The sequence below is a fragment of the Bos taurus genome, chromosome 15, assembly GCF_002263795.3.
Source record: "Bos taurus isolate L1 Dominette 01449 registration number 42190680 breed Hereford chromosome 15, ARS-UCD2.0, whole genome shotgun sequence".
NCBI classification, from domain to species: domain Eukaryota; kingdom Metazoa; phylum Chordata; class Mammalia; order Artiodactyla; family Bovidae; genus Bos; species Bos taurus.
Genome location: NC_037342.1, coordinates 6,888,814 through 6,960,902, shown reverse-complemented (window position 1 = coordinate 6,960,902; position 72,089 = coordinate 6,888,814). Strand labels below are relative to the sequence as shown.

The following is a 72,089-nucleotide window of genomic DNA, read 5'->3' as shown; positions in this document are numbered from 1 at the left end:
AAAGGATCTTCTCTAAACAGGAAACACAGAAAAGGTTTATAAACTCGAACCCAAAACAACAAAATAAACGGAAATGGGATCATACTTGTCAATAATTACCTTAAATGTAAATGCGTTGAATGCCCCAACCAAAAGACAAAGACTGGCTGAATGGATACAAAAACAAGACCCCTATATATGATATTTATAAGAGACCCACCTCAAACCAAGGGACACATACAGACTGAAAGTGAAGGACTGGAAAAGATATTTCATGCAAATGGAGGCCAAAAGAAAGCAGGAATAGCAATACTCATCAGATAAAATAGACTTTGAAATAAAGACCATGCAATGAGACAAAGAAGGACACTACATAATGATCAAAGGATCAATCCAAGAAGAAGATATATATAACAATTAAAAATATATATGCACCCAACATAAGAGCCCCTCAATACACAAGGCAAATGCTAACAAGTATGAAAGGGGAAATTAACAGCAGCACAGTAATAGTGAGAGACTTTAATACCACACTCATACCTATGGATAGATCAACCAAATAGAAAATTAGCAAGAAAACACAAGGTTTTTTTAATGATGTAATGGACCAATTAAAGGTAATTGATATCTACAGGGCATTTCACCCCAAAACAATGAATTTCACCTTTTTCTCAGGTGCACACAGAACATTCTCCAGGACAGATCACATCCAGGGCCATAAATCTAGCCTTGGTAAATTCAAAAACATTGAAATCATTTCAAGCATCTTTTCTGATCATAATGTAAGATTACATGTTAACTATAGGGAAAAAAAAAAACTATTAAAAATACAAACATATGGAGGCTAAACTAAACTCTTCTGAATAACCAACAAATCGCAGAAGAAATAAAAAAGGAAATCATAATATACATACAAACAAATGAAAATAAAACACGACAACCCAAAACATATGGAATTCAGTAAAAGCAGTGTTAAGAGGAAGGTTCAAAGCAATACAAGCTTACCTAAAGAAACAAGAGAAACATCAAATAAATAATCTAACTTCCCACCTAAAGCAACTAGAAAAAGAAGAAATGAAGAACCTCAAAGTTAGCAGAAGGAAAGAAATCATAAAAATCAAGAGCAGAAATAATGAAAAAGAAAAGACACTAAAGCAAAAATCAACTAAACCAAAAGCTGGTTCTTTGAGAAGATAAATAAAATAGACAAACCATTAGCCAGACTCATCAAGAAAAAATGGGAGAAGAATCAAATCAATAAAATTAGAAATGAAAATGGAGAAATCACAACAGACAACACAGAAATACAAAGGATGTTAAGAAACTACTATCTGCAATTAAATACCAATAAAACGGACAACTTGGAAGAAATGGACGAATTCATAGAAAAGTAATACCTACCAAAACTGAACCAGGAAAAAGTGGAAAATCTTAACAGACCCATCACAAGCACTGTAATCGAAACTGTAATCAAAAATCTTCCAACAAACAAAAGCCCAGGACCAGACGACTTCAGTTGAAGTCTACCAAAAAGAAGAGATAACACCTACCTTACTCAAACTCTTCCAGAGAATTGCAGAGGAAGGTCAATTCCCAAGCTCATTCTATGAGAGCATCATCACCTTAACACCAAAACCAGACAAAGATACCACCAAAAAAAGAAAACTACAGGCCAATGTCACTGAGAACACAGATGCAAAAATCCTCAACAAAATTCTAGTAAACAGAATCCAACAATATGTTTAAAAGAGCATACATCATGACCAAGTGGGCTTTATCCCAGGGATGCAAGGATTCTTCAATATTCACAAGTCAATCACCATATTAACACATCACATTAACAAATTGAAAGATAAAAACCACATGATCATCTCAATAGATGCAGAGAAAGCCTTTGACAGAATTCAACACCCATTTATGATTAAAAAAAAAAAAAAAAAAACTCTCCAGAAAGCAGGCCTAGAAGGAATATACCTAAACATAATAGAAGCCATATATGACAAACCCACAGAAAACATTATTCTCAATGGCGAAAAATTGAAAGCGTTTCCTCTGAAGTCAGGAAGAAGACAAGGGTGCCCACTCTCACCACTACTATTTAAGATAGTTTCAGAAGTCTTAGCCATAGCAATCAGAAAAGAAAAAAATAAAAGAATCCAGATTGGAAAAGAAGAAGCAAAACTCTATTTTCAGATGACATGATCCTCTACATAAAAAACCCTAAAGACACCACCAGAAAATTACTAGAGCTAATCAATGAATATAGTAAAGTAGCAGGATATAAAATTAATACACAGAAATCCCTTGCATTCCCATACACTAACAATGAGAAAACAGAAAGATAAAGTAAGGAAACAATCCCATTTACCATTGCAATGAAAAGAATAAAGTACTTAGGGATAAATTCACTTAAAGAAACAAAAGACCTATATACAGAAAACTATATAATGCTGATGTAAGAAATCAAAGATGATACAAATAGATGGAGAAATATACCATGTTCGTGGATTGGAAGAATAAGTATAGTGAAAATGAGTATACTATCCAAAGCAATCTATAAATTCATTGCAATCCCTATAAAGCTACCAACAGTATTTTTCACAGAACTAGAGTAAATAATTTCATAATTTTTATGGAAACATAAAAGCCTCAAATAGCCAAAGCAACCCTGAGAAAGAAGGATGGAAGTGGAAGAATCAACCTTCCTGACTTCAGACTATACTACAAAGCTACAGTCATAAAGACAGTATGCTGCTGGCACAAAGAAAGAAGTATAAATCAATGGAACAAAATAGAAAGCCCAGAGATAAATCCACACACTTATGGACACCCTATCTTTGACAAAGGAGGCAAGAATATACAATGGAGAAACGACAATCTCTTCAACAAGTGGTGCTGGGAAAACTGGTCAACCACCTGTAAAAGAATGAAACTAGAACACTTTCTAATACCATACACAAGAGTAAATTCCAAATGGATTAAAGATCTAAATGTAAGACCAGAAACTATAAAACTCCTAGAGGAAAAAATAGGCAGAACACTCGACGACATAAATCAAAGCAAGATCCTCTATAACCCACGACCCAGAGTAATGGAAATAAAATCAAAAATTAACAAATGGGACCTAATTAAACTTAAAAGCTTTGGCACAGAGAAGAAATCTATAAGCAAGGTGAAAAGACAACCTTCAAAATGGGAGAAAATAATACCAAATGAAACAACTGACAAAGAATTAATCTCCAAAATATACAAGCAGCTCCTGCAGCTCCATACCAGAAAAATAAATGATTGAATCAAAAATGGGCCAAAGAACTACACAGACATTTCTCCAAATAAGACATACAGATGGCTAACAAACACATGAAAAGATTCTAAACATCACTCATTATCAGAGAGATCCAAACCAAAACCACAACAAAGTACCATTTCATGCCAGTCAGAATGGCTGCTATCCAAAAATCACAAACAATAAATGCTGGAGAGGGTGTGGAGAAAAGGGAAACCTCTTACACTGTTGGTGGGAATGCAAACTACTACAGCCACTATGGAGAACAGTGTAGCGATTACTTAAAATAGAACTGCCATATGACCCAGCAATCCCACTGGTGGGCATACACCCTGATGAAACCATTATGAAGGAGACACGAGTACCTCAGTGTCCATTGCAGCACAGTTTACAATAGCTAGGACTTGGAAGCAACTTAGATGTTCATCAGCAGATGAATGGATAAGAAAGCTGTGGTACATATACACAATGGAATATTACTCAGCTATTAAAAAGAATGCACTTGAATGAGGTGGATGAAACTGGAGCCTATTATACTGAGTGAAGTAAGTCAGAAAGAAAAACACCAATACAGTATATTAATGCATATATATGGAATTTAGAAAGATGGTAATGATGACCCTTTATGCAAGACAGCAAACGAGACACAGATGTAAAGAACAGACTTTTGAACTCTGTTAGAGAAGGCAAGGGTGGGTTGATTCAGGAGAATAGCACTGAAACATGTATATTACCATATATGAAACAGATCACCAGTCCAGGTTTGATGCATGAAACAGAGCACTCAAAACAGGTGCACTGGGACAACCAGAGAGATGAGATGGAGAGGGAGGTGGGAGGGTGGGAGAGGGTTTCAAGACAGGGGGACACATGTACACCTATGGCTGATTCATGTCAATATATGGCAAAAACCACTATACTGTGTAAAGTAATTAGACTTCATTTAAAATAAATAAAAATTTTAAAAAACAATTTTTAAAAATCCTATTGAAATAAAAAATAATATATAAAAGAGAGGACTGACTAGGCATAAGAGAGAGGAAATTGTATAGTAGTGAAAAGTATTTGTTATGTTAACTGGGATAGTTTTGTTGCTTGGGTACTTACAATTATTAGAACATATTGAACTGTACACTTCAAATTTATTTGCCATCAAATGAACAAATTTTATCTCAAAAAAAAAAAAACTGGCAGCTGTAAGACTACTGTTAGTAGCCTTATACACGTTTTGTACACAAAATGATAAGTCACACAGATTCCCTTCAAGAAAGAGCTTGTTACCCAGCTGTGGAGAGTACATCTCTCAGCCCTTGGCAACCAAGCCAATGTATGAAGGATGTGACTTGACCAACATCCTAGCCTTTCTGAGGCAGCCGGCATTCGCTGACTGAACGCAGTGGAAGAATAAAGATCCAACCATTTTGGCCTGACCTAGGCCTCATCTCACTCCCTTATTTCCCCCTACAACACACACACTGCTACACCTCTTCCCCCAACGGTGTTGGCCACCACCCTGATAACTGTGATGCTTCCTCCACCCAATTCCTCCTCCTTCCTTTTGCAGGTGATGATCTCTGACACATATCTTTCACACTGAACTCCATCTCCTTATCTACTTCCAGAGAGATCAACTTGTGATAATTCACTTTGGCAACACTGTGAGTGGCACTTTGGCATCGCATACCTGTGGAGTTTCTCTAGGAAGTATCTTAGCCACATGCCTCAAAATCCTTGCCTTGGGTATGTTTCACCTAGCTTTACTCAGCAGAATGTGAACAGTCCTTCCAGAGGGTCTTCCTAAAAACTGAAGCATAACTTTTTATCTCTTCTGATAGTATGTTGGAATCTTTTCAAGCTGTTCTGCCTCTATTCAGTCAGGATAGCAGGAAACAGATGGCACACTCAAGTTGGTGAACTGGGAAAAAGAAACAGAAAAGATTATTTATATAGGTTGGGTAGGCCATATGGAAATCAGTGAAAGATAATTCAGTATCTAGAGTCTAACACCAACAGGATGTCCTAAGAAACTCCCACTGGGCCTGAAAGTGTGGAAAAGAGGCATGGTAATTGGAATCAGAGAGATTGTGTGCAAAGAGCTCCTAAGAGAATTTTCCTGCGAATTACCACATTTTGTTAATAATTTATAATTATTACATAGTTTCAGAAAAATGAGTAAAATATTTCTAATTCTACTTTAAAACTCCTAAATAATTATTTGGTCAGTATTGTATGCCAGTTATTTCATTCATTCATTCAACAAATATATATTGAATATATACTATGCCAGGAATACATTTAGCCATAAATTTATAATTATAAATTTATTTAGCCATAAATTTATAATCATATTCAAATTACATTTAGGTGGCAGTCTAAGGTTTCTGTAATTACTGAATACTTTTACCACTTGACACATCCATACTACCCATGTATATCCTTGAATGAAGGCACATTTACCCAGCAGGATTTTATATTATAATTAACTTCTGGTGGAATTATTTTGTGTGCTCAGTTGCTTCAGTAGTGTCTGACTCTGTGCGGCCCTATGGACTGTAGGCCTCCAGGCTCCTCTGTCCATGGGATTCTCCAGGCAAGAATATTGCAGTGGGTGCCATTCCCTTCTCCAGGGGATCTTCCTGACCCAGGGATCAAACATGTATCTCTTGTAGCTTCTGCACTGCTGGCAGATTTTTCACCCCAGAAGCCCACTGTGGAATTGTTACACTAAGTTACTATTGTTGACACACTAAAATATATCTTTATGAATGATTTGTGTGAGTAATCAAGTACATTTCTGGTTTAGGGTGAAAAAGTACTATATAATAAAATAGTCAATGCATAGAGGCAAACAACAGGGAACAGAATTATTCAAACATGTACTTTGAAAATTAAAGTCACATTCACTATTAAAATAGTGAAAACCTAAAAAGTCTGTGCATCTTTTGGGTCCTCCAGGAAACAGATGCCCAGGAGAAGGTAGACAAACAAGAGGCTTTCAGTTAACTCACTTCAATTGCGTCCAACTCTTTGTGACCCCATGGACTGTAGCCACTAGGCTCCTCTGTCCATAGAATTCTCCAGGCCTAGAGAATACTGGAGTGAGTTGTCATTTTCTTCTCTAGGGGATCTTCCCAACCCAGGGATCAAACCAGCATCTCTTATGTCTCCTGAGGAGAGTTCTTTACTACTAGAACCACCTGGGAAGCCCTTACTGAAAGTACAGTTCAGTTCAGTCACTTAGTCGTGTCCAACTCTTTGTGACCCCATGGACTGCAACATGCCAGGCTTCCCTGTCCATCACCAACTCACAGAACTTACTCAAACTCATGTCTATCGAGTCAGTGATGCCATCCAATAAACTCATATTCTGTCATCCCCTTCTCCTCCTGCTTTCAATCTTTCCCAGCATCAGGGTCTTCTACAGTGAGTCAGTTTTTCACATCAGGTGACCAAAGTATTGGAGTTTCAGCTTCAGCATCAGTCGTTCCAATGAATGCCCAGGACTGATTTCTTTTAGGATAGACTGGTTGGATCTCCCTGCAGTCCAAGGGACTCTCAAGAGTCTTCTCCAACACCACAGTTCAAAAGCATCAATTCTTTGGTGCTCAGCTTTCTCTATAGTCAAACTCTCACATTCATACATGACTACTGGAAATACCATGGCTTTGACTAGAAGGACCTTTGTTGGCAAAGTAATGTCCTTGCTTTTTAATATGCTGTCTAGGTTGGTCATAGCTTTTCTTTCAAGAAGCAAGCGTCTTTTAATTTCATGACTGCAGTCATTATCTGCAGTGATTTACTACAAGTAGTATCTATGAAAATTAAGGGGAAAGGAAATAGGAGTAGATAAGGAAATTCTTCAGACTGTAATACAGTTCTGAAATCTCTGCCATTAAAGCAATATTATCTGCTTAACTGAGGTTGTTGCTGTTTCTCCCAGCAATCTTGATTCCAGCTTGTGATTCATCCAGCCCAGCATTTCATATGATAGACTCTGCATGTAGAGCTTCCCTTGTGGCTCAGCTGGTAAAAAATCCACCTGCAATGTGGGAGACCTGGGTTTGATCCCTGGGTTGGGAAGATCCCCTGGAGAAGGTAAAGGCTATCCACTCCACTATTCTGGCCTGAAGAATTCAAGAGTTGGACACAACTGAGCAATTTTCACACATAATCATTAACATAGAGCCTAAGAAAAGCATACCAATGAGTAAGATGTATTACTGTGCTGTGTAATCATTAGCTCCAGACCTAAAGAAAGGCCAGGCCTTGAGTGAGATATATTGTTGCTATATCAACACAGGGAGTAAAAGAAACATGTCCTACCTGACTAAGGCAAACAAATGTCTAAAAGAATGTTTGCCTCTTCCTCCCTTAAGGGCCTTGGACTTCTGATCAACCTGCCTAAGCTTTAACTCTCTCAGTATCATGGGTCAGACAAATAATATGGCCTAGGCAGCAGAGCTAATCACAGCAGAGCCTGGTCTTAATGTGGAAACAATTCCTGCCTGGGTCCTACTCAAATCTGGCAGCCTTCTGGGTCACTCAGCAAATGGTCTAGAATACAACTACTGAGTGTGGAATGTGCTGCCCTCAAAACCCAAAGAGAAATGGACCCTATGTTTCTTTGTAGGAGAGGATGCAAGATGCTGCAAATTATCTTTCATATTGGAGTAGGTGTTCCAGCATGACCCTGAGCACTGGATCTCTAAGATTTTCTTGAATGGCACATTATGGAATCTTTGAATATTTTGTTTCCCATTCAACGTAACTTTTTTACTGTGATCTCCAGCATGCTGGCCACATCTTGTTTATCTGGCTTAATCAACATGATGTCACCAATTTAATGGATTGATGTGATATTCTTAGGATGTTCAGATGGCCCAGATCTCTTTTGACCATATTGTGACAGAAAGCCCTATGGCAAAACTCATGTAAATTTTTGCTCATTCCCAGTGAATGCAGTTTCTGATACTTTTTTTCTGACTGGGAGAGAAAAGAACATATTTACCAAATCAGTGTCTGCATACCATGTGCCCAAGACCTTATTAACATACTGTTGCTATGATTCCACAGGCAGCATAGCAGCCAGAGTGGGTACCAATACTTAGTTGAGCTTGTAGTAATCTATAATCTCTTCTGAGAATCCATCCAACTGCTGCAGGAAAGAAACAGGTAAATTAAAGAGATAGATGAAGGGCACCACCACCCTTGCATCTTTATGATCCTTAGCGGCGGAAATAATCTCTGCCATATCGCCTGAAATATGCAATGATTATTTTATCTTAGCAGAAGGTAGAGGTTGGAGAGGAATGCATACAGTTTTAAAGGTTCCCACTTTGGCTTCCCCGCTATAGGATAAGGCCTAGAGAATAGCAGTTACATCAGCTGCTATGTATATCAATGCCATTAATACATTCCTAAACCAAGGAAATGGTCATGAGACTCCCAGTCTTGGACTCAGTAGGCCTGATGGAAACTGAAACTTGGCCACTACTCCATTTACTGCCCAGAATGGAGCCACAGTGATGCTCCTGGTCTCCAGATATCAACATCAACCCAAATTCTGTGTCCAAGATTCCTCAGAACATCTAGTGCACTGTCATCCAAGTAAATAGCCATACGTCCCTTCAGGAAAAGATCAGAAGAATCAACATAGTATATGTTTTGTTTTAGAATTTCTAGGGGTATGCTGGCCAGATTTAACAACAACAAAAAAAAGGACACAATTAAATTTGAATTTCAGATAAGAAATGAATAATATTTAGCCAAAATACTTTCCAAGTATTGTATAGAGCATGCTTATACTAAAACGCTGTTGTTTATCTGAAATTCAAATTTAACTAGGCATCCAGTATTTTAGTTAACAACTCTATCCTGACCACCTCTTCAGTCAACAGATTCCAGATCTGAGAAATGGATTGAGTCCAGGTCTTGAGCAAGATACTCTTTTGGAGCAGGGAGTAACTGACTTCAGTCTCCTGCTTATGTATTTTTGTCTTCTGCCTTTAGCATGTACGGTTAAACCTGTTTTTCCCTTGGTGACATCATGTACTTTAATCATCTTTGCAATTCCTTCAAGGTCAAGCCATTTTGATGACTCCCCTTCAACCTTACTGGGCTTCCCTAATGGTTTAGATGGTAAAGAATTTGCCTGCAATGTAGGAGACCTGCGTTTGATCCCTGGGTCAAGAAGATTCCCTAGAGAAGGGAATGAAAACCACTTCAGTATTCTTGCCTGGAGAATTCCATGGACAGAGGAGTCTGGCAGGTTACAGTCCATGGGGTCACAAAGAATTGGACATGACTGAATGACTAACACACAAACACACTTCAACCTTACTGACTCTTATGATAATTGTGACTGCTCAGCTTCTGGAAGCTAACCACCAACAACCTCTTTTGCTTTGTGGCCCTGTCATTTCCACTGCAGTTAATAAGTCCAGCTCTGTGACCAATTTTTCTACTGTTAACCTTGGCCTGCAGAGAAATCACCACAGCACTTTCACTTGATACTGATTTCTCTCGATACATTCCTGATTGTAAATGCATCCCTTGGGCCCTTCAGTGAAATAAAATAATTCCTTGTTGGATCTTTTGGTATCACAAAACATCTATTTCCACATGCCTCTTTTTCTGCATCTTTTAATATGTTCCTACAGAGTGTCAATTACAATATTGAATACTATTTACTCTATTACAAAATCAGGTGAAGGGGTGGATATATTTTCACTCCAAAGTTACTTAGAGTATGCTACCAGTGGTTGGCAATGAGATTATAGGAAATTTTTTTTCCTTCACGCCTTTATATATTTTATAAAATATTTTTTCAGAATTAGAAAAATAACTTTTAACACTTAAGTTTACCAGTTTATTATAAAGGATATTATAAAAGATACAAATGTTCAGCTAGATGAAAAGGCACAGAGGGTGAGGATTAAAGGATTAAAGGCATTTAGGGTGAACCAACATCAATAACCTCAGATATGCAGATGACACCACCCTTATGGCAGAAAGTAAAGAGGAACTAAAAAGCCTCTTGATGAAAGTGAAAGAGGAGAGTGAAAAAGTTGGCTTAAAGCTCAACATTCAGAAAACAAAGATCACGGCATCTGGTCCCATCACTTCATGGGAAATAGATGGGGAAACAGTGGAAACAGTGTCAGACTTTGTTTTTTTGGGCTCCAAAATCACTGCAGATGGTGATTGCAGCCATGAAATTAAAAGACGCTTACTCCTTGGAAGGAAAGTTACGACCAACATAGATAGCATATTCAAAAGCAGAGACCTTGCTTTGCCAACAAAGGTCCGTATAGTCAAGGCTATGGTTTTTCCAGTGGTCATGTATGGAGGTGAGAGTTGGACTGTGAAGAAAGCTGAGTGCCAAAGAATTGATGCTTTTGAACTGTGGTGTTGGAGAAGACTTAAGAGTCCCTTGGACTACTAGGAGATCTAACCAGTCCATCCTAAAGGAGATCAGTCCTGGGTGTTCTTTGGAAGGAATGATGCTAAAGCTGAAACTCCAATACTTTGGCCACCTGATGCGAAGAGTTGACTCATTGGAAAAGACCCTGATGCTGGGAGGGATTGGGGGCAGGAGGAGAAGGGGACGACGGAGGATGAGATGGCTGAATGACATCACCAACTCGATGGACATGAGTTTGAGTGAACTCCAGGAGCTGATGATGGACAGGGAGGCCTGGCGTGCTGCAATTCATGGGGTCGCAAAGAGTCAGACATGACTGAGCAACTGAACTGAACTGAACTGAACTGAACCTCCCTGATGGAGAAGGCAATGGCAACCCACTCCGGTACTCTTGCCTGGAAAATCCCATGGAAGGAGCAGCCTGGTAGGCTGTGGTCCATGCAGTCGCTCGAAGAGTCGGACACAACTGAGCGACTTCACTTTCACTTTCATGCATTGGAGAAGGAAATGGCAACCCACTCCAGTGTTCTTGCCTGGAGAATCCCAGGGACGGGGGAGCCTGGTGGGCTGCCGTCTATGGGGTCGCACAGAGTCGAACACGACTGAAGCAACTTAGCAGTAGCAGCAACCCTCCCCCCCTAACACAGGTGTGTTCACCAACCCAGAAACTCTCTTAACTCTATAGCTTAAATATTTTTATGAAAGCTTTGTCACGTGTAAGCATGATAGTTTACTAGCTCATTCTCCAGCCCCTCTCCCTTCCCCTGAGGTCAAGCGTAATGCTGAAAGTTCACACCTTGTTCTTGCCAGTGACAAGATCTTGTGCTGACACTAACTAGGGAGCCCCAGTCACCAGTCATCTCATTAGCTTACAAAAAGCATTCTTTTGAAAATGGTGATAAGGAAAATAATTTTTAATATTTTATTTAAAAATTATTTTTAATTATTTTTAAAAATTTTAAAATTAAGAACATTGGAAAAGATACAGAACACCTTTGAGCAGCATTGAAGCATTTTTTTACATTGTCAGTTACTATGATAATGCCGAGTTTCAGGTACTTTATAGACTGAAGCAGTTTGATGGGCATAAGTACAAGAGATGTGCAAAAAAAAAAAAAAAAACCCAAGAGATCATTTGTGACACTGCTGTATAGAAGCTAAAAACTTAAATGCCCACCAAACTGAAGTAGAATTTTTTAAATTAGAGCCAGACTACAATTCTCAGAAAATTGAATCAGTTTTATTCTTATCTGGAATTACATCACAACTTCTCCCATTTTAACAGGACTAAATTAATCTGGACTCTGAAAGTAAAAGATAGGCAGAGCTTTTTAAATTTTATGCCATATGAACAAATTCCCTATTGATGATTTTTTTTTTCACATTATAGCTCTAAATTCATGATTTGAAAACATACTGTTTGGCACAGTATTGACTATATTTTTCCTTAAAATACTGTATTTAATAGGTTCAGAAAAATGGAAGAATCACAAGAGATGCTCTCTGCCTTACCTCCTATACCAAATACCAGTAGAAACTCTTTTTTTCAGACACTCATCTTTATAATGTAATGTGTCCAAGTTACCATACAAATACACTAAGAGAATCAGAAAACAAACGAGGGGGCCTGTGCCAGAATCATGTAGCCACTGCCTTTCTCCTGGGCCATTCTTCTTAGGAGTCTGTAACAGCCAGACTCTATTGCCTCAGTCTCCAACACATAATGGCATTCATTACAGCCGATATCAAAACACAAGCAACTACAGAGATGCTGCACAATACCCCTCTCTTGCTTTTCATAAGCCTGAATCAGTCACCCCAGTGTGTTAGTTCTCCTCAAAATAAAAATGTCTCCAGGGACTTTCCTGGTGGCCCAGTGGCTGGGACTCCATACTCCCAGTGCAGGGGCCATGGGTTCAATCCCTGGTCAGGGAACTAGATCCCACATATTGAAACTAAAATGTTCACATGCAGCAGCTGAAAGATCAGCATGCTGCAATAAAGGTGGAAGATTCCATGTGACCCAACCAAGACCAGGCGCAGCCAAATAAATTATTTTTTAAATTACCCGAGGACTGATATTTTTTTAAGAAAATGCCTCCAGAACCTGCCCTCTTTATTCCATCCCTATCATTACAGTTACTGCAGTGTAAGGTTTTGGAGTTAGACATTTTGGGGTTCCAGTTTTAGTTCTCACGTACGAGTCTTGAATAAGTTACTTAACCTCTTTGAGAAGTTACGTAGCCTGGATTTCATTATCTATAAAATGAGAATATCTCTTATATGGCATATATTTATAAAAATAAAAGATTATGTGCAGTAAGTACTTAGCATTATGCTGCTGCTGCTAAGTTGCTTCAGTCATGTCCAACTCTGTGCGACCCCATAGATGGCAGCCCACCAGGCTCCCCCATCCCTGGGATTCTCCAGGCAAGAATACTGGAGTGGGTTGCCATTAAGTAGTATAAAGTAGCTGCTTGATAAAAGTGGTGGTTTACTTTGTTCCATCCCTTAATGTCTAATCTAACCTTTACTATATGATATCCTTCTAATGGGACTCTTTGCCTTCTTTTTCCTCTTCATTCTAATCCTCTCTATTTTTGCCAAAACTTCTATATTTAAAAAAAAAATTAATCACACCATATTCCCATTGAAAAATTATGTCACATTATTTATAAGATCAACTCTCAAATTCCTAGCTCACCATAAAATGTCTTTATGGTTTGGCTCCCATTTTTCCACTCCTCTCATTATTTGAGCCAAAGACAACCTTTAAATATCCATTATATGTCAGGTATAGTGGATGTGGTGGGTAGCAAGACTCACATGACCCATAGTCATAGAGCTTATTTAACAGTCTCCATTATGTTAACTCTTTCCTAAACAGAGTATTTATTCACCATACAGTTTAAAATGAGGAAAGGGATCAAATATGATTGAAGGAGAACTCAGAGGAAAGGCAGGGAAAATTGAAATGTTAATTCAACCTCTGGTTTTAGTTTAACACTAGCAGGAGAGAAAAGTTGCCAATGGAGCCAATGAAGCCAATGGAACTATGCACAGCTGGAGGAGAGTTCAAGTCCCTTAGAAGTGATTATCAGACAGACCTTCTAGACCAACTGTCATTAGGGCAGGGTCTTAAAGGTAGGTAGAATTTCTACAACTAGAGGAGGTGGAAGGTATTTCCAACTGAGAAGAGCATCCAGCCAGGCCAATCATCTTGTCAGTCAAGTTTGAAGTTACTATCAAAGAAACAGAGTGTTCAAATGATAATGTCTAGGTTTATTTACCCATAGGAAATCTAGTTATCTTAAAACAATCATCCTCAAACTTTTTGTGAGTCAGCATCACTTGGGTTCATTGAAGTATACTAAGTTCTGAGCCTGTTTTTACCAGTTTTTCCAGGTAATTCTGATACGCACAAAATATTGAGAACCAGTGTCCTTAAAGAGCTAAGCCAATGCTTTCCAAAGCATGGTAAATGCAGCAGCATCACCTAGAAGCTGGTTACAAAAGCAGGAAATGAAAACCCACCATATCTACTGAATGTTTATGTATTAATAAGATCCTCAGGTGATTTATATGAACCTTTAAGTCTAACCTTTCAGTCTAAACCCTAGCTTCACCCTAGGAACTTAAAAATTACTGATACGTGGATCTCATCCTCAGATTCTTACTTAATTTGTATGGAAGTGACCTGGATGTGAGTTTTAAATGCTTCCTAGATAATTCTAAAAGGCAATAAAATTTACAAATCATGGATCTAAGCAATTTTCAGGCTTTCCTGATTCTTTATAAGTATACTAAACTAATATGGGCTCCTTGATAGTTTTTAATAGTCCCATAAAGACAAAAGAAATCTGAAGAAATTTCAGTTAATTATAAAATATTAGAACAGATTAATCTTTCACTAACTTCATATTACAAACCCATACACATGCTTAGTTTATATGTTATAGAAGGAAGCAATAAGAATAAAACTATGTATCATATGTGTAAGCTCTTCTAGTTATCAAAGTGCTCAGATATTAAACTTAGCAGCTCACTGCAAAAGTTTCTGTTGCTTAATTCATAGGGAAGTTGATTGGGAAAAAAATAGGAGGGTTCCCTTAACCAGTAGGGTTATGATATTTAAAAGAGGGTATTTTGAACCTTAGAAATCAATAATACTTGCATATAGACCATGTTCATATTGTTGAAATATATAATTTAGTTTGATTTTGCAATTAAAGACCCACTACTACAACAACAACAACAAAAAAGCTTATTCTAATTGTTCTTTACCAGCTGAGCCACAAGGGAAGCCCAAGAATACTGGAGTGAGTAGCCTATCCCTTCTCCAATGGATTTTCCTGACCCAGGAATTGAACCAGGGTCTCCTGCATTGCAGGCTGATTCTTTACCATCTGAGCTATCAGGAAAGCCCTATTCTAATGATACTATACATTTTAAAATTCATAAAATTCACCATCACAATATTGAGTCTATCGTTGATTAACATAGCTTCTCTGTAATAGTTTAGGGGTTTTTTCATGTTTTAAATAAAATTTTATAAATTTATCTTTAAAAATAAAATCAAGATCATAAAATCAATGACTTTTTATAGCTTTTAAATGGATATAAAAAGACCAAAAAAGTCTTGGTGCAAGAAAATTCTGTGGGGTGAAATTGAATTTTATTTCTTTGGAAACATGGAGATATGCTATTTCCATATTTTACAAACTATCTAATTGCCTATGATCAGTAGCATTTATGATTATATTGCCATCTGCTGGTGAATAATTTAAGACTCATATAATGATGTAATGCTTATTTTCTTTTAAAATAAACTTGATTTTTTGCTATTGTTTTCAGTGAATGTATATCTCACATTAAAATTTAAAACTTCATAAGAAAAAATCTTTGACTCATCATATAAACCAGAACATAGTTAAGGCCTATTACAAAATATGCTTTGAGAAAATACGCAAACTGAAGATTTGTGAGTATTGATTTATATGCAGGATTTGGTCCACTGTCATCCTCAGTTCTAAGACTGCAGGGTAGAGTGTGCCTGGGCCAGGGGCCCGGGGTCACCCTGAGCTGTTTCCTGAGCCCACTGCTGCCAGCTGGCCAGAAGCTGGGTTCCCTTCATGGCATGTGGGACCCCGGGACAGCATGGGGCTGGTGTGGTCACCAACTGGTGACTGACTCTGGCCAGGGTGTTCTACCTCAATCACAAGTGTAACAAGGATAAGTTAAATCAGTCTCCCTGAAGCCCTTCTGGTATCTGTTGGTGCTGTCTCTTTCCATCTGCCTCTGGAACAGCCCAAGCTCTCGGGCTGGACCTTGAGGAAACCTACAGCACGATTTAGACTTTATGTTTTTGAAAACAGCTTTGGTGTGTGAATGCACACAACATTAAACCTCGCTCTGAAACTTGAAAGGAAAAGTAGACTGAAGAATACTTCAGCATGTCCCTGGCCACGGTTAGGTTATCAACAACAGGGAGTAGAGATGGGTTCTCTGCTAAGGCATTAAAGACAAGTCCAGGATTCTAGGGAATTCTCAAAGTGCAGTACTCACATAATTACACCTGGTGCCAAAGCAGAAAGAAAGGCAGAGAGAAAAGGCATGTGATTACACAAACGATATATGTACATTATGAGGAAAGTTAGGACTCATATAGAAAAATATAGGTCATTCTACACCTCTGAATGTAGTTGGACTTTTGGTCCTAAAGAAATAGGTATGTGGAATCCCTTCCAGTCCATGGTGGCTCTGGTGAAGAGCGATATAATGCTTGAAAGAGGAACAGCTTTGGGAGTGTGCTGTGACTTTCCCCTCTGCAGAGACCTGGGGTGTTTTTCCCACTCCCTCCTTGACACGCAGGGAGAAGAACATTAGCCAAGATTTCAGGCTCAAAGTAAAGATGTGAGGCTCCAGCTGGGTGATGGCCTTTCTGCTCCAGAAGGAGGCTGCCTCCAGGAGGGACACTGCTGTCTCTCCCTCTCCATATTGCTTCGAGAAAGTCCTGTACCTCTATGCCTTCTCCTTTACCTGCCTCTTCCTCCCTGACCAAAAAAAAAAAAAAACACTTTGTGGAACCCAAAGAAGGGGTGCACATGTGTCTTAGCTTTCTAAATGTAGGATGACTCTTTCAGACCCCCACTTAGCTCTTAGACAATGCACTTCCAGCCATTGCCAGAGGTACGGAGACACCTACACAGACTTTGCTGCATTGTGCTTAGTCACTCATTCATGTTCAACTCTTTGCTACCCCATGGACTGTAGCTTGCCAGGCTCCTCTGTCCATGGAATTCTCCAGGCAAGAATACTAGAGTGGGTTGCCATGGCCTCCTCCAGGGGATCTTCCCAACCCAGGGATTGAACCCAGGTATCACAAATTGCAGGTGGAGTCTTTACTGTCTGAGCCACCAGGGAAGCCTAATGCCACCAGTGTAATTTTATGAATAATTTATTATGATTAGAAATAAAGCATGGCAGCTGTAAGTGTTCAGAGACAGTTTCTATACCAATATTTCGCAGTGTAGCCTGATGCAAGTCAGTTCACCTTTGTTTTCTCTCTATAAATTAAGCAGTTGACCAGACTAACAAAGACAACTAGGCCTTTCATGGTGTGATCCTTACTTTTATGTGTCAGTATGGCTAGGTCACCAGGAGGGCATGTCAGCCCACTCCACCACATGTGTGGCTCAGTCACAGTATCCAGATGATTGGTCAAATGTTATTCTAGGTATTTGTGTGATGGTTATTTTTAGATGATATTGGCATTTAAATCATTAAAACATTTTTAGGAAAGCAGGTAAACCTCCATAATGTGGCTGGGCTTCATTCAATCACTTGAAGACTTTAATAGAAAGAGAAGGAGGTCTCCTAATGGCTCTCTTTCTCTGGAGACCCCATGACTAATACACATGGTAATGGATTTATGTCAGCGAAAGTTATAAAGAATGTTCATTTATAAGTTAAAATGAGACATATTATTCCATAATACTTTTTCCCCATCAAAGTAACTGAAAAAGCCAAATTTGTCATCAGAAAGGGAAATCGATGGCTTCAAAGAATAAGATATTCTTGGCACTTCATATGCTGAAGTTATTTTGCTATGGAGTATGCATTTGCCCTTTGTTTTTGGTTAGCTGATCAGCAGCTGGGAGGTTGTAGCTAGTACACTTTGAGTCACCCTAAAAGTCATATCTTTGTAGCCCTGCTATAGTCTTCTTCCTCTGAATATAGGTGGGGTATATGACTCACTTTTATACCAATAGAAAATGGCAAAGGATTTAGCAAGTCACTGTCTTGTTAGCTGACATTATATAAGACTCACAGTCTTAGGGAACTGGAGAGATTCTCCAGTCAGCCTTAAAGAAGCAAACAACCATTTGGGGCCTACAGAGAAGGCTACATGAGGGCCTGAGGACTTCAGTCCTATAACAACGAGGACACAAATTCTGCCAACAACCAGAATGAGCTTGGACGAGGATTCTTTGCTCAACAAGACTCCAAATGAGAACTCAGTGTGGCTGGCACCTCAGTGGAAGCCTATAAGATTCTAAGCATAAGACCCACCTAAGCCATGCCCAGACTCCTGCCCACAGAAATCATGAGATAATAAATTTTTTCTGTTGTAATTTACTAAGCTGTAGTAATTTGTTAAACAACAATTATAAACTAACACAGAGATAGTCCTCATTGTTTTAATCTTTCTCAGAAGCAGTACCCAGCATATCACTGTTGATGGCAATGGGAGTCAGACATTTCTTCTGTTTCCCCAACATCAAATTTGGGATTGTGACATTACGCCCATTCAAATAGATGCTCTCAAGATTCAAAGTCTTGGATAAAAGACATGAATATTCACAGAAAACAGTAATAGTAATATTAAGAATTACACACAATCTTTTACTATTACCTGTCACTTTTGCCAGCTGCGTGAACCTGGAGCAGCAGCTGCGTGGTGCTGGAGCAACTTTGAGGAGATACCCCCATGTCCAAGGGCAGAGAAGCCCCAGCAAGATGGTAAGAGGGACAAATTTGCTTTTAGAATCAAACCCCATTCCCACCAGAGACATTCAGAGGGCTCAAACAAACCTTATGCACACCAGGACTCAGAGACCTCACAGAGACTGAGACAGAACTGTCTCTGAGCATCTCCTGTGGAGGTGTGGGTCAGCAGTGGGCTGCTGCAGAGACAGGCACAGCAGACCTGGGCATGGCATAAGCCCTCTTGGAGGAGATCGCCATTAACCCCACCACAGAGCAGCCAGAAGTTACACAGGACTGGGAAATAGACTCTTGGAGGGCACACACAGAACCGTGTGCACCAGTACCCAGGAGAAAGGAGCAGCGACCCCACAAGAGACTGACCCAAACTTGTCTGTGAGTGTCCAGGAGTCTCCAGCGGAGGCATGAGTCGGCAGTGGCCTGCTGGAGGGTTGGGGGCACTGAGTATAGCAGTGCCTGCATGGGAACCTTCTGAAGGAGGTTGCCATTATCTTCATTACCTGCACCATTGTTTGAAAGTGAAAGTGAAGTCGCTCAGTCGTGTCCAACTCTTTGCGACTCCATGGACTGTAGCCCACCAGACTTCTCCATCCATGGGGTTTTCCCATGGCAAGAATGGGAAAGAATGGCAAGAATACTGGAGGGGGTTGCCATTTCCTTCCTCAGGGGAATCTTGCCCATCCAGGGGTCAAACCCAGGTCTCCAGCATTGCAGGCAGATGCTTTACCCTCTGAGCCACCAGGGAAGCCACCGTTGTTTCAGTTCAGTTCAGTTCAGTCGCTCAGTCGCGTCCGACTCTTTGCGACCCCATGAATCGCAGCACGCCAGGCCTCCCTGTCCATCACCATCTCCCGGAGTTCACTCAAACTCATGTCCATCGAGTTGGTGATGTCATTCAGCCATCTCATCCTCTGTCGTCCCCTTCTCCTCCTGCCCCCAATCCCCCCCAGCATCAGAGTCTTTTCCAATGAGTCAACTCTTCTCATGAGGTGGCCAAAGTACTGGAGTTTCAGCTTTAGCATCATTCCTTCCAAAGAACACCCAGGGCTGATCTCCTTTAGAATGGACTGGCTGGATCTCCTTGCAGTCCAAGGGATTCTTGGACTCTTGCACTCCAAGACTCTCAAGAGTCTTATCCAACACCACAGTTCAAAAGCATGAATTCTTCGGAGCTCAGCTTTCTTCACAGTCCAACTCTCACATCCATACATGACCACTGCCCCAGGTAAATAGTAGGGAGGGAACACAGCTCCACCAGTCAAGAGAAAATTGGATTAAAGATTTACTGAGCATGGCCTTGCCCATCAGAACAAAACCCAGTTTTCCCCTCAGTCAGTCTCTCCCATCAGGAAGCTTCCATAAGCCTCTTATCCTTCTCCATCAGAGGGCAGACAGACTGAAAATCACAATCACAGAAAACTAACCAATCTGATTACAGAGAACAAAACCTTGACTAACTCAATAAAACTATGAGCTAGGTAGGGCCACCCAAGATGGACAGGTCATGGTGGAGAGTTCTGACAAAACATTGTCCACTGGAGAGGAGAATGGCAAGCCACTTCAGTATTCTTGCCTTGAGAATCCCATGAACAGTATGAAAAGGCAAAAAGATAGGACATTGAAAGGTGAACTCCCCACGTCAGTAGGTGCCCAATATGCTACTGCAGATCAGTGGAGAAATAACTCCAGAAAGAATGAAGAGATAGAGCCAAAGCAAAAACAACACCCAGTTGTGGATATGACTGGTGATAGAAGCAAGGTCGTATGCTGTAATGAGCAATATTGCATAGGAACCTGGAATGTCAGGTCCATGAATCAAAGCAAATTGGAAGTGGTCAAACATGAGATGGCAAGAGTAAACATTGACATTTTAGGAATCAGTGAACTAAAATGGACTGGAATGGGTGAATTTAACTCAGATGACCATTATATCTACTACTGTGGGCAGGAATCCCTTAGAAGAAATGGAGTAGCCATCATAGTCAACAAAAGAGTCCAAAATGCAGTACTTGGATACAATCTCAAAAACGACAGAATGATCTCTGTTCATTTCCAAGGCAAACCATTCAATATCACAGTAATCAAAGTTTATGCCCCAACCAGTAATGCTGAAGAAGCTGAAGTTGAACGATTCTATGAAGACCTATGAGAGCTTCTAGAACTAGCACCCAAAAAAGATGTCCTTTTCGTCATAGGGGATTGGAAAGCAAAAGTAGGAAGTCAAGAAACTCCTGGAGTAACAGGCAAATTTGGCCTTGGAGTACAGAATTAAGTAGGGCAAAGGCTAATAGAGTTTTGCCAAGAAAATGCACTGGTCACAGCAAACACCTTCTACCAACAACACAAGAGAAGACTCTACACATGGACATCACCAGATGCTCAACACTGAAATCAGATTGATTACATTTTTTGCAGCCAAAGATGGAGAAACTCTATACAGTCAGCAAAAACAAGACTGGGAGCTGACTGTGGCTCAGATCATGAACTGCTTATTGCCACATTCAGACTTAAATTGAAGAAAAGTAGGGAAAACCATTAGACCATTCAGGTATGACCTAAATCAAATCCTGTTACGATTATACAGTGGAACTGACAAATAGATTCAAAGGATTAGATCTGATAGACAGAATGCCTAAAGAACAATGGATGGAAGTTCGTGACATTGTACAGGATACAGGGATCAAGACCATCCCCAAGAAAAAGAAATGCAAAAAAAGCCAAATTGTTGTCTGAGGAGGCCTTACAAACAGCTGAGAAAAGAAGGGAAGCAAAAGGCAAAGGAGAAAAGGAAAGATATACCCATTTGAATGCAAAGTTTCAAAGATAGCAAGGAGAGATAAGAAAGCCTTCACAGTGATCAGTGCAAAGAAATAGAGGAAAATAATAGAATGGGAAAGACTAGAGATCTCTTCAAAAAATTAGAGATACAAAGGGAACATTTCATGCAAAGATGGGCACAATAAAAGACAGAAATTATGTGGACCTAACAGAAGCAGAAGATATTAAGAAGAGAAGGCAAGAATACACAGAAGAACTATACAAAAAAGATCTTCATAACCCATATAACCACGATGGTATGATTATTTATCTAGAGCCAGACATCCTGAAATGTGAAGTCAAGTGGGCCTTAGGAAGCATCACTATGAACAAAGCTAGTAGAGGTGATGGAATCCAGTTGAGCTATTTCAAATCCTGAAAGATAATGCTGTGAAAGTTCTACACTCAATATGCCAGCAAATTTGGAAAACTCAGCAGTGGCCACAGGCCTGGAAAAGGTCACTTTTCATTCCAATCCCACATAAAGGCAATGCCAAAGAATGCTGAAACTACCATATGGTTTCAGTCATCTCACACACTAGCAAAGTAATGCTCAAAATTCTTCAAGCCAGGTTTCAATAGTTCATGAACCATGAACTTCCAGATGTTCAAATTGGATTTAGAAAAGGCAGAGGAACCAGTGATCAAGTTGCCGACATTCATTGGATCATTGAAAAGGCAAGAGAGTTCCAGAAAATCACCTACTTCTGTTTTATTGACTATGCCAGAGCCTTTGACTGTGTGGATCACAACAAACTGTGGGAAATTCTTCAAGAGATGGGAATACCAGACCACCTGACCTGCCTCTTGAGAAATCTGTATGCAGGTCAGGAAGCAACAGTTAGAACTACACATGGAACAACAGACTGGTTCCAAATAGGGAAAGAAGTATATCAAGGTTGTATATTGTCACCATGCTTATTTAACTTCTATGCAGAGTACATCATGAGAAATGCTAGGCTGGATGAAGCACAAGCTGAAATCAAGGTTACCAGGAGAAATATCAATAACCTCAGATATACAGATGCCACCACTCTTATGGCAGAAAGCAAAGAACTAAAGAACCTCTGGATGAAGGTGAAAGAAGAGAGTGGAAAAGTTGGCTTAAAAATCAACATTCAGAAAACAAAGATCATGGCATTTGGTCCCATCACTTCATGGCAAATAGATAGGAAAACAGTGGAAACAGGGACAGACTTTATTTGTTTGGGCTCCAAAATCACTGCAGCCATGTAATTAAAAGACATTTATTCCTTGAAGAAAAGCTATGACCAACCTAGACAGCATATTAAAAAGCAGAGACATTATTTTGCCAACAAAAGGTCCATCTACTCAAGGCTATAGTTTTTCCAGTAGTCATATATGGATGTGAGAGTTGGACTATAAAGAAAGCTGAGCGCCGAAGAACTGATGCTTTGAAATGTGGTGTTGGAGAAGACTCTTGAGAGTCCCTTGGACTGCAAGGATATCCAACCAGTCCATCCTAAAGGAAATCAGTCCTGAATATTCATTGGAAGGACTGATGTTGAAGCTTAAACTCCAGTTCTTTGGCCACATGATGCAAAGAACTGACTTATTTCAAAAGACCCTGACGCTGGGCAAGATTGAAGGTGGGAGGAGAAGGGGATGACAGAGGATGAAATGGTTGGATGGCATCACTGACTCAATGGACATGAGTTTGAATAAACTCTGGGAGTTGGGAATGGACAGGGAGGCCTGGTGTGCTGCAGTCCATGGGGTTGCAAAGAGTTGGATACAACTGAGCAACTGAACTGAACTGAATCGATTACTTTTTCCATATTCTATTTGTTAAAAATATGTCATTAAGTCAAACCAACTAATAGTGAGGGAATACACAAAGCATCATTATCAGGAAGCAGAATACCAGGATACATGGGGCCATCATAAACCATCATTTGTGGTTGCCTACCACAAATGGTGCCATAGCAGGAACTTTGCATTGGGTCTGTGGCTGGCAGGCTGGACATTCAGAGGCAACAGTAGGTAGATCATCCTTGGTAAATGAAGTCCACATTATTGGTGCATACATAGCTCATATAATGACCCTATGGGATTTCCTTGGTTGCTCAGACAGTAAAGAAACTACCTGCAATGCAGGAGACCTAGGTTCGATCCCTGGGTCAGGAAGGTCCCCTGAAAAAGGGAATGGCTACCCACTCCAGTATTCTTGCCTGGAGAATTACATGGAGAGAAGAGCCTGGTGGGCTAATTGCCATTTCATTCATGTGCCCACCTTGCCAACACAGGGCTGATCAGTACAGAGGCTGCCTACTGTCAGGTGACTGAGTCATTCTGTAGTTTTGGTTGTTCAGTCTTTCTTCCATGGTGAACACTTCTTGGTGAACACTACCAATGGACACAAAATTCTTCACGTGTTGTGCCCACTTTAGCATATTCATCCAAATGACTACCCTAGAAATTCTTGTCTCTGATCTTCCAGTCTTTTTCCTTTCAGACACATAACCAATTGATGTGACTTCTTGCAAATTGCCCATATGTTTACATAGAACATAATCATCCTTTGAGTATTGCAGATGCAGCTAGTATATTAATTATACCATGCTTACTTCCCTGAATCTTCCAATTCAGCCCTCTAGAGTCTTCATAATAATCATAGCATTTTGACTTCATAGTCATTATGGTTTCATAATAGAATGGGAAAGACTAGAGATCTCTTCAAAAAATTAGAGATACCTAGGGAACATTTCATGCAAAGATGGGCTCTATAAAGGATAGAAATGGTAGGGACCTAACAGAAGCAGAAGAGATTAAGAAGAGGTAGCAAGAATACACAGAAGAACACTACAAAAAAGATGTTAATGATCCAGATAACCATGATGGTGTGATCACTCACCTAGAGCCAGACATCCAGGAATGTGAAGCCAAGTGGGCCGTAGGAAGCATCACTACGAACAAAGCTAGTGGAGGTGATGGAATTCCAGTTGAGCTATTGAAAATCCTGAAAGATGATGCTGTGAAAGTGCTGCACTCAATATGCCAGCAAATTTGGAAAACTCAGCAGTGGCCACAGGACTGGAAAAAGTCAGTTTTCATTTCAATCCCAAAGAAAGGCAACATCAAAGAATGCTCAAACTACAGTACAATTGCACTCATCTCACATGCCAGTAAAGTAATGCTCAAAATTCTCCAAGCCAGGCTTCAGTAGTATGTGAACCGTGAACTTCCAGACGTTCAAGCTGTATTTAGAAAAGGCAGAGGAACCAAGAGATCAAATTGCCAACATCCTCTGGATGATAGAAAAAGCAAGAGAGTTCCAGAAAAACATCCATTTCTGCTTTATTGACTATGCCAAACCCTTTGACTGTGTGGATCACAACAAACTGTGGAAAATTCTGAAAGAAATGGGAATACCAGACCACCTGACCTGCCTCTTGAGAAACCTGTATGCAGGTCAGGAAGCAACAGTAAAAACTGGACATGGAACAACAGACTGGTTCCAAATAGGAAAAGGAGTATGTCAAGGCTGTATGTTTTCACCTTGCTTATTGAACTTCTATGCAGAGTACATCATGAGAAACATTGGGCTGGAGGAAGCACAAGTTGGAATCAAGATTGTTGGGAGAAATATCAGTAACCTCAGATATGCAGATGACACCACCCTTATGGCAGAAAGTGAAGAAGAACTAAAGAGCCTCTTGATGAAAGTGAAAGAGGAGAGTGAAAAAGTTGGCTTAAAGCTCAACATTCAGAAAACGAAGATCATGGCATCTGGTCCCATCACTTCATGGGAAATAAATGGAGAAACAGTGGAAACAGTGTCAGACTTTATTTTGAGGGGCTCCAAAATCACTGCAGATGGTGACTGCAGCCATGAAATTAAAAGACACTTACTCCTTGGAAGGAAAGTTATGACCAACCTAGACAGCATATTGAAAAGGAGAGACATTACTTTGTCCACAAAGGTCGGTCTAGTCAAGGCTATGGTTTTTCCAGTGGTCATGTATGGATGTGAGAGTTGGACTATAAAGAAAGCCAAGTGCCAAAGAATTGATGCATTTGAACTGTGGTGTTGGAGATGACTCTAGAGAGTCCCTTGGACTGCATGGAAATCCAACCAGTCCGTCCTAAAGGAGATCAGTCCTGGGTGTTCATTGGTAGGACTGATTTTGAAGCTGCAACTCCAGTACTTTGGCCCCCTGATACCAAGAGCTGACTCATTTGAAAAGACCCTGGTGCTGGGAAAGATTGAGGGCAGGAGGAGAAGGGGACGACAGAGGATGAGATGGCTGGATGGCATCACTGACTCAGTGGACATGGGTTTGGGTGGGCTCCAGGAATGATGGACAGGGAGGCCTGGCATGCTGCGGTTCATGGGGTGGCAAAGAGTTGGACATGACTGAGTGACTGAACTGAACTGAACGGTAAGTTTGCGTCCCATCCTGCTGTCTTTGCAAGGCTTAAATTTTTTACTGCAGGAGAGTACTACCAAGGCAATAAATTCTTTCATATTTTGTTATTGATATCAGTCCCAAAGTTAAGGACCCTCACAATCTAGTCTCAGGCTTACACCATAACTCCTACAAATTCTACAACTCCTTTGGGATATATTCCTGTCCCTTCCCAATCCAACCCTGCACTTCTCAAACTGGATTATTCTATAACTGAATCATGAATATACCTACTGGCCAAGACAAGGGTTGGGAAGATTTGTAGCAGAAATTTTTACGGACTGTCTTTCAACCCAAAAAGAGCAACTCTTAATTAAGAAGACATGAGCCATTTCTGCACTTTCAGAAATTTGGGGGGCATCAAAATTTATCTACCCAAATAGTCCCATCTCAGGTGTTAGAAGTCCAGAGTCTCTCAGCCAGTCCTAAACTTGCTCTAACACATCTGCTTAGATTGGGCTTTTTAACCATCTTTCACATTCTATCACTCAGACCACTGGGTCCTGAGTTTGGTCATCTTTTTCTGCCTTCCTGATGCAGGAAATGGATATTTCTTTATATATAATCAAATAAGACCTCTGGCTCTCACATCTATTTCAATTGCTTGTTCATTTTCTTTTTGAAAGAAAGCTTCTCATAGCTTCTATTTCCTCCATGTCTCAAATACCTGACACATCGCACCCACTAATGCAACCAACCCTGCCATGTGGTAGACCACCACCATATGCCACCAGTGAAAGTTTACATAACGTCCTCATTACCAGAGGGGCAGTGAATAACCCAGCTCCAAACCACAACTTATCACTTATTTTTCAGTCCATATCACTTCTAGTACCAACTGTTGCAGGTTGGATTTTCTAGAACCAATCTGAGATGGAATTTGGGATGCAAGCCCAACAAATCTTCTAACCAAACAGGCGAGGAACTCAAGAGGCAATACTGCTTACCAGAGTTGTCCTGTTTCGGGCTGCAATGCCCAGCCTTTTTCACCCTCTCCTATTCAGTCACTGGATATGAAATTTCCCAGCAAGGGGTGATTGTGGGTGAGGAAAGTGACCACAGAGGCAGATCCTGAAGGATCTCACAGCTAGAAGCTGCTGTGTCCTGAACTCCCCACAATGAGGCTAGAAACCCTAACAGCAAGAGACCTGAGTGCCACATCTCTGTGTTTGCCACATGGTGGCAGTAGAGGAAGAATGGTCTGCAATTATAAATGGAAAATTTACCAGCCAAAATAACTGCAGAATATTGCTACCTGAATTTGCAAAATATGGGAACATGTATGAGATTAAGTAGAAAATGTGAAGCTGCTAGACCAAGCAAGTTCTAACCTTTACCTTAGGCTTTATTTAGCGATGTGGGTGGAATTACCAGATTATGGATTTGACTATAAAAGCTGAAGTAGCCAGTTTACCGCTGAACAAACTCAGAAATTTGAACTCAAAGGTGGTCCTAGCTAGGTTCTGGCTTGTATATTGTAAACAAAGAATTTCTGTCGATTCAGCAATTCACAATATAGAAATCCTGAGTGGATTTATAATATATGAATTAGGAAATCACTATCTAAATAATTGGGCTTCCCCGTGGCTCAGGGGTTAAGAATCCGCCTTCAGTGCAGGAGCTGCCGGAGACTCCAGGTTCGATCCCTGGGTCAGGAAGATCCCTGGAGGAGGGCATGGAAACCCAGTCCAGTATTCTTGCCTGGAGAATCCCATGGACAGAAGAGCCTGGCAAGCTATAGTACATAGGGTCACAAAGAATGGGACACCACTGAAGCGACTTAGCATGCACACACATCTATTCAATTACATCCTATTAAAGGATGCAGAAGGCATACTCTTTCCATCAAGACTTAAGAAAGGAGACATCTTTAAAGTCCTAGAGTGGTGGTTAAATATAATGAGCAATAATTCCCAGGATGGAATGCAGGGCTACTATGAATTGGCTGATCCTTGTGCCAAGCAAGACCAGGCTTTTAACTGTAGCTGATACTTCAGTTGTCCCCACTTTGCTGTTGTCCTTGCTGGTAACTGAGTGTGACTTTTAAATATATGCCATGGACCCTGGCATCTCACATTTCTCATTTTTCCTAATCATGAATTCTGAAGGTGTGGTCACTAGGATGGAAACACTCACTAGACAGTTGTTAGTGAGGTTTGGTGAATTTCCTCCCTTCCCAGGTTAACGGTTGCTACAGCCATAATTAGTTGTCAGAGTCCCTTTTGAAGATTTCCCAGCATAAGGTGATTTTCTGCCCATGCCCATGAGTTTCACTCAGTCTGGATCACCAGAGACTCACCCACAGCTTCTCCCTGACTTCTAGAAGAAGGAGGTCATTTGAAAGCCCAAGATTTCTCTCCCCCAGTGATCTATGCTCCTAAAGCAGTAAAACTTGGATATTCAAAGGAGAATCTTCCATCAATGCACCAAGCAAATAAAGGATGTAGTAAAGTCTACAGCCCTTCTCCCACATTTGAGGCTCTTCCTTCATAAGAAATGAGAGTAGTTTCTTCTAGTTCAAATAGAAACATCTTTGCTACTCATATCAAATAATCATTTCTAAAGTTGGGCAGATAAAATCCCTGTTTAGGAGAAAACCTACCTCTAAGCCCTCCTTGAACAGGGGCCTGCACTGTTACTACATCCTGTAGATCCATTTGAACATCATCCACCCAAACCAGGAATCATAGTGACTGTGAGACCCTGTCCCATTTCCCACCATCCCTCCCTACCATGATGCCTTTTCTGGTACAATGAACCAGACAAGGAAAGAGTAAGACCACAGAGGCCCCACTGTGTAAGTCCCACTCAAGGCAGATCTCTACTTCCTCAGCTGGGAACTCTCTAGCTCAGGCAGAAACCTCAAGTCTCACAAAGTATTCGGCATAAAGGATGGATAAGGCCATGTGTAAAAGGGTTCTCCTGATCCCATGTTGGAGTAGGAGGAAACACACAGGCCTCTACCCCTGTCCACAGCTGGAGAAGCTGCTTCTCTCTGGAGCCTCAGGCCTGGAGATAGTAAGGATCTGGCAGCTCAGGAAAGCCACAGCTGACCACAGACCCATCACCCAGGATAATTCATTCCCTTAGAACTGCTGCTACTGCTGCTAAGTCGCTTCAGTCGTGTCCGACTCTCTGAGACCCCATAGACAGCAGCCCACCAGGCTCCCCCATCCCTGGGATTCTCCAGGCAAGAACACTGGAGTGGGTTGCCATTTCCTTCTCCAATGCATGAAACTGAAAAGTGAATGTGAAGTCACTCAGTCATGTCCAACTCTTCGCGACCCCATGGACTGCAGCCCACCAGGCTCCTCTGTCCATGGGATTTTCCAGACAAGAGTACTGGAGTGGGGTGCCATTGCCTTCTCCAGCCCTTAGAACAAGAGGCAGATATAACATAAGGTCAGGCCTGAAGGTAGCTGAGGCCAGGGTATCTTGGGGATCCAGGAGAAGAGTGCTTCCATTGAAACATCATAATGAAAACTCAGAATAATAAAGAACAGAAAAGAAGAGGCCTAGCAGTAACTAGGGATCAGAGCTCTTTCCCTCACCCCGCATTGAGTAGCAGAAGATCGCTTCAATACAATGAGGCATGGGTTCCAGAGCTCATAACTAGCCGTTTGATGTCTTGTTCTCTAAGAAGATTTGATTGAGGAAATGAGACATGTGCCATTCATCAGGGCAGATCAGGGATTCTGTCTTCAAGTAAACAAGGGTTAGAAGTCCCAGGAATGATTTTGAAATCAAACATCAATGTCTCAGAATGACCATCATCAAAAAGTCTACAAACAATAAATGCTGATGAGGATGTAGAGAAAAAGAAACACTTTTACACTGTGAGAAAGTAAACTGGTACAGCCACTACTGAAAACAGTATGGAGGTTACTCAAGAAATTAAAAATAGAACTGCCATATAGTCCAGCAATCCCACTTCTGGATATATATCAAAAAGAAACGAAATCACTATTTGAAAGAAATATCTGCACCCCATGTTCACCATCAGTTCAGTTCAGTTCAGTCACTCAGTCGTGTCCAACTCTTTGCGACCCCATGAATCACAGCACACCAGGCCTCCCTGTCCATCACCAACTCCCAGAGTTCACTCAGACTCACATCCATCGAGTCAGTGATGCCATTCAGCCATCTCATCCTCTGTCGTCCCCTTCTCCTCTTGCCCCCAATCCCTCCCAGCATCAGAGTCTTTTCCAATGAGTCAACTCTTCGCATGAGGTGGCCAAAGTACTGGAGTTTCAGCTTTAGCATCATTCCTTCCAAAGAAATACCAGGGCTGATCTCCTTCAGAATGGACTGGTTGGATCTCCTTGCAGTCCAAGGGACTCTCAAGAGTCTTCTCCAACACCACAGTTCAAAAGCATCAATTCTTTGGCGCTCAGCCTTCTTCACAGTCCAACTCTCACATCCATACATGACCACAGGAAAAACCATAGCCTTGACTATAGCAACCTAAATATCCCTTGACAAATTAATGGATTATAAAAAGATGTGTGCATGCATATAATGGAACAACATTCAGCCATAAAAGAAGAGAAGCAAAAGCTGCCATTTGCAATAACATGGATGAATCTTGAGGGCATTTGCTCCCTTGCTTCAGTCATGTCTGACTCTTTGCAACCCTGTGGACTATAGCCCACCAGGATCCACTGTCCAGGGGATTCTCCAGGCAAGAATGCTGGAGTCAGTTGCCATTTCCTTCTCCAGAGGATCTTCCCAACCTAGGGATCGAACCCACGCCTCTTACATCTCCTGTATTAGCAGGAGGCTTCTTTACCACTAGTGCTCCTGGGAAGCCCCTTGAGGGCATTATGCTAAGTGAAATAAGTCAAAGAAAGACAAATACTATATGATCTCACTGTGGAATTAAAAAAACAAAACAAAACAAAACACCAAACTCATAGAAACAGAGAGTATAATGGTGGCTGCCAGGGGATGCGTGATGAGGGAAATGGGGACGTGTTGGTCAAAGGTACGAACTTTCAGTTACAATATGAGTAAGTTCTAGGAATCTAATGCATAGTATAATGACTATAGTTAGCAATAACGTATTGTATACTTGAAAGTTGCTAAAAGATTAGATCTTAAGTTTCTTATAATAACCAGGGAAAAAAAGACAATTTGTGAGGAGAAGAATGTGCTAACTTCATGGTTGTAGTCATTTTGCATTACATGCATGTATCAGTTGGCTCAGACAGTAAAGAGTCTGCTCTATCCTTGGGAATGGATACCAGTATTCTTGCCTGGAGAATTCCATGGACAGAGGAGCCTGGCGGGCTCCATTACAGTCCATGGAGTTGCAAAGAATCAGACACAATGGAGCAGCCAATGGAGCATGTTCACTTTCACTTTTCTCATTTATCAGATCATTATATTGCACACCTTAAATTTATACATTATATTTTAAATTTTTTCTCAAAAATTAGAGAAAAAAAGAACCAATGGCTAGAGTACATCAGCAAAGTGATGGAGTAATGAGCCAAAAAAATGAGATAAAACTGAATTATTAAAAAAAAAAAAAGATTTAATTAATACAAAACTGGAGAGGTAGAGAAAACAAATACATGAGAAAAATACAAAGAGCAAGAAAACTTTAACTAATCATATCAATAAATACATTAAATACATATGGTTGAAAGTCCTCAATTTAAAGGCACAGATTTTAAGGTTGGATAAGAAAGCAAAACTGAACTACACACACTGTAAATATAAAGATAAAGCATGGTATATCTTTTTCCATCTGAACACTAATCAGACTAAAGCTGGAATGGCTACCTTAATAACCAACAAAGTGTCCTTCAGAGAAAAGAGTATTTTCAGAAATAAAGAGGGTCCTTTTATTATAATAAAGCAATTAATTGATCAAAGGACATAAACCTAAAAGTTGGCTTAAAGCTCAGCATTCAGAAAACGAAGATCATGGCATCTGGTCCCATCACTTCATGGGAAATAGATGGGGAAACAGTGGAAACTGTGTCAGACTTTATTTTGGGGGGCTCCAAAATCACTGCAGATGGTGACGGCAGCCATGAAATTAAAAGACACTTACTCCTTGGAAGGAAAGTTATGACCAACCTAGATAGCATATTCAAAAGCAGAGACATTACTTTGCCAACAAAGGTTCATCTAGTCAAGGCTATGGTTTTTCCTGTGGTCATGTATGGATGTGAGAGTTGGTCTGTGAAGAAAGCTGAGGGCCGAAGAATTGATGCTTTTGAACTGTGGTGTTGGAGAAGACTCTTGAGAGTCCCTTGGACTGCAAGGAGATCCAACCAGTCCATTCTGAAGGAGATCAGCCCTGGGATTTCTTTGGAAGGAATGATGCTAAAGCTGAAACTCCAGTACTTTGGCCACCTCATGCGAAGAGTTGACTCATTGGAAAAGACTCTGATGCTGGGAGGGATTGGGGGCAAGAGGAGAAGGGGACGATGGAAGATGAGATGGCTGGATGGCATCACTGACTCGATGGACGTGAGTCTGAGTGAACTCTGGGAGTTGGTGATGGACAGGGAGGCCTGGCGTGCTGCGATTCATGGGGTCACAAAGAGTCAGGCATGACTGAGCAACTGAACTGAACTGAACCTAGTAATATAATTCATAAATTATCTCAGCAAAATAGGACCAGAAGGGAATTTTTTCAACCTTATAAAGGGCATCTACAAAAACTTTATTCATAAACAATGTGATTATCAATGTAGAAAATCTAATCAAACATGTTTAAAAGTTACTAGAACTGATAAGCAAGTTTATCAAAGTTACAAGACATAAAATCAATACATAAAAATCAATTTTACAATAGTAAAAGAAACAGTGGTGGATCCAACCATGAAATGCCTCTCAGCAAGAACGAGTATGAAACTATTGATACACACAATTTACATGAAACTCAAGGAAATTGTGAGTGAAAAAACAAAGCTCAAAATCTCAAAAGAATACACTATATGACTTCATTTACACAACATTTTTTAGATAATGTAATTAAGATATGCAGAGCAGACATGGTTGAGGAGAGAAAGAGGGAAAGCCTTCTGCACAGAGCACAGTTAGGAAACCAACAGCCTCCACTGTCCATGCTTTCAGAATCTCTCAATCTCTGACTTGAGGCCACACTCTTCCTGAGCAGCTCCAGGAAGTGATTGATCATGGGGGGAATCATAAGGCCTGGCTATTTCTGCCCACTATTGGAAACTCTAAAGGAGAATATTTGCTCTTTAGCTTCCCTGATAGCTAGCCAAGTCTTTCTCAAACCTGGGGAATCTGAGCCACAATCTGAGGTTCTTCTTATCCAATCTTTCTTCTTTTTCTTTTATGGGTGTCAGACCTATATCACATTCCTATTCCATTTCTATTCCAGCCCCCCTCCCATTTCCTTTATCTTTCACATATATTGCCTCCAGTTAATTTGTTACAAAAGATGCTTTCAGAGATGACAAGTGGGAACTATTGCTCCTCAAATGCCAAAGAAAAATTTTGTTCAGTAGCAGAGTCACAGATCACTGTGTAAGTATTAACTTATTTGCTGAATTATACCGAAAAGTGTCCAAATATGATGGTTTGGCTACACGCCCAACTCGTCACTGCATCATGTACCCTAATGCCTGTAGATCATGTTTTTGTAGATTAAAAGCAATAATCAAGGTAAAGAATGCTAGGCAAACAAACCAATGTCAGTTGACATGACTTGGTCGGCTTATATACATACTACTAATAGCCCATTGTCTGCTTAAAGCGTCTATGGGAAGCTCTTGGCATAATCAAACTATATTTTGACCCACCGCTACCCTTGTGGCATTATCCTGTAGAACTCAACATTTTGAAGTCCAGACGATATATTCAAAAATCCCCAAGTGCTCTATGTCAATGACACAGTAGGTGAATAATCCAACATTGGCCAAAATACTGTATAAGAGCCCTGGGTGAAAATGTCTAGGAGTCTTAGATCAAGCCAGATTTATCTTTAAAGAAGAGAAACATCCTGAGGGAAAACTTATCAGCCCATGTTTTAGGAGGAAGGGGAAGAGTGAAAGGAGACTGGACAGATAATATAACTTTTCAGACACTAGAGGAGACTTAATGAGCTAGTTAGATAGAACCCTAGGGATCACACTAACTCAAGATAGACCCATAAGCATATTCATTCAAATGGAAGAAAAAAATAGGGCCACTTGTTGAAAACAATTAGAGACAATTTTTTAACATGCAGTTGTCTAAAGCAACAGATAAGAATTGGGAAAAACAACAGATGAATCAAAAAGCTTAAAAGGAAACACTGGCAAGTAAAAGTCCATAAAGTCTTTAAAAAGCTGTATATACTTTAGTATAAAACATGGAAATCTTCTTGGGATTTTTCTAGATTTCTGAGAATCTAGAAGGCCATTTGAATGTGTAGAGCTGTGTGTACTCACAAGGCTATGCGCATACTCAGGAAAGATATAAGAAGGCCCTAAATTCTTGCCTTTGACTGACCTTGAGTTTCTGCACAAGGAAAAGGTAAAGATTAAAGTTTCATTGTCAAATGCCTGGCTGAGTGTTTAAGGCAGGCCCCCAACACATATACAGAGGCACTTAGTAGAGACTGGGATCCTTACTGATTCCAGACACTTAGGACAATTTGTGTCCAATCATTATATGACCACCAAGCTAATCAAGTAGACACTTCAGTGACCACATATGAAAAAGAATAAGAACTTTACAAAACTGATTCTGAAAACTCACTAAACAAAATTACAAATAACAATAAAAGCTCAAAAAGAATCTGAATTCCAGAGTTAGCACACTATATTATTTTAAATGTCCAGTTTTCAACAAAATATTATAAGACATGAAACTGAAGAAAAATGTATGATCAAAACACAGGACAAAAACAAACAAAACCAACAAATGGAAAGCACCATTCAATAAAAACTGCTTTTGAGGAAGCCCAGATATTGGAATTAGTAGACAAAAACTTTAAATTCAGTGTTTAAATAAAGGGAAAAAACCATATGTAAAGATTCACAGGAAAGCATAAGAATGATACCTCATCAGAGATTGTAAGTTAAAAATAGAAATTATTTTTAAAAAATCACTAAAGTCTAGAGCCAAAGAATATAATAACTGGACTAAAAAACTCACATTAGGAGCCCAACAGAAGATTTGAACAGGCAGGAAAAAAGAACTAGAAAACTTGAATAGAAGTCAACTGAGGTTACCTAGTCTGAGGAGAGAAAGACAAAAGAATAAAGGAAAATGAATAGAGTGACTTCCCTGGTGGTCCAGTGGTTAAGAATCTGCTTCCAATGCAGAGAACATGGGTTCAATCCCGGGTTGAGGAACTAAGATCCCACATGCCACAGGGCAACTAAGCCACAGCTTGCCATGCCGCAGCTAGAGCGCCCATGCATGGCTACGAAGAGCGGCAAAAGTTTCGCATGCCACAGCTAAGACCTGACAATGCCAAATAAATAAATAATTTTTAAAAAGATGAATCGAGTCTCAGAATCCTGTACGACACTATCAACTGTACCAACATATAGCACACTGTGGAGAAGGCAATGGCACCCCACTCCAGGACTCTTGCCTGGAAAATCCCATGGACAGAGGAGCCTGGTGGGCTGCAGTCCATGGGGTCTCGAAGAGTTGGACACGACTGAGCAACTTCCTCTTCACTTTTCACTTTCATGCATTGGAGAAGGAAATGGCAACCCACTGCAATGTTCTTGCCTGGAGAATCCCAGGGACGGGGAGCCTGGTGGGCTGCTGTCTATGGGGTCACACAACTGTAGTGACTTAGCAGCAGCAGCAGCAGCATAGCACACTGAGAATCTAAGAAGGAGACAAGAAAGAGAAAGAAGCATTAAAAAAATCCCAAATTTGATGAAAATCATTCATCTACATGTTCAAAAATCTTTGTTGCTGTTGTTTAGTCACTAAGTCATGACTGACTTTCTGTGACCCAATGGACTACAGCATTCCAGGCTCCCCTGTCCTTCACTGTCTCCTGGAGTTTGCCCAGATTCATGTCCATTGAGTCGGTGGTGCTATCTAACCATCTCATCTGCTGCCCACCCCCCAGCCACCCCTCTTTGTTTGTCTTCAGTCTTTCCCAAGATCAGGGTCTTTTCCAATGAATCGGCCCTTCTCATCAGATCGCCAAAGTATTGGAGCTTCAGCATCAGCATCAGTCCTTCCAATGAATATTCAGGACTGATTTCCTTTAGGATGGACTGGTTTGATCTCTGTTCAGTCCAAGGGACTCCCAAGAGTCTTCTCCAGCATCACAATTTGAAAGAAACTCTAAATAAGATACGCTCAAAGATCAGATAAAAATGTCCTAACATTGATTGTGCTGATGGTTGTACAACTCTGAACATACTGCTGCTGCTGCTGCTGCCAAGTCACTTCAGTCGTGTCCGACTCTGTGCGACCCCACAGACAGCAGCCCACGAGGCTCCCCTGTCCCTGGGATTCTCCAGGCAAGAACACTGGAGTGGGTTGCCATTTCCTTCTCCGATGAACATACTAAATGCCACTGAACTAACTTTCTAAATTGTGAATTTGAGTAGTATGTAAATTATAGTCTCAATAAAACTTTTTTTTTTTTTAAGAAGAAAAATGAAGTACTGTTACTTTTACAACATAGGTGAAACTTGAAAGCATTATGCTAAGTGAAAGAAGTCAGTTACAAAAAAATCATGCATTGTTACACTTATATGAAGTGTTCATAATAGGCAGTGTCCTATGCCCTAAAATGGGTATAGGATTCTTTTGGGAATGATGAAAATTTTCAGTTACATAGTAGAAATTCTTACACAATCTTGTGAATATACTAAAAATCACTGAACTGTATACTTTTAAAGGATGAACTTTATGGCTTATAAATTATGTCTCAATTCTTTTAAAAAACAACTCTGTCTTCCTCAAATTTTTTATTGATGGAAAGAGATAAAATTATTATTAAGTTTGTTGTGCTGATGGTTGTACAACTCTGAACATGATTATGCTAGAAATTTACTAAACTTGGTTTAAAAACATGTTTAAAACACCACCTATTTAAAACAATGCTTGTTGGGAAACAGGTATTATTTCAGAAAATGTCTTTTTTTAGTTTTCTGTTCCCTGCCCAAGTTTCAGGGAAAAGAATAATATGCAACATATAATTTAAAAACTATGACCATTAGTCAAAGCATAGATTATATAGGATAGTTATGTTACTGCTGGACCAGGACAGCTCTATGCTTATCTCTGGGAATGCCTGGGATTCTAGCTCTGACTTTTAGCCAAGCTAAGGGCAGTAAGCTAATGATTTATGATGTGCTGTTTAGAGTTTGAACTATCCTGGTGTCAGCCAGGACCAGTGTTTTTTTTTCATTGATTGTTTATACCAGTATAACCAGTCAGACAGCCTGGCTTGGCTATGTGACCAGGAGAGTCATAAAAGATGAAGATGGAAATTCAAATTCCTATCTCAAAAATCTATCATCACACAATTCTTGGTAACTCAGTCTGGAGACAAAATACATCCTTGTGCAAATAAGAACGGGGAGCCGCATTGGGAAGTTTCTTGGGCTCCAGATACTTGCTTGCACTCTCTTTCTCCTGCTGTACTAAATAATTTGCCTCTGTAGGTCATGATCTGTGATGCCTTGCAAGTCTTTCAATTATCCAATCTAATGTACTTATTGTACTAGTAATGCATTCCTTACTGCACATCTTTTTTTTATAAAAGTAAAGGAGGACACGGAGAAGGCAATGGCAACCCACTCCAGTACTCTTGCCTGGAAAATCCCATGGACAGAGGAGCCTGGTAGGCTGCAGTCCATGGGGTCTCGAAGAGTCGGACACAACTGAGCGACTTCCCTTTCACTTTTCACTTTCATGCATTGGAGAAGGAAATGGCAACCCACTCCAGTGTTCTTGCCTGGAGAATCCCAGGGACGGGGGAGCCTCGTGGGCTGCCATCTATGGGGTCGCACAGAGTCGGACACGACTGAAGTGACTTAGCAGCAGCAAAGGAGGACAAGCCTCAGAAATTCTATTCGATAGGCTGATTCATGTCGATGCATGGCAAAAACCATCACAATATTATAAAGTAATTTTCCTCCAGTTAAAATAAATTAATTAATTTAATTAAGAAAAGAAAAAGAAATTCTATTCCAGTGAGGCTCTCACACTGTGAATACAAGCAGAGAGTAGTCCCATTCTTGGGGCAGTGCCAACATATCCAGGAGTTGTTCGTGAAAAGAGATTTCAAAGAGAATGCATCTCTTCCCAAACGTGGAAAGTCAAACCTGGGTACCCAATTCAAACCACCACAAGTGATGCATTTGATAGACATGGGTATAAGAGTATATCTATGAAAGAGAAGCTTATGCTGCTGAGGAACTTTCTCAGTAAGTCCAAGAACTAAGGGTCAGACAACCAACTCCTGAAGCTAAGAATCTACTTTTAAAGTACCAACCCACCTCACATCATCTAGCATCTAGACCATAAAGTGAAAGTGTTAGTCACTCAGTTGTTTATGATTCTTTGTGACCCCATGGACTGTATCCTGCCCACCAGAATCCTTGCCATGGGATTCTCCAGGCAAGATTACTGGAATAGGTTGCCATTCTCTTCTCCAGGGGATCTTCCTGACTCAGGGATCTAACCTGGGTGTCCCACATGGAGGCAGATTCTTTACTGTCTGAGACACCAGGGAAGCCCATCTAGAGCACAGGTCTCAGAGAAAGACTCTTCCAAGGCACTTCAGCAAACATTACAATTATCTCTGGTCATGCCTGGGCTGGAAAAGGTTTAGGGTTAAAATTTACCAGAATAATCCTGGAGCCCAAACATTCAATTCAGGAGGGTAAGATCCCCCCATCCTCCACACAATTCACAATCAGGTCCTCTAGACCAGGGGTCCCCAACCTCTGGGATCTAATGCCTGGTGACCTGAGGTAGAGCTGATGTAATGATAATAGAAATAAGGTGTACAATAAATGTAATGCTCTTGAATCATTCTAAAACCATCCCCCCAACCTGGTCCATGGAAAAATTGTCTTCCACAAAACTGGTTCATGCTGCCAAAAATGTTGGGCGCCGCTGCACCCACCAGAGTCTTCCTCACATGTTATCTTAGCTCTCTGACACAGGTGTCCAAATTTCTCCAAATTCAGCCACTGAAAAAGTATCAGGGCACACGGTGCCATATCCTCACAGATTCGAAGTAAACTTTAGATGCTTCCCTCTGCTTTTCCTCAGTTCACCCTGTCAAGAAAGTATGCAGGGAAAGGCCTGACTCTAATTACCTTCCCACTGAATCTAACCACCAGACCCAGCCACTTCAGTTGCTATTTAACCACCCTCATTCGTTCTATCATGATGACCTGTTGTCTTTTTCACCCAAAATGTAACCAGCCAGACATCCTGGCTTGCTGCCACTCTAGAGAATTTCGACAATAGGCTGGTTCTCAAGACACTGGCTTGTATTTGTCATTTACTGTCACGGCTATAGGGCTTCCCAAGTGGGTCAGTGGTTAAAGAATCCACTGGCCAATGCAGGAGATGCAGGATAGATCCCTGGATCAGAAAGATCCCCTGGAGAAGGAAATGGTAACCCACTCTAGTAGTCTTGACTGAGAAATCCCACGGACAGAGGAGCCTTGAGGACTATAGTCTATGGGGTCGCAAAAGAGTCGGACACGACTTAGCGACTAAATAACAACACAGGACTATATTCTAGATCTCACCATTTGGAACCATATGGCTCTAAGATCCCTGTATTCACACAGAACTCTGGTCTCAGCAACCTGTTCTTCCCACTTGCTTAGGTGACAGAAGGGATTCCCGTGGCCTGCAAGAGCCCTAACGCAGGGAATAATCAATCCCAATGTAAATCCCTCTGGAGCACGAATTCATTTTTACTCTTTGAGCTATTTTTGAATATTTCTTTAAAAGCTGACAACAGAGAGAAGGAAATATGTTGTTTTCATTGGTTAATTTTTGGATGTGAAATAATCCAGTTAACCTTTCCTTCAGTTCAGTTCAGTTCAGTCACTCAGTCACGTCCGACTCTTTGCAACCCGATGGACTGCAGCACAACACACTTCCCTGTCCATCACTGACTTCCAGAGTTTACTCAAACTCATGTCCATTGAGTTGGTGAAGCCATCCAACCATTTCATCCTCTGTTGTTCCCTTCTTATCCTGCCTTCAATCTTTCACAACATTGGGTCTTTTCCAATGACACAGTTCTTCACATCAGGTGACCAAAGTATTAGAGCTTCAGCATCAGTCCTTCCAATGAATATTCAGGACTGATTTCCTTTAGGATGGACTGGTTAGATCTCCTTGCAGTCCAAGGGACTCTCAAGAGTCTTCTCCAACACCACAGTTCAAAAGCATCAATTCTTCAGGGCTCAGCTCTCTTTATAGTCCAACTCTCACATCCATACATGACTACTGGAAAACCATAGCTTGGAAGTGACAAATAGATTCAAGAGATTTTATCTGATAGACAGAGTGCCTGAAGAACTATGAATGGAGGTTTGTGACATTGTACAGGAGGCAGGGACCAAGACCATCCCCAAGAAAAAGAAGTGCAAAAAGGCAAAATGGTTGTCTGAGGAGGCCTTACAAATAGTTGAGAAAAGAGAAGTGAAAGGCAAGGGAGAAAAGGAAAGACATACCCATCAGAATGCAGAGTTCCAAAGAATAGCAAGGAAAGATAAAAAGCCTTTCTCAGTGATCAATGGAAAAAAATACAGGAAAACAATAGAATGGGAAAGACTAGAGAGCTCTTCAAGAAAACTTTCCTTGAGGACTACCTGTTTCCTAGGGGAGAGAGTGAACACTGAGGAAAAATTCTCCAAAGACTCTGCTAGGAGAAGGCCCTAATCTTAGTCCCAGTTCCAAGGAAAATGACTCTATCTATGAAGGCAAATAAGAAAAGAGTGGATCACCAGCTGAGCACCTAAGAGGAGCAATGTGTAGCCTAAGCCATGAGGTGTCATCTGGCTGCTCATGTAAGCATCTGCTCTCAGGGCTCAGAACACTTAAGAACACCGGTGGGATACAAACACCTAGCAGGGAACTGACTGAGTTGGAAGCATTTAACAAGACAAGACAGTGGTTGACATATACAACAGTTGCACTATAAAGAAATATATATCTGTTTATATTCAGACTTATTTAGAATTAATAGTTAAATTTAAGTACTGCTGCCCAGATGACAGAACTTGTCAGATAATTAGCTGTTTTGAAATTTTTTATTTATGATACTAAGTCTGTTTACTTCTTGCATATCTGGCAGGTTTTAGGTTTCTATTTGAGTTATTTATGGAGTTTCACCACCCCCAAAATGTATTTTTGTAACAAAAAACTCGAAGTGAAAAATTATAGTATTGTTAAAATGTAAATTAATTGTGTTTTCATACGTGTTTCCAAGAAATCTGTATAACTTATACTTCAGTTCAGTTCAGTCACTCAGTCGTGTCCGACTCTTTGTGACCCCATGAATCACAGCATGCCAGGCCTCCCTGTCCATCACCAACTCCCAGAGTTCACTCAGACTCATGTCCATCGAGTCAGTAATGCCATCCAGCCATCTCATCCTCTGTCGTCCTCTTCTCCTCCTGCCCCCAATCCCTCCCAGCATCAGAGTCTTTTCCAATGAGTCAACTCTTCGCATGAGGTGGCCAAAGTACTGGAGTTTCAGCTTTAGCATCAGTCCTTCCAATGAACACCCAGGACTGATCTCCTTTAGGATGGACTGGTTGGATCTCCTTGTAGCCCAAGGGACTCTCAAGAGTCTTCTCATAGTTCAAAAGCATCAATTCTTTGGCTCTCAGCCTTCTTCACAGTCCAACTCTCATATCCATACATGACCACTGGAAAAACCATAGCCTTGACTAGACGGACGTTTGTTGGCAAAGTAATGCCTCTGCTTTTGAATATGCTATCTAGGTTGGTCATAACTTTCCTTCCAAGGAGTAAGTGTCTTTTATTTCATGGCTGCAGTCACCATCTGTAGTGATTTTGGAGCCCCAAAAAATAAAGTCTGACACTGTTTCCCCATCTATTTCCGATGAAGTGATGGGACCAGATGCCATGATCTTCGTTTTCTGAATGTTGAGCTTTAAGCCAACTTTTTCACTCTCCACTTTCACTTTCATCAAGAGGCTTTTGAGTTCCTCTTCACTTTCTGCCATAAGGGTGGTGTCATCTGCATATCTGAGGTTATTGATATTTCTCCCAGCAATCTTGATTCCAGCTTGTGTTTCTTCCAGCCCAGCGTTTCTCATGATGAACTCTGCATAGAAGTTAAATAAGCAGGGTGTCAATATACAGCCTTCACATACTCCTTTTCCTATTTGGAACCAGTATGTTGTTCCATGTCCAGTTCTAACTGTTGCTTCCTGACCTACATACACATTTCTCAAGAGGCAGTCAGGTGGTCTGGTATTCCCATCTCTTTCAGAATTTTCCACAGTTTGTTGTGATCCACACAATCAAAGGCTTTAGCATAGTCAATAAAGCAGAAATAGATGTTTTTCTGGAACTCTCTTGATTTTTCCATGATCCAGCGGATGATGGCAATTTGATCTCTGGTTCCTCTGCCTTTTCTAAATACAGCTTGAACATCAGGAAGTTCACGGTTCACATATTGCTGAAGCCTGGCTTGGAGAATTTTGAGCATTACTTTACTAGCGTGTGAGATGAGTGCAATTGTGTGGTGGTTTGAGCATTCTTTGGCATTGCCTTTCTTTGGGATTGGAATGAAAACTGACTTTTTCCAGTCCTGTGGCCACTGCTGAGTTTTCCAAATTTGCTGGCTTATTGAGTGCAGCACTTTGACAGCACCATCTTTCAGGATTTTCAATAGCTTAACTGGAATTCCATCACCTCCACTAGCTTTGTTCATAGTGATGCTTTCTAAGGCCCACTTGACTTCACATTCCAGGATGTCTGGCTCTAGGTCAGTGATCACATCATCGTGATTATCTTGGTCATGAAGATCTTTTTTGTACAGGTCTTCTGTGTATTCTTGCCACCTCTTCTTAATATCTTCTGCTTCTGTTAGGTCCATACCATTTCTGTATTTTATTGAGCCCATCTTTGCATGAAATATTCACTTGGTATCTCTAATTTTCTTGAAGCAACCTCTAGTCTTTCCCATTCTGTTGTTTTCCTTTATTTCTTTGTATTGATCGCTGAGGAAGGCTTTCTTATCTCTTCTTGCTATTCTCTGGAACTCTGCATTCAGATGCTTATATCTTTCCTTTTCTCCTTTGCTTTTCACTTCTCTTCTTTCACAGCTATTTGTAAGGCCTCCTCAGACAGCCATTTTTCTTTTTTGCATTTCTTTTCCATGGGGATGGTCTTGATCCCTGTCTCCTGTATAATGTCACGACCCTCATTCCATAGTTCATCAGGTACTCTATCTATCAGATCTAGGCCCTTAAATCTATTTCTCACTTCTACTGTATAATCATAAGGGATTTGATTTAGGTCATACCTCAATGGTCTAGTGGTTTCCCCTACTTTCTTCAATTTAAGTCTGAATTTGGCAATAAGGAGTTCATGATCTGAGCCACAGTCAGCTCTTGGTCTTGTTTTTGTTGACTGTATAGAGCTTCTCCATCTTTGGCTGCAAAGAACATAATCAGTCTGATTTCGGTGTTGACCATCTGGTGATGTCCATGTGTAGAGTCTTCTCTTGTGTTGTTGGAAGAGGGTGTTTGCTATGACCAGTGCATTTTCTTGGTAAAACTCTATTAGTCTTTGCCCTGCTTCATTCCGTATTCCAAGGCCAAATTTGCCTGTTACTCCAGGTGTTTCTTGACTTCCTACTTCTGCATTCCAGTCCCCTATAATGAAAAGGACATCTTGTTTTGGGTGTTAGTTCTAAAAGGTCTTGTAGGTCTTCATAGAACCGTTCAACTTCAGCTTCTTCAGTGTTACTAGTTGGGGCATAGGCTTGGATTACTGTGATATTGAATGGTTTGCCTTGGAAACGAACAGAGATCATTCTGTCATTTTTGAGATTGCATCCAAGTACTGCATTTTGGACTCTTTTGTTGACTATAAGAGGATCACAATTCTCCTTAAACCATTTGTTTCAGTTTCAAAAGACTAGCCTTACTGAAACACAAAATGCTTCAGGCATTAGTGGAAAATGAAATACCTCATCTTATTCCCAGCTGTTTAATGCATTAAATTTTTAAATGCCACATAACAAGTATTTGATTTCTTAAACTCTTTTATAGAAAACAAAAAGTATGACTACATTAAATGTATAATACTAGGAACCACGAAATGAAAATAGCCTTCTATAAGCTTCAATATTGCCAATTTTTCTCATCTCTATTTCTCAACATTTGTAGTTATACTTGTTTATTTTAATTGAAAGCACAAGTCCTGTGACACTCTTACATAATTTCTTGGATTGTAAGCAACCACTGCAAGCCTGATGGCAAGCCTGGTTGGGGCAAATTTCAATAGAAAATATAGTTTTGCTTTTGCTTTTTTTTTTATCTCCTGTGTCTTTCCTGGTAGCTCAGTTGGTAAAGAATCTGCCCACAGCGCAGGAGACCTGGGTTCGATCCCTGGGTTGGGAAGATCCCCTGGAGAAGGGAAAGGCTACCCACTCCAGTATTCTGGCCTGGAGAATTCCACGGAATGTATAGTCCATGGGGTCACAAAGAGTTGGACACAACTGAGTGACTTCACTTTCATATCTTCTATTACATCAACCAATGGCTTTCCAAGTCTTTCTATATAAAGCACTGAAAATCTGTTTTAGACTAGCATAAGGAAAATCCCATGGATAGGGGGCCTGGTGGGCTGTAGTCCATGGGGTCGCTAAGAGTCAGACACAACTGAGCAACTTCACTTTCACTTTTCACTTTCATGCATTGGAGAAGGAAATGGCAACCCACTCCAGTGTTCTTGCCTGGAGAATCCCAGGGACGGGAGAGCCTCGTGGGCTGCCGCCTATGGGGTCGCACAGAGTCAGACGTGACTGAAGTGACTTAGCAGCAGCAGCATGAGAAATATTCACTGCACAGTAGTACAATGTAGACAACAGATATTTAGGGGCAGGGCCAGATTTATGTAAGCCTCCGTATGTCACTCCATCCAGCTGTTTGTCATGTGGAAGGGGTTCAGAAGACCTGTGCTCAGTGGGGAGTGGCCACGATGATGGAGTAGAAAGACCCCTAGCTCACCTCTTCCTACAGACACATCAAAATTACAACTATTTAAAAGTAAATATTGATGAGAAAGACTGGATGGCTAGAAGAAAAAAATCTATACACAAAGATATAAAGAAGGAAAAATCAGATGTGTAAGAGGGGTAGAGATACAGAATAGTCAAGTCTATACCTCTGGAAGGACAACCTACAAGCTGGAAGATAATTACAGAGGTTCTCCTCAAAGAATGAAGGGTCTGAGCCCCGCATTGGGCTCCCTAACCTGAGGCTCTTGCACTGGGAAGACAAACCCTCTGAACATCTGGACTTGAAGGCCAGCAGGGCTTACTTTAGGGATACCCTGTGTGCTATGAGAAAAAGAGACTCCACTTTTAAAGAATGCACACAAAATCTCACATGCTCTGGGATTCAGAGCAGAAGCAGAAATTTGAAAGGAGTTGGTCAAACCCATCTGCTGATCTTGGAGTCTCATTGGGAAAGGTAAGAAAAAACTGGAACTCACCCTGGGGATATAAATCCTGGGGGCACCTATTTGGGGGAGCTTGTTCTACCACAAGGATGCTGGTACTGACAAGTGCCATTTTGGAATCCTCCCTTTAGTTTGTTAGCACCAGGACCTAGCCACCAATGAGCCTATCAGCATCAGTACTGGGACCCTCAGGCCAAGCCACTAACCACATGAGGACCCCATCCACCAGCAGACCAGCTGGCTTAAGATCCCCTTAGCCCACAGCAGCCTCAGGATCCAACCCTGCCTTCCAGGGGCCCAAGATCCAGCCCTGCACACCAGGGCACCAGTACTAGGCCCAGGGTCTCCAGGGCCCTACAGCCAGAGACTCTGGGCCCCAGACACACTCACTAGCCCTGAGACCAGCTATATTCATCAGTGGGCACACACTAGCCTCAAGACACACCAGGCCCCAGCCCCACCCTTCAGAAGACTGACAGACCAACTGCAGGACCCCAGGATACCACAACCAGAGAACTTAGAATTTTGCAAAGAGTTAGAATATATAAAGAAAAAACAAACAGAGATAAAGAATACAATCACTGAAATAAAAAATACAGTAGAGATCAGATCAGATCAGTCACTCAATCGTGTCCGACTCTTTGCGACCCCATGAATTGCAGCACGCCAGGCCTCCCTGTCCATCACCAACTCCTGGAGTTCACTGAGACTCACGTCCATCGAGTCAGTGATGCCATCCAGCCATCTCATCCTCTGTCGTCCCCTTCTCTTCTTGCCCCCAATCCCTCCCAGCATAAGAGTCTTTTCCAATGAGTCAACTCTTCGCATCAGGTGGCCAAAGTAGTGGAGTTTCAGCTTTAGCATTATTCCTTCCAAAGAAATCCCAGGGCTGATCTCCTTCAGAATGGACTGGTTGGATCTCCTTGCAGTCCAAGGGACTCTCAAGAGTCTTCTCCAACACCACACTTCAAAAGCATCAATTCTTCGGCTCTCAGCCTTCTTCACAGTCCAACTCTCACATCCATACATGACCACAGGAAAAACCATAGCCTAGACTAGACGAACCTTTGTTGGCAAAGCAATGTCTCTGCTTTTGAATATGCTGTCTAGGTTGGTCATAACTTTCCTTCCAAGCAGTAAGCGTCTTTTAATTTCATGGCTGCAGTCACCATCTGCAGTGATTTTGGAGCCCAGAAAAATAAAGTCTGACACTGTTTCCACTGTTTCCCCATCTATTTCCCATGAAGTGATGGGACCAGATGCCATGATCTTCGTTTTCGGAATGTTGAGCTTTAAGCCAACTTTTTCACTCTCCACTTTCACTTTCATCAAGAGGCTTTTGAGTTCCTCTTCACTTTCTGCCATAAGGGTGGTGTCATCTGCCTATCTGAGGTTATTGATATTTCTCCTGGCATATCAACAGTAAATTAGATGATACAGAGGAACAGATCAACATGCTGGAAGACAGAAAGGTAGAAATCATTAAAGCTGAATAGAAAAAAAAAAAAAGAATGAAAAGAAGTAAGGACAGTTAAAGAGACTTCTGGGACAACATCAACATTCAGATTTGAAGAAGACCTCAAAAGCATAATAATAACCACTTTGTAGAGGTCCAAGAAGGAGGAGAGAGAGAAAACTGGGAAGAGAACATATTTGAGGATATAATAGCTGAAAACTTCCTTAACCTGGAAAAAGAAACAAGCATCTAGGTCCAGGAAGCACAGAGAATACAAAACAGGATCAGTCCAAAGAAGATTACACCCAGATATGCTATAAACAAAATGGCAAAAAAAATTAAAGATAAAGAAGTGAAGTGAAAGTCATTCAGTCATGTCCGACTCTTTGTGACCCATGGTCTATACAGTCCATGGAATTCTGCTGGCCAGAATACTGGAGTGGATAGCCTTTCCTTTCTCCAGAGGATCTTCCCAACCCAGGGAAATAAAACAAAAACAAAAAAACTCCCAACCAACACAAGTTCAGGACCAAATGGCTTCAATGTGAATTCTACCAAACATTTAGAGAAGAGTTAACATTATCATTTTTAAACAATTCTAAAAAAATTGCAGTTGTAGGGACACTTACACATTCATTCTACCAAGCCAACATCACCCTGATACCAAAAAAAAAAAGAGTGAGAAAGATCACACACAAAAAGAAAATTACATGCCAATATATCTGATGAACATGAATACAAAAATCCGTAACAAAATATTTGCAAATGAAATTCAACAACACAGTAAAAGAATTATACACCATGATCAAGTGAGATTCATCTCAGGGATGCAAGGATGGTTCAATATCCAGATATCAAACAAACTAAGAAAATAATCCCATTTAAAATCACATCAAAAAGAATAAAATACCTAAAACTAAATCTTGCTGAAGAAAAAGACCTGTACTAGTAACTTTAAGACATTGATGAAATAAATTGAAGATACAAATGGATGATGTCTTCACCATCCACAAAATACACTTTGTTCACTGACTAGAAGAATAAATACTGTTAAAATGATCATACTACCCAAAGCAATCTATAGATTCAATGCAATCCTTATCAAAATACCAACTGCATTTTCATGGAACTGGAACAAATAATTCTAACATTTGTGTAGAAATACAAAAGACTCCAAATAACCAAAGCAATATTGATAAAAAAAAAGAATACAGCTGGAGGTATCATACTCCTTGATTTCAAGCTATACTACAAAGCTATAAGAATCAAAATGTATGGTACTGGTACAAAATTAGACACACAGATTAATAGAGCAGACTAGACAGCTAAGACATGAACCCACATTTATATAGGCAATTAATCTATGACAAAGGAGACAAGATATACAATGGGGAAAACAGAGCCTCCTCAATAAATGGTGTTGAAAAACTGGATAACTGCATGCAAAAGAATCTAATTGGCCTACTGTCTCACACCATGCACAAAAACAAATTCAAAATGGTTTAAAGATTTAAATCCAAGACCTGAAAACATAGGCAATAACTTTTTGAAATTGTTCTTGGTAATACATTTTGGATATTGCTCCAGAGGCAAGAGAAGCAAAAACAAAAATAAATGGGACTACATCAGACTAAAAAGCAATTGCACAGCAAGGGAAACTATCATCAAGAAAGGCCACCTAATGAATGGGAGAATATATTTGCAAATTATATGTCTGATGAGTTAGTATCCAAAAATTCACAAAGAACTCATACAACTTAATATCAAAACACAAGCAATCTAATTTTAAAATGGGCAGAGGATTTAAATAGACATACAGGATCTGAATAGGAGACATGCTGATGGCTAACAAGCACATGAAAACATGCTCAACGTCACTAATCAACAGAGAAATGCAAATCAAAACCACAATAAGATATCACCTCACACCCACCAGAAAGCTATTAGCAAAAATACAGCAAATAAGAAGTATTGGCAAGGATATGGAGAAAAGGGAGCCCTCAGCACTGTTGGTGTGAATGAAAGCTGGTGCAGCTGCTATGGAAAATAGCATGAGGATTTCTCAAAAAATTAAAAATAAAACTATCATATGACCGAGTCACAGATGTGAAAGGTACAGTGTGGGGACTATAGTCAATAACCATGCAGTATCTTTGTATGGTGACTGATCATAACTAGACAATAACAATATGGAAATACTGAATCACTATGTTGTATAACAGGTGCTAAATAGTGTTGCAGGTCAATTACACTTCAAAAGCAAATGAAAATTATACTTCAGAAACAAACTAATAGAAAAAGAGATCAGATTTGTGGTCATCCGAGGAAGAGGTTGCAGTGAGGGGGAATTGAATGAAGGCAGTCAAAAGGTACAAACTCCCATTTACAGGACAAATAAGTAGTAATGATACAATATATTGGGTTGGCCAAAAAGTTCATTCAGTTTTTCCATATTATGGAAAATCCAAAGAAACTTTTTGGCCAACCTAATACATGATAAAAGTAATTAGTACTGCTATATATATTATATATAAATGTTGATAAGAGTAAGTCTTATGAGTTCTTATCACAGTGATAATTTTTTCTCTTTTTTTTACAATTTTGCATCTATTAATATATGCATGAGTATCTATGGTTTTTCCTGTGGTCTTGTATGGATGTGAGAGTTGGACTGTGTAGAAGGCTGAATGCTGAAGAATTGATGCTTTTGAACTGTGGTGTTGGAGAAGACTCTTGAGAGTCCCTTGGACTGCAAGGAGATCCAACCAGTTCATTCTGAAGGAGATCAGCCCTGGGATTTCTTTGGAAGGACTGATGCTAAAGCTGAAACTCCAGTACTTTGGCCACCTGATGCGAAGAGTTGACTCATTGGAAAAGACTCTGATGCTGGGAGGGATTGGGGGCAGGAGGAGAAGGGGACGACAGCTGAGGTCCAGCCCCCGGTGGATCCAGGGAATTCCAAGCGGGGACGGCGTCGGGGAGAATCAGGAAACAATTGCTTAATTAAATGTTAATTAAGGATATAAAGAGTGGTTAAATAAGGATAGCTCAGTGAGAAAATTTAGTGGAGAAAAGAAGCTGAATAACTTGGTTTACATGGAAAGCTAATAAAATTCCAAAATAAGGAATTTGTGTCACCTACGTAGGCTGCAGGCGTCCTCCCATTCTCCCAAAGGAGAGGAGACACTAAGGCCTCCCTGGTCAGATCTTAGAAGCCCAGGCAAAATTAGTAGGCTTGACGAGCCTCCCCGCCCCGGATGGGAATTCAGCCAGAAGGTGAGAGAAAGAACGACATGGGGAGACCAAGTTTCGGTGAACAAGGCCCGCATTTTATTTTTCAAAGTAGTTTTTATGCCTTAAGTTATGCATAGAGGATAATGGGGGAAGGGGTAGAGTCAGCAGTAAGCCAGGCTTTCTTCCTGCAAACCTATCATATGCAAAAGTTTAGGTGATTTACATCATCTTCTGGCCCGGAGACCTGTTAACATTTTAAGATCCTTTCTTCAGAAAACTTATTTTTCTCTAAAGGTGATTATTCTAAAGTCAGGCGCCACCCTCTGAAAGCATTAGATAAAGTTGCATTTCTACAGGGCAAAGGTGTGGTGGGCTATGACAAGAAAAAGAATTAACTCAAGGGTCCAAGGTTACAAACATTAAAGCTACTACTTACATTCCTATGCACCAATTATATTAATCAATACACTGCCAGGGATACAGTAGGTAAGGGATATGGAAACTTAGCAGCAAACATTGGCCCAACAAGTGAAAAACCCTTCATCAATACAATTTCTAATCAGTCTTTTAACTGCTCAAAGGAATCTGTATTTAGACAGTTTAGAACATCTCATGCCTCTCACAGTTGGGAGGCTCTGAACAATCACATGTGGCTGGAAGAACCTATTCAGGCAGGCTAGAGGACTTCCAAAGGAGTTTGTAGTTTGAAACACCCTTGGCACGCCCAGGAACTTTATTAACTGGAGCTGTAAGTTAACTCTTCTTCAGAGAGAGGTGGTGGGGGCAGGGCCCCATAAAGTCAGAGGTGTAGGTGAGAGCACAAAGCAGTAAAGTAGGCAGATTCTGGTTTGGGGGGAAGATGCTTGAGAATTTCCAGGGGGACTCCTGAGGCTCGATCCCGCCTTTGCGTATGCCAAGCCTCCTTAGTCATGACCTTTGCCACAGGCGGAGTTCCTCACGCTGGCTCCCGGCAGATGACAGAGGATGAGATGGCTGGATGGCATCGTTGACTCGATGGATGTGAGTCTAAGTGAACTCCGGGAGTTGGTGATGGACAGGGAGGCCTGGCGTGCTGCGATTCATGGGGTTGCAAAGAGTCGGACACGACTGAGCAACTGAACTGAACTGAACTGATTGCTGCTGCTGCTGCTGCTGCTGCTAAGTTGCTTCAGTCGTGTCCGACTCTGTGCAACCCCATAGACGGCAGCCCACCAGGCTCCCCCATCCCTGAGATTCTCCAGGCAAGAACACTGGAGTGGGTTGCCATTTCCTTCTCCAATACAGGAAAGTGAAAAGTGAAAGTGAAGTCGCTCAGTCCTGTCCGACTCTTAGCGACCCCATGGACTGCAGCCCACCAGGCTCCTCCATCCATGGGATTTTCCAGGCTAGAGTACTGGAGTGCCTTCTCTGACTGAACTGATTAAGTCGCTTCAATTGAGTCCAACTCTGCTACTCCAGGGACTGTAGTCCACCAAGCTTCTCTATCCATGGGATTCTCTAGGCAAGAATACTGGAATGGGTTGCCATGCCCTCCTTCAAGGGATCTTTCCCACCCAGAGATCGAACTTGCATCTCTTAAGTGAAAAGTGAAAGTGAAGTCGCTCAGTCATGTTCGACTCTTTGCGGCCCCATGGACTGTAGCCTACCAGGCTCCTCTGTCCATGGGGTTTTCCAGGCAATAGTACTGGAGTGGATTGCCATTTCCTTCTCCAGGGGATCTTCCCAACCCAGGGATCAAACCCATGTCTCCCGCATTGCAGGCTGATTCTTTACCAGCTGAGCCACAAGGGAAGCCCTCGTGGCATCTCTTAAGTCTCCTGTATTAGCAGGCAGGTTCTTTACCACTAGCACCACTTGGAAAGCCTGGAGCCATTTGCACCAAATCTCCTCTACAAAGAACATGACTATGCTGCCATTTAGAGTCATTTATGTTTCTCAGTTTTAAAATAGATTAGTAACCTACTTCTAAGCACTTTAGTTCTCAAAGCTATTATGAATGTTAACTTTTTTATTTATAACTAATCTATGCTGGGCTTCCCTGGTGGCTCAACTGGTAAAGAATTCACCTGCAGTGTGGGAGACCTGGATTTGATCTCTGGGTTGGGAAGATCCCCTGAAGAAGGGAATGGCTACCGACTCCAGTATTCTGGCCTGGAGAATTCCATGGACTGTATAGTCCATGGGGTTGCAAAGAGTTATGGACACGACTGAGTGACTTTCACATGCTGGTGTAGAGCAAAGTTTTTTGATCTGTATATTTTTCTTTTGATTTTTAAACTGGACACAGTTTTAATGTTTACTGATAATTAAGTTGACAAAATAACAAAGCATTTGTATTTTTAAATGGGACCATTTATCCATGGACAGAAGGCCATGGGAAACCATATTTACCCACTTGCAACTATATCCTGTTCATGTTCTGTACATGATTTATTCACTGCTTGGAGAGGAGATCAAAGTGAAAGCAATCTTGAGAGGTGAAAATCAGTGTCTGTGTTCTAATCAAGTTAAGCCTTTTGCTGGACTTAGATAATGCACTGTGATCTCTATACCTTCATGCATGGTAAAGAATTGAACTGCAAAGCAGGAGATGTGGGCTTGATCACTGGGCTGGGATCAAATGGGGAGGAAATGCAAAATCACTCCAGTATTCTTGCCTGGGAAACCCCACAGACAGAGCCTGGCAGGTTACAATACATGTGGTCTTAAAGAGTGAGACATGACTTAGCAGGTAAACAACAAAACAACATAGCTGATTTACAATATTGTGTTATTTTCTGCTCTACAGCAAAGTTAATCATTTACACATTACATATACCCACTTTTTTAGATTCTTTTCTCATATAAGCTATTACAGAGTACTGAGTAGAGTTCCCTGCGCTATAAAGTAGTGTAGTGTTAGTCACTTAGTTGTGTCCAACTCTGCGACCCCATGGACTGTGGCCCACCAGGCTTCTCTGTCCATGGGATTCTCCACGCCAGAATACTGGAAAGGGTTGCCATTCCCTTCTCCAGAGGATCTTCCCAACCCAGGGATCGAACCCAGGTCTCTTGCATTGCAGGCAGATTCTTCACCATCTAAGCTACAGGGAAGATCCTGTATATAGAATAGTGTTATACAGTAGTTCTCAATAGTTATCTATTTTATGTATAGTAGTATGTATAAGTCATTCCCAGTCTCCTAATGTATCCCCACTCTTTCCCCCATGGTAACCATAAGCTTGTTTCCTACATCTGTGTCTCTATTTCTGTTTTGGAAATAAGTTCATTTGTACCATTTTTTTTTTTAATATTCCCCATATAAGTGATATCACAAGATATTTGTCTTTGCCTGTAATTCAGACCTCCTCTCACTTCATTTTTTCAGATGCTTCTACCCTCCTTTGTACATTGTATAATCCTAACTCTGGACAAAGTACTTTTCCGTTCAACCCTAATTTTCTTAATTAATTGAAATTTGGTCCAGCACATTCCTTGCTATGTTTTCCTATAGAAGCCTAACCATTCCAACTCCTTCCAACTTCATGAAAAGTAGAAGGGATAAGCTTGCTCCTAGAGCCACCTCTAATCCACTGATTCATTGCTCTTTCTTCTTCACTTAAAGTTCACACCATTCCTATTGGCTTAAAAAGAGTTAAGATACAAATATGTTTTAAAATGCAACTGGTAGTTTAGTTGTGTCCAACTCTTCTGACTCCATGGACTGTAGCCTGTCAGGCTTCTCTATCCTATGAGGAAGAAAGGATATATCCTATAGGATATGGGAAAATCTATGGGATTTTTCCAGGCAAGAATACTGAGTGGGTTGCCATTTCCTTCTCCAGGGAATCTTCCCAACCCAGGGATCAAACCCTGGTCTCCTGCATTGCAGTCAGATTCTTTATCTACTGAGCTACCAGAGAAGCCACCATCAGAATTCATCTGCTCAGGATACAAATGTATAGTCAGTTTATTACAAATAAAAGTAAATTTATTAGCCACAATAAAATAAGAAAACAAGGAAGACTTTATTTTTGCAGCAAACTCTTATTAATTGTAAAGTATTATGGAGTCACTCAGAAATAGGTTTTTAAACCATGTGAAGTTTATATATTAATCTGCACAAAATTATTCTACATAATTGTCTTCTATAGAAATTATCTGTGGATTATATGGGTAACTATTTTAAATAAATATAGCAATAAATAGAATGCCTTTTTAATTTTCCTAACACTCTACTATGGTTATATATGCTTTAAAGAAAAGGGAAAATCCTTTAAAAGGACAATAGATTTCAGGTAGACAAGTTGCAATTCACTCAAAACAAATTTTATTATATATTACTAATATAGGTAGTAGTAAAAGCATACATTGAGCCATGTTTTCCTTTATTAAAACCCTACAAAATTAAAGATTTCTAATTAGATTCATAATACCTAGATGTCATCTATGGTTAAATTTTGGCAAATGTGCTTAAAACAGTAAAAAGAGAACTATGTAGAATCTTTTATATATTATCAAAAATAGCATTAAATTTTTAAATGAGATTATTTAAAATATGGATTGTAAGTTCTTCTAATTTTCATTGAAGCAGATTTAATCTTGATGGGTGAGTTGTTTTTAGTCCACGTGTCCCATCGAATTCCAGTTGTAATCAACTTTCCAGAGAAGTGATGAATGCCATTCAGATTTGCGAGACCACACTGGCTGAACCACCAGCCGGTATTGTTACTGAGGTGGCTGCAGCTCTTCACAGACTGATCACTGATGAAGCATGCAGGACGACACCCATCATTATCAACATCTGGTGTGCTGAAAGGCATTGCATTTTGATTATCTTTTTTTCTGAAGCCCCGGAATGCATCACCTAGGTAAAATAGATTTTTTTGATGACTAAATTTAAAGGCACTTTTTGTAATTTTAATCAACCTTTACCAACCAATCATGAAAAAGCATTGCATCTAAAACTAAGGCTTAAATTACTTTTTACTAGATATCAGATTAAAATCTCTCCTCCAGGAGCAATAGGCCAAAATCTGGTAATGAATTCCTCAACATAACAAACATCTTCAAGTGGACATTGCATGCGTGCTAAGTTGCCTCAGTCGTGTCCAACTCGTGTCCAACTCTCTACAACACTATGGACTGTAGCCCACTGGTTTCCTCTGTCCATAGGATTCTCCAGGCAAGAGTCCTGGAGTGGGTTGCCATGCCCTTCTCCACAAGTGGACATTTAATGGCACAAATTACAGAGGTCTGTGATGGCCTAGGTAAAACTCTGCATATTATCAGTTAAATTGAAAAGTATTACATCTTTGCTAACTGTGTAAAAGGACCAAACAGTAGCAGTATGAACTGAATGATGGCTTCTTTTGTATTTTTTTTTTAAACAAATGAAACATGAAAATACATCTCATTTTAGGAAAGAAATGCCAAATAGAGTTCCCTAAATATGTCTTTATCAACTAGCCCATTTTGTGTTCTCTTTTCCTTTTTGTCCAAAAAAATCCTATATATAGCATGATATGGCACTTTTCAAACATTGGAATTTTTTCTGAATCTTTGAATCATGAAAGGGTAATGTAAACTTCGTTGTACATTCTCTTATCACAAGGGTCTGTGCTGCTCCTTTGCCACACACCATCCGGCCCCACCTCTGCCCTATCCCCTTTATCTGGCATTCACTAATGTGTTCTCCATTTCTGTGCCTTGTCTCAAACTGTTCTCTTTGCCAACATTCATTTGCCCAAATGCCATCCATTCCTCCAAGTACAAATCACTGATTCTCAACTATAAGGATGCTAAATATCCATCTAGTTGATACAAATACCTGGGCCCAAACTTACTGCATCAGATTCTGCACAAGTATGTACTTTCAAAAAGCATCCCAGGTTGAATCTAACATTAATTTTTTGTTGAAAATCACCCTTCCATGAAGATTTCCTGGATGCAATCAGTTGGAATCATCCTCTCCCTCTTAACCTCAGTCCCTTGGACTGCAAGGAGATCCAACCAGTCCATTCTAAAGGAGATCAGCCTTGGGTGTTCTTTGGAAGGAATGATGCTAAAGCTGAAACTCCAGTACTTTGGCCACCTCATGCGAAGAGTTGACTCATTGGAAAAGACTCTGATGCTGGGAGGGATTGGGCGCAGGAGGAGAAGGGGATGACAGAGGATGAGATGGCTGGATGGCATCACCTACTCGATGGAGATGGACGTGAGTTTGAGTGAACTCCGGGAGTTGGTGATGGACAGGGAGGCCTGGCGTGCTGCAATTCATGGGGTCACAAAGAGTCGGACACGACTGAGCGACTGAACTGAACTGAACTAACCTCCAAAGATGTATCAGTATTCTGTTCTATTCTGTTTCCAGCTCTATTTACTCTTCCCCTCTATATTGTGATCAGTTAAAGAGCTGGAAGCGTAACTCATTCATTTTTGGATTTCTAACACTAATCATACCTACTGAACAAGAACCATCATGAGCAATCAACAGAAGAGCTAAATTTAATATTAACTCAAGTTTAAAATATCAACATCAGAATATAAATTTAACATCAAGTATTTTAAAGTGCTAACAAATATAATTTTGGGGGGCGGAAAGTAGATGCACTGAAATATAGACCCTTAAAAACCCATTAAACTAGTTGTTCTATCAGCCTGGGTCCTTGCCACGGCTCAGATGTCATGAGCTGGCATCCCGGGAAGTCACTTAATTTTTCTTCACCTGTGAAGCGAGAAGAGTGAAGATCAGCTCTAACATTCTAAGACTTCTAAATGCTGGCCTTTCAGAACATGAAAATGGAAATAATGCCTTCCCAGCCTGTCCCACAGAATCGCTATCTAAAGAATCAATTGAGATTACATATGGCAAGTTGTTTTAAAGTGTATAAAGCAGCTCAAAACCATGAGATGATGCAACCATCATAGCAGAGTTTCAAAACTCAAGACTTAAACAGTTTTCTCATTCTTAATCTAATCTGTCAACAGTTATATAAATATATATATATATATGCCAAAATAAATATATTACTTTTTATCTTCATCTAATATTGAATCAGCTAGATTTAAATCTTTTGGATAATTTCAGGAATAAAAAACTTACCAGCATTTCCTGAATATCGTCCTAAGTGCACTTTAAAAAATTTTGTTTCATCCTCTATCCAAAAATCATCATATGATGCATAAGCTAATGTGTCATCTTCAGATTCCAGTGCCACATGCAGCATAAAACTGGTATTCTTCTGATTCACTATATAAAAAGTCTTTTTCAGTCCTAGCCAAAACTCACCTGTTAAAAAAAATGCTTTTTTAAATATGTTATAGCATATTTAAAATAACTCATTTTATTAGCATAACCCTGTGTTATTAAGTGCTTGATGTTGTTTGGTGTTTCAATAACTCTGAGATGGTGCACATAAATTATTTGAGGGAATAGATGGCCCTAGCTCAAATTATCACTGTGTGCCTAATTTGCCAATATATATATATATGTGTGTGTGTGTATATCTTCCCATTTCTGCTTTACTAGACCAAAGATAACTAGATTGTTTCATTTTTTATCTGCCTAAATTAAATTCAAAAAGTCATTTAAAGATTAAGTAAAAAGTCAAGTTCTACCTTAAGGCATATCAACAAAAACTACCAGTTCAAATATTATGGCAAGTAACAAAATGTTTGGGAAGGAAATGGCAACCCACTCCAGTGTTCTTGCCTGGAGAATCCCAGGAGCCTGGTGGGCAGCCGTCTATGGAGTCGCACAGAGTCAGACACGACTGAAGCGACTTAGCAGCAACAACAAAATGATGTATACCAGTAAATGTAAGAGGTTTAACCTCCATATCAGCAACTCCTAAAGAAATATTTCCTGAAAGTGCTCAATAGAAATTATTCTTTCTGTGTCTTTGAGAATAATGTTTTGTGAACTAATATTTCTTTGTTATAATGCAGCTTGTCAGTTACCTCTGAATGAATGAAAATATAAGGTAGAAACACCAGAGTAATCTCAGGTTAGGGTCAGTATTTCCAAGATGATTGTAGATCCAGGATGAATTCCTAAACTCCGTAATACAAACTGCGTATTTGCATGTTCTAGCCATTGGCTTTCTACCTCCCTCTACTCACTGTCACGGCCTAAATGTGAACACTCCTGCTCTGAAGCACATCCCTCTGCCTGAATCATGAAATTACCAAAGGAAGTAAGGTCTAGTAAAATTAACTTCAAAGAGTTGGGGACGATGTGACAGCATTCAGACTCTTAAAACCATAGCTAAGACATTAAGTCACTCTCAAGGGATTGCAGGAACATTTTAGCGGCATACCCACCTAGAGCTAAAGATATTCTGAAGAGGTACAGGAAGAAAGGAAGTAAGAAAGACAGACAAGTAAGACAGGACTGCTTGGTTTCTCCTAGTCTGACACCAATTAAATGTCCTTGCCATACTTCCCCGATACCCCAAATCCCAAGTGTAACTTAAGATACTTTCCTTAATACTGTTTATTTCTTTAATAGGCCAAATACAAAGCAGTCTGTTTACCAAAGTATATCTGCCTGAAGACATTTTTCGTTAAAACTAAAATGATCTCCCTACAGAAATAAGGATTATGTAAGGAAAATAACAATTTAGAGTATGCAGATCTATGACTGCTCGATTCAGATGGCCGGGCTTGTTGGAAAATTGGAGGTAATGCTGAGAAAACACAAGTATATCAACTGCACTCCATAGTATGGCAGCTATTTGGCCTTCTTTGTGACATTTTATTACATTTCACACATTTTCTAACCTCACTGACATGCAGTAGGGTTTTTAGCAGTAGGACTAACACCACCACTTACTAAATCCTTGAATGACATTATTATGGGATGTTAAATATTTTAAGCTATAACAACAGCAACTTAAAATAATAGCATAAAAATGATCAAAGTCACCTGCAAATGTTCCAATTAATGTAAAATTCTGCAGTGTTCAGAAATACTAATGTTTCTGTTCAACAGCCAAAGTGATGTTGCCATGGAATATTGGGAACAGATTTTACAGTTCACCTGGGGTTTCCATTTGCCAAATTTTGAGCATAGTGATTTTTACTGATGCTTTTATAAAGCACTACTTTCAGTTCACATTATTTGAGCTCATACACAATGTACCCCAAATTTCCATTTCATTTGTTTGTACAGACACAGCACAAATCTCAAGAATTTCAAGGTCCCTGTTCATTCAGTTTTTAATTCTACAAATAACTATTGACCACCTGCCAGAACGCTGCTGGGTGTATAATCAATACTTAATAAATACCCAACTTATAATTTTCAGTCAAATCACATTTCAACAGGCATCTAAAAATAAAGATATCTAGATCCCAACTGAAGACCTCCTTATTTTAAATAATTTGGCTAATGATCAGAGAGTAGCTTAAGTCATGTTTTTAGACACACAGGATTTGCTATTTTTACTAATAATTTGACCAATACAGACAGTCTATAGGCATAATACCAAAAAGAAGAAAAAAAGAGGAGAAATGAATAAAATTTGACCTAAGAGGTCACCAAATCCATCCAGATAATCACACCACAACTTTTGGAAATCAATTATCCCATCGATCCTTTTCTGTATCACAGTCCATCCACCTCCTCTGTAATCCATGTCACACATAACCTAAAATAAACCCAGAAAAGACAAAAACAACATGATATTATTTTCATTCTTTGATATAAAACTCATACTTCAAGCTTGTGCAAGTCACTCAGTCATGTCCAACTCTTTGCGACCCCGTGGACTTTATAGTCCTTGGAATTCTCTAGGCCAGATTACTGGAGTGAGTAGCCTTTCTCTTCTCCAGGGGATTTTCCCAACCCAGGGGTTGAACCCAGGTCTCCTGAATTGAAGGCAGATTCTTTACCAGCTGAACCACAAGGGAAGCCCAAGAATCCTGGACTGTGTAGCCTATCCCTTCTTCAGTGGATCTTCCTGACCGAGGAATCAAACTGGGGTCTCCTGCATTGCAGGTGGATTCTTTACCAACTGAGCTATTAGGGAATCCCATACTTCACCCTGAGCCTAGAGAAAGAGAAGATACTGCCACTGAAAGTTTCAATGCAGCTGTATATCATTAAAATATTCAGATTTTTTTTAAATCTCAAGAAATAATACTGTTTGTTATAAAACAAACATAACTGCAGTCCCTGCTTCAGTCAATATATGTGTTTGTAGCATTTTAAGGCTCTTATTCCTCAACTTTATAAATATTTTTCAGTTGAGTAATAATAGTGACTGATTTTACTGTAATAAAAGTGACAGATTTTATTTTCTTGGGCTCCAAAATCACTGTGGACAGTGAGTGCAGCCATGAAATTAAAACATGCTTGCTCCTTGGGAGGAAAACTTTGATAAACCTAACCTAGACAGTGTATTAAAAAGCAGAGACATCACTTTGCCAACAAAAGTGCATATAGTCAATGTTATAGTTTTTCCAGTAGTCATGTACAGGTGAGAGTTAGACCATAAAGAAGGCTGAGTGCTGAAGAACTGATGCTTTTGAATTGTGGTACTGGAGAAGGCTCTTGAGAGTCCTTGGACCACAAGGAGATGAAACCAGTCAGTTCTAAAGGAAATCAACCCTGAATATTCATTGGAAGGACTGATGCTGAAGCTAAAGCTCAAATACTTTGGCTACATGATGTGAAGAGCTGACTCACTGGAAAAGACCCTGATGCTGGGAAAGATTGAAGGCAAAGGAGACAGAGGCAGGAGCATCATCGATTCAGTGGATACGAATCTGAGCAAACTCTGGGAGACAGTGGAGAACAGAGGAGCCTGGCGTGCTGCAGTCCATAGGGTCTCAGAGTCAGACATGATCAAACCTGCATCTGTTATGTCTCCTGCAATGGCAGGCGGGTTCTTTACCACTAGCGCCACCTGGGAAGCCCCATAGATGGGGCTTAGACCATGCTTTTCTGTCTGAAAATCTCAATCTGAACACGGGTCATCCAGGCTATGGAGAAAAAAAGCAATCAAAGACAGACACACAGGCATATTTGACATTGTTTTAAAAATCAGTGTTTTGATTAAAAGGAAAAGTTATTTATAAAGAAATGTATCACTCTGCCACATCAGATGGATGTCATTTGTTTTTGTTGTTGACTTAGCAACTGAACAACAGCAAAAACAAATGACATCCATCTGATGTGGCAGAGTGATACATTTCTTTATAAATAACTTTTCCTTTTAATCAAACACTGATTTTTAAAACAATGTCAAATATGCCTGTGTGTCTGTCTTTGATTGCTTTTTTTCTCCATAGCCTGGATGGCCCGTGTTCAGATTGAGATTTTCAGACAGAAAAGCATGGTCTAAGCCCCATCTATGGGGCTTCCCAGGTGGCGCTAGTGGTAAAGAACCCGCCTGCCATTGCAGGAGACATAACAGATGCAGGTTCGATCCCTGGGTCAGGAAGATCCCCTGGAGGAGGGCAATGCAATGCACTTCACTATCCTTGCCTGCAGAATCTCATGGACAGAGAAGCCTGGTAGGCTACAGACCACGGGGTGGCAAAGAGTCAGACGTGACTGAAGCAACTTAGCACATGCCCCATCTCAACAGGACTCACAGATGCATCTGTGGTGCTCTGCTAAATGCCCTTAAGAGGATCACCATGGAGGACTCACTGAAGTGACAAAGCAAGAAAATCAGAGCAATCCTCCCCATCAGAAACTTCCCACACACAGACAGAAAAAGGCAGTGTGGAGGAAGGTAGGGAACCAACACTTTCCCACAAAAGAGGTAATTATGCGTCCCACTCTTCACAAAATTAGAAACCTTCCCTTTCCACATCTGTTCAGGCCCATTTCTGAATCTGTAGGTGAGATAATTTAGGTAATTTAAAATTATTTCCCACTTAATTCCCAATTTTTGACATCCTGTTAATAGATGTCAGAAAATGTTAGCAACTGAGATGAGAAACTGGTAGTATCTACTTATAAAAATTATTTTATTGTGTAATAAAGACCATTAATAAGGTATGATATTCATATTACAACCTTTCTAATGCACAAAAACGTAATCAGAAAATTATATATATAATATTAATATGCAATATACAATAACATATAGTTTTAATAATACATAGAGTTGAAATGGTAGAGGTAGAAAGGATAGATATGAGTAATTTATTTTATGCAGTTTAAGAAATGGATCAGCTTCTCAATCTTTCTCACAATTTAGTGAAAGGATTTTTTAAATTATTAATTTTTTATACAATCACAAAAAGTCATTTACCATCCAAAGTATATCCATGTGTAGGAAGAGAAATTAAAGTATTTTTATCAAGCTCCAAGACAAAGTACACCATTATTTTTTAATATCCATAAGCTAATTAAAGCAAACAAGTATTTATTTTACATAATTCCATCTACTGTAAGGATAAGATCTAGCACCAAATGGACTCACTTTAAAGAATGTAACCAGAAACACTCAAACAGAAAAGTGAAAGACTCTCTAATTCTTTTACTGGTTTGTGGTTTGGGCAAAGAATCCCAGAAAATAAAACTTTTGAAACTGGAACCTATACTAATTTATCTGACAATTTTTAAGAAGAAATAAAGTAGTAAAACAATTAAAACTAATATTATTTAAATAGATTAGATGCCTATCCTATTCCATATATAATAAGGGAAAACTTTACCTCAAATGGATGACTAGCGCCTTCTGGATGGATTATATACAAACCACTTGGTGTTTTGGTGACAGAACCAATGGTATCTTTAATATCTGTACAATCTAGACCTATAAAAGTAAAATTAGTTATTTAGGATATTTCCACATATACATTTAAGACTTTATCATTTTATTATAAAGAATTGACAGTGTTATGTGAAATTATTATTAAAATGTACATTAATGATATGCTCACTTAACTTGTATGCAGAGTACATCATGAGAAACACTGGGCTGGATAAAGCACAAGCTGGAAGCAAGACTGCTGAGAGAAATATCAATAACCTCAAATATGCAGATGACACCATCCTTATGGCAGAAATCGAAGAGGAACTAAAGAGCCTCTTAATGGAAGTGAAAGAGGAGAGTGAAAAAGTTGGCTTAAAACTCAACATTCAAAAAACTAAGATCATGGCATCCAGTCTCATCACTTAACGTAATATAGATGGGGAACCAATGGAAACAGTGACAGAGACATTACTTTGCCAACAAAGATCTGTAATAGTCAAGGCTATGTTTTTTCCGGTAGTCATGTAGGGATGTGAGAGTTGGACTATAAAGAAAGCTGAGTGTTGAAGAATTGATGCTTTTGAACTGTGGTGTTGGAAAAGACTCTTGAGAGTCCCTTGGACTCCAAGGAGATCAAACCAGTCAATCTTAAAGGAAATCATCCCTGAATATTCATTGGAAGGACTGACACTGAAGCTGAAGCACCAATACTTTGTCCACCTGATGCGAAGAGCTGACTCATTGGAATAGACCCTGATGCTGGGAAAGATAGAAGGCAGGAGGAGAAGGGGACGACAGAGGATGAAATGGTTGGATGGCATCACCAACTCAATGGACATGAGTTTGAGCAAGCTCTGGGAGATGGCGATGGACAGGGAAGCCTGGCGTGCTGCAGTCCATGAGGTTCTTGAATCATGCAGTCCATGACTGAGCAACTGAACAACAGCAACAATGATATGATGATTTTAACTCCTTAAAAAGAAAAATCATCTCATCATTAAACATAAGAATCTAGATGAACAGAGGAACTGGGACTAAATAATTTACGCTGCAATAAACCTTCACTGATAGCTCACTGTTATTATTTGCCCAGTTGGTATCAACATTTATTTAACATGTTTTACAATTATGCACTCTCTTGTCCAATAAATAATGTATTTTCAGAAATCTAGACTTATCTTGGAAACATAATATGTGACAGAAATCTGTAATGATGACACAGAAAATCCAAAAGAATACGTAGGCTAGCTACTATTGACACATCCTTTCTCCACTATTTGAAACTTCAGATATTCTGGTGTATTGGGGCCCCCATTAAAAACAAGCAAAGGGAGAGGAAGAAGGAATCATGTTCTTCACCAGAGGAATTGATGCTGAGGCTAAAGCCTGCTCTGTTGACAATAGCTAGAACTGTAGCAGTCTATAATCACCCCCTCTAAAGCATTCCACTTTCCAGGTTGTAAACATAATTATTATGCAGATATGATGCTACATTTTACTCTAGATGCTTTATTTTGTATTATCTCCTATAAATACAATAAAATAAATTTAATCTTACAATATCAATTACCCAGAGAACAAACACATCAAAGCCTGAGACTTCAGAGTCAGAAGCTTGGGTTAGAGTCTAGTTCTACTCTTTACTAGTCAGAACTATTAGCTAAGTTTCTTAACTACTTTTCTTCATGTGCAATATTGTTATAATAATAATACTATCTACTTCATAGTGTTATTCTCACAATATACATATAAGACATTATGTAAAGCACTTAGCATAGTGCCTGCTGCTGCTAAGTCACTTCAGTCGTGTCCGACTCTGTGCGACCCCATAGACAGCAGCCCACCAGACTCCATCGTCCCTGGGATTCTCCAGGCAAGAACACTGGAGTGGGTTGCTATCTCCTCCAATGCATGAAAGTGAAAAGTGAAAGTGAAGTCGCTCAGTCGTGTCCGACCCTCAGAGACCCCATGGACTGCAGCCTTCCAGTCTCCTCCGTCCATAGGATTTTCCAGGCAAGAGTACTGGAGTGGCGCGCCATTGCCTTCTCCGAGCAAGGTGCCTAGTACACAGTAAATATACAGAAAATATCATCTACAAAAAGTTAGCTGTAAAAAATTGTTTGCTTTCCCCTTTACTTCCAGAAGATACAGATTTGTTGCCTTTCTTCTGAGTTGCTAAGATTATTTTTATGATAAGCTTATGCTTAGAGATATGATAGAAGTCCTTTTGCTTACAGCAAAGGACTAATCTGTGATAGAGTATCTGCTTTGCCATCACCATCCAAATAAATGTGAACAGATTGTTTAGATTTTTCTGGACTCCATATTCCTTAGCTGATGATAATCATCATCATAGCAAACTCTTATACTGTCTTCTTATGCTCAGGCAATACTTTAGGAGATTTTGGTGTATTTACTCATATAAGTCTCACAAGAAACATACAAGGTAGGTACTATAAGTTTGGGCTTCCCTGGTGGCTCAGATGATAAAGAATCTGCCTGCAATGCAGGAGACCTAGGTTTAATCGCTGGGTTGGGAAGATTCCCCTTAGGAGGAAATGACAACCCAGTCCAGTATTCTTGACTGGAGAATTCCATGGACAGAGGAGACTATTATTTTCCTGATGAGGAAACTGATATCAGGAAACAGTGGATCGGGGATTTGAAGACAAATGATCTGACACCAAAGTCCATGCTCATGACCACCTTGTTACACTATTTTCACTACTCACAAATGAGGTAAAATAATATAATAAAAAATAACACAATACCCTGTGAAAGTGCCTGTCATAGTCCCTGACACATAAGTGCTCTCAGTAACAGTTTATTTCCTTCTCTTTGCAAGGAGAAAAAGAAAGATCGCTTACTAGGCTGTCAATAAACATTTTTTTGCTTTGAAACTTTGGTATTAATTCACAACTGTAAGATATATAGGGCATTTTTATTAGAAACCTATTCCTTTAGGAATTACTGTACTGTTATACTGTATTTTAGCATCAAAAGAGCTAAATTCTAGTTTCTTTCTGAATCAAGCTTCTTCAAATTTTATATTCTAATTTGAAACATCTCAAGCATGTCAAAAGTACTTTTTACAGGTGGGAGGAATTCTGAGACTTTTTCTTCTAAGCAAAGACTGATTATTACTAAAATGTAAAAGGAGAGCCTACATTTGGTTACATACTAATAAAACTATGCTATTTTCAACAAATTCTGAGTATCTGTCTATAGCCATGGCTTTCAAATGGTCAGAAAAGTTTGCCAATTCAGAAAAGTATGCATTGTCTGTGCCGAAATTTGCTTAATGGCAGGTGTTATTCCTCCAGCCTGTTAGATGATAACAAGCTATAATTTTTAAACAAAAGTTCTAGATGTACCAACCTGTCCATGAAATGTTTAAGTAACAAAAGACAAATATGAAAAGGCTGAAATACAAAAAGTTCTCACCATGTGACTGAACTGGTCTGTGAGGAAAAGTATCCAGCTGTTTTCTAAAAACTTCTGTTGTCAAAAGGAGAACTCGATTCATGAGCTCATTAACCTAAACACACAGGCATGCATTTAAGCAAATATGTATTGGAACAAAACTTTTTTAGCTGAATTCTGTAACTGATATCCCTAAGCCTCTTATAAATCCAGCTTTGAAACATATATAATGCTCATCTTTCTTTTGAATTTCTCACTGCTATAATAAAGCAGTAGATTGCTAAATAGCATTCATTAAATTCAGTACCATTTTCCCCTGAACACTGCCTTCATCTGCCCATTTCTATATTTGACTACTCTTGCAGATCTGTTCTTTGTATCTTGTCTGCTCCTTTGCTGTAGTTTGTTATCTGCTCTTCCTCTTGCCATCCTCCACACCAGCTGCCAATCTAGTCATTGCATTTCCCTGCTCAGACACTTCGATGACTTCTTGGTGTGGCATGATTTAGTTCCTATTTCTTTGAGTCAGTTTTCCTTATACACCCTCTACCTCACCGGTCACTCCACCCCTGCACCACTTCAAGCAGTTCCCCAAGGATGGAACGTCCTGCTCTTAGTCTTCTTACCCAAACTTTGTGACCTCTGAAGTATTTATCCATCTTTCATGACTCATTTCATAATTTCTATAATCTGGGAAATTTTTCCACAGCTCAGATTTTGAATTGCTTTTGTGCAACTTTCTTCAAGTTTCTTTTGTGCAACTTTCTAACAGCATTCACAACATTTTCAATACATTTTTCTGCCCCACCCCCCAACCCCCCCTGCTCAGACTGAATAAGCTTTAAGTGAAGATCCTTTTTTTGGTTATTGCTTTCTGTTTGCCTGTACTTTACTATGGTGTCTCTGCCATAGTAGGCACTAAATAGATTTCTGGATATTAAAAAAATCAAACAATTATACTTCTAGCTAACTATATCAATGTATATATACAATAAGAGCACAGTTCTAAAAAAAAAAAAAAAAGCCATACCTGATTAATTAAATAATCCAAGGAAGCTTGCTGCTCATCCATCATGTTTCTTAGTAGTTTTTTGGTACTTCGTGTATAAGAAACAATAGAATTTTGCAAATTCCCTTAAATCATAATAAAACGGGTTTGCTAAACATTATATTGTTATAGAAAATAACTACAGTAAAACATAAAGAATTTTTAAATGATTTTGGATAAATATGTAAATGCAATAACATCTCAATCTAACTAAATACATAGAGTTGCATATTCTGCTTAGGACTTTTTTGTTTAACTAAAGATTAACGAAGAAAACAATTGTTTCAGTACGTCCCAATGAAAATATGCTTCCTAATAATCTATTTTAACCCCCTAATTTAATCTGATATAAATGAGAGACAACATTCTGAATATCAATTCTCACTTTATGAGAGAGAAAGAAGCAGGAGGTCAAAAATTCACCAATTCTTATTAATAAGAAAGTAAAAGGCAATAATTCCGTATCATGAAAGTTAATTTCTAAGTTAAATCTTTCTTTTAATTTTTTTCTATTAATGCTATATTTTTGTATAAAGAAAATGCAAACACACAAGCATATACACCCATAATAAACCTCAGTCAAAAGTTTTGACTGGTTGATTTCTGGTTAAACTTTTTTACCATGTATTTTTTCTTTTTAAAAATGTTTTTATTTTAAAACAATCTTACTCATAGAATAGTTGTAAGAACAGTGTGAAGAATTTTTTCTTCTTTTGAGAGCATGCCACCATGATGCCTCTGGATATTTCAGGGTATTTTACACCAAAGACATTCTCTCCAACACAACCATCAAAATCAAGAATTATGCAGTGATTCTCAGACTTAATCCAAGTTTATTCAATTATACTGATGATATCCTTTATAACAAAAGAAGTCCCCTATTGTTGCATAATTATTCTTTTAAAAATTCGTCATTTCTATTTTCCTAAATTTCACTCTAGCAGTAGAATCCCATTAATAACTCTTGATAGTTTAAAATCTGCCTCATTCAGTTTCACCTGTCATTTTTACTTTCGGTCTCTCACTTTCTATTAGATATTTGCTGGATTTAGACATTTATCTTAATGGATCTAAACCTACACTCATTGGTTTGAGAAGCCTGAGATATTTGTGTTACACGAAGAATTAAACACAATAAAGTGAGCTTTTTATATTTCTGACCTAGGAGTTAAAGTCCTATAAGAACTGGCTCAGAACTCCCTCTCCTTCTGATCCCCCTTCTCAACCCATCCCCTAGGTACATATGAGAATTACTCATATGAGAGAATTACTCATGAGAATTACTGTGCTGCTACTAAATAGTTTTAAACAAAAGCGAAAATTTTTAAATTCTTTATTTTTCATGCTTTGCTACATAAATTGGCTATGAATTTGCATTATATCTATTGTAGCAGTTATTCAATATTAATTAATTCCCCCCTCAAAATTTAGGTGAAATTTTCTATTGATTCAGACGAAACTAAGAAAATAGTCCTAGGCAAATTGATAGTATCAGGGCCTTCTGTGGTCACTTGATGTTACTGGGCTATATAATATAGAAGAAGGAATTGTTCATTTACAAATTAGGTAAATTAGGTGTGAAGCACCTACTATGTGCCCAAGACATATACCTCTAACCTAGGATGATCGGGATATATGGTAAATGACTCAACAAATGTTAAAGTATATTTTTCCATCTCGACCATAGAAATAATAAATCATATACTTTTATAATTCTGGTTATTTTTAATACTTACTACACATGAAATATTTTTCTTCTCGTGTAATTTTAGTTTTAATATCACATGACTCCTCACAATCTTCTTTGTAAACAGTAGCATTAGTTTTACTTTCACCTTTTGTATTAGATTCATCTTCTACAATGTTAACTCCTGGAGAATCCTTTATATTAAAAAAAAATAAGAAGAAGAAAAAATATATGAAGTATGTTATATTACCTAATATATCATAAATAAGACTCTAGAAAAAAATGAGATTTTAGGACATACACAAAGAAAGACTATATAGTTAATTGGTTAATTCAAACTTCCACAAACAAATCTTTTGCTCTCTTTTTTCCTCTCCAATTCCAAGAGGATTCATTTAGGGCCTACTTTCCATTACAGTGGTTTTATGGCCTTGACTGTTACACATTTCCCTGTGTGATACAGTGCTGAGCCATTCCTCTTTCAGGAATCATGCCATTTGAAATTCCTTCTATGGATACTAAGAAGGTTCCCTGAGAGGCCTACATTTCTATGCCAGCAGGACATTCTGCCACCAATTTGTAGGAATTGTGATGTGGGGCTGAGGGGAAAATGTGTAGGAGATTTGTCGCTTTTGTATAAGCTAAAGTATTTACAGATTTGAAAGGTAAAGTATTCATAGACTTAAAAGGCAACAATAATAATAACAGAAACAAAGAATGGAATTTTTCTTTGCAAAATCAACAACAGATGTCATTTTAAAAAGCCAGCAACGTTGTATCTAGAATGGATAAACAATGAGGTCTTACTCTGTAGCACAGGGAACTATATTCAATATCCTAGGATAAACCACAATGGAAAGGAATATTAAAAAGGATACATATTTTATATATGTATGATATAAATATATATAACTGAAACACTTTGCTGTATAGCAGAAATTAACACAACATTATAAATCAACTACACTTCAATAAAATACATTTTTAAAAATTAAATTAAAATCAAAAGCTAACAACCAACTATAAACTTTTGAATACCAGTGGGGAGAAGGAAGGAGAGAGGGACAAGGTAGGGGGTAGGAGAGTATAAAGTACAGACTACTATGTTCAAAAAAAAAAAAATGCCGATTACAGCTGTCATTCCAAATGTATCAGTTCTTACTGGTACATTGTTGGGTTTTTTAATGTTAAAGCATACATTACCAGTTTTTTATTATTAAAACATTCTTTGGTAGAAGTTATAAGATTTAAATAAACTGTAATTAAAAGAAAATAATAACAAGATCTGTCATCTTTGACATGGATATTGAGAGAAAAGTGAAGAGCTAATCACATAATTTAAAAGATATTTGCCCAAAATACATTTTGCTACAAAGATCTACTTTTAACTTTTGCTCTTTCCCCTATACTCCTATAACAATTGACATATTAGCTGTTTTCAAAAACAGCTATAGTTTACAACTATAGTTTTTTAGATGTAAATAAGATTCTAAAATTTTTAGCACAGAGAATTCTTACTAATACTTCTGTAGCTTTCTTAGAATTTATTCTTGCTTCAACTTTGGAATTTGGTATTGATACAGTGGTAAATACATTTATAACATTTAAATATTATAAACCAATATTTAAATTATAGAGATTCAAATTACCATCTACTCATAGTATTGCATACAGTCTTAGCTATCACTCTGACATTGCTCGGAATACAATTTTTTAATATTAAATTTTAAAATTTCCTGAGTGACCAGGTACAAGATCATATTTGAAGTACGAAAGTTTATAGAACAGTTTTTTTTTTTAGTAAAATTAACTTTTTATTTGCCTATCAGATATTTCATTTTTAAAGTTAAGTGGAAAGTTGTTGGCTAGTTTTTAACCTAGGTCTGCAATTTCTTTAATTTTTTACAAGAAATGTGTTAAGAGTCAATCTTCAGTTTATAGTTTCCTACGTTTAAAAAGAATATTATTTAAGCATGTCTCAGCATTTCTAAATAAACACTTTAATTTTTCCATAAATTATATTGAGTGCTGTAATTAATCTTGTCAAACACCTAGTATATATCTTAAAAACTATATAATCATGCTTTCTTAGCTAAAATAACATTGCTGAAATTCTTACCGTAGAATGATGCTCACAGTTATCTTGTATAGCTTCTCCACAAGTAAAAATACATAGATTTAAGAACAAGAGTGAGGCTTGGAAAAGATAAATCATATTTTTCTTGGTTGGAGAAATGAAAATTTTCTTCAAATATCAGTTAGCTCTCTGTGGAAAGAGCTCCAGTACATTGAGTCTTCAGTCGAAAATTTCTGGAAGGTGTACAACAAAAACAGAAGCCAGTACTTACTGGTTTCCATGCCCTCGTTTGAAACAACACCCTTCATATAAGGAATAAGGTAGCCTCCAGAGATCCCATCATTCTATGTTATACAAACCCTTTTTATCACTACATGTCTGCATTGTAAATTCATGCTTTTGGAATATAAGCAATAGCTGGCCAGCTAGCTAACTAAATCAAGAAAGCAACCAAGAATTTATAGTTATCCAAGTTTTATGAGCCAGGAATTTTTTTCCTCAGAAACAAATGCTTTTGATAATGTGTAACTCTCTTACTGTGAACCAGTTTGCATAAAAATAGTATGAAAGTAGAAATTAAGTTTCTACTTAAATGATGGAGTGGAAGACTAATACATTAAAACTATTTCTACAAAATACTAAATAGAAATTTAATCAGTGTGGACACCCAGAGCAGATAATTCAGACTTAAAACATTCTTACAACTGAATGTAGCTATCGATGATGGTCATATTCACCACCTAAACCAAATTCCTAGGACTGTAACTGATTTGTATGTTTACATCAATAGTGTTAAAATTTCAACAATTGTGAATATAAGGGCACTGTTGTTAATGAAAATCACTACTCTCTGAAAGCTGATTGATCT

The 72,089-nt window shown here is 39.4% G+C and overlaps 1 protein-coding gene across 2 annotated transcripts; it reads right to left on the bottom strand.

Annotated features, from left to right (window-relative positions):
* Positions 1–52,178: 52,178 nt before the first annotated feature.
* On the bottom strand, positions 52,179–71,645 carry ANGPTL5 (angiopoietin like 5). 2 transcript variants are annotated; one of them, XM_010812298.4, is made up of 8 exons: positions 71,264–71,645; positions 69,194–69,338; positions 67,440–67,543; positions 66,431–66,524; positions 62,946–63,046; positions 59,800–59,920; positions 57,373–57,558; positions 52,179–56,994 (listed from the first exon to the last, which is right to left on the bottom strand). In XM_010812298.4, exons 1-8 carry the CDS (start codon positions 71,357–71,359, stop codon positions 56,906–56,908), a joined length of 936 nt encoding a protein of 311 aa, XP_010810600.1. In that variant the 5' UTR covers positions 71,360–71,645; the 3' UTR covers positions 52,179–56,905. The 2 variants fall into 2 exon arrangements, with proteins under 2 accessions (XP_010810600.1, NP_001121541.1); NM_001128069.1 differs by having other exon boundaries at positions 54,568–55,134; positions 71,264–71,610.
* Positions 71,646–72,089: the final 444 nt, after the last annotated feature.

Bases quoted from the DNA above. Each gene is read 5' to 3' on its own strand.
- ANGPTL5 (NM_001128069.1), bottom strand. From the start codon at position 71,359: ATGATTTATCTTTTCCAAGCCTCACTCTTGTTCTTAAATCTATGTATT. The intron at 66,525-67,439 runs GTATGGCTTTTT...CTGTGTGTTTAG, and splicing joins TGGATTATTTAATTAATCAG to GTTAATGAGCTCATGAATCG. The intron at 57,559-59,799 runs GTCAAATTTTAT...TTTTTTTAACAG, and splicing joins TGGATTTGGTGACCTCTTAG to GTGAGTTTTGGCTAGGACTG.